This window comes from Neoarius graeffei, chromosome 8 (assembly GCF_027579695.1).
Source record: "Neoarius graeffei isolate fNeoGra1 chromosome 8, fNeoGra1.pri, whole genome shotgun sequence".
Classification (NCBI taxonomy): Eukaryota; Metazoa; Chordata; class Actinopteri; order Siluriformes; family Ariidae; genus Neoarius; species Neoarius graeffei.
Window position 1 is genome coordinate 88,259,237 of NC_083576.1, and position 69,127 is coordinate 88,328,363.

At 41.5% G+C, this 69,127-nt stretch overlaps 2 protein-coding genes across 3 annotated transcripts in view; both read left to right on the plus strand.

The window, feature by feature from the left end:
* LOC132891015 (cytochrome P450 2D9-like) overlaps positions 1-760 on the plus strand; it is a 39,478-nt gene extending 38,718 nt beyond the window's left edge. The window contains exon 6 of one of the 2 annotated variants that reach the window (XM_060928450.1): positions 1-760. This exon is cut by the window's left edge and continues 5 nt beyond it. In XM_060928450.1, coding sequence (XP_060784433.1) covers positions 1-192 — 192 coding nt within the window. In that variant the 3' untranslated portion in view covers positions 193-760. The other variant, XM_060928451.1, reaches the window with a different exon arrangement.
* A 14,550-nt stretch (positions 761-15,310) lies between these two features.
* On the plus strand, positions 15,311-59,221 carry LOC132891017 (cytochrome P450 2D9-like). The gene is made up of 6 exons (XM_060928456.1): positions 15,311-15,364; positions 57,402-57,575; positions 57,664-57,799; positions 57,935-58,122; positions 58,200-58,341; positions 58,461-59,221. The coding sequence occupies exons 1-6, from the start codon at positions 15,335-15,337 to the stop codon at positions 58,655-58,657; spliced, it is 867 nt and encodes a 288-aa protein (XP_060784439.1). The 5' UTR covers positions 15,311-15,334; the 3' UTR covers positions 58,658-59,221.
* Positions 59,222-69,127: the final 9,906 nt, after the last annotated feature.

Genomic DNA, 69,127 nt, shown 5'->3' on the forward strand with positions numbered 1-69,127 from the left:
CGTGTATGTCTCGGTGAAAGTCTGGCTCGCATGGAGCTCTTCCTCTTCTTGGTTACTCTGCTGCGCCGCTTTCAGTTCATTTGGCCTGAAGATGCAAGAGAACCAGATTTCACTCCTGTGTTTGGGCTAACAATAACACCCAAACCGTACAGGATGGAATTTAGGCTGAGAGAACCAGCAAGAGAAATGTAGACCCAGTATACAGTATATCTGCATACAGAAAATATCTTTATGGCTATTGAAGAAATGAGCCTGTCCTCATGGGCATGTGATAGTTGTTCTAGTGTTAATGTTACGTTATAATTAACATGGTGATTGGCTGTTTCACATTTAATTACTTCCTTCCTCGTGGCCTTGTATCTAAAATTGTGCCTTATTTTTTCTGTGATTCTGTGAAAAAAAAGGATGTAAAAAAGGGATGTAAGAGGTTTAATCAAGTCAAATTCCAGCTATTTAGCCCATGTTAAATTAAACTGCCAGTAGTAAATCTGGATCTTGTTTTCAGTGTTTGACAATGATTAAAAAGTTGCATTCATCACAAAATGTTTGTTTGGCATATAAATGCCAAATGCCCTGATTGTAAATATATAAAAACAAATATATGCATTACATTTTATTTCCTAGTGCCAGTGTTATGCATGTAAACATCATGAAATACTCATAAAAGGAAAAGTGAAAGAAATAATATTTTTGGGGTGCAGAAATAATAATGACTAGAACCCCAATTCCCAAAAAGTTGGGACACTGTGAAAAACATGAATAAAAACAATGTGAATATTTGCAAATCATGGAAACCCCATATTTCATTGAAAATAGTATAAAGAAACATCAAATGTTGAAACTGAGAAGTTTTATTGTTTTTTGAAAAAAAAGAGTGGAAAGCTGGAAGCCATGGAGCAGAAACTCAAGGAGAACATCAAACATCAGCTAGGCGACAGTAAGAGGAACGTCCCACTTGGCCCGCCAGGGTACGTGCCCGATCCTGCTGAACCAAGTTCCCACTTCAATACAACAACACCCAAATGGACGAAGATTCAGCAGGTGGTATGCAGGGCAAGATCTGCCTCATCACCAGGACCAAATGGTGTTCCATACAGGGTATACAAGAACTGCCCCATGTTGCTGAAATTATTGTGGAAGCTGCTGATTGTTGCCTGGAAGACTCATCTCTTCAGAGTGGAGCAGAGTAATAACCACATTTATCCTGAAAGAACAAGATTCCCATAACAATCAGTTTTTTTCTGTATTATCTCTAGCCGCTTTATCCTGTTCTACAGGGTCGCAGGCAAGCTGGAGCCTATCCCAGCTGACGATGGTCGAAAGGCGGGTTACACCCTGGACAAGTCGCCAGTCATCACAGGGCTGACACATAGACACAGACAACCATTCACACTCACATTCACACCTATGGTCAATTTAGAGTCACCAGTTAACCTAACCTGCATGTCTTTGGACTGTGGGGGAAACCGGAGCACCCGGAGGAAACCCACGCGGACACGGGGAGAACATGCAAACTCCACACAGAAAGGCCCTCGTCGGCCACAGGGCTCGAACCCGGACCTTTTTGCTGTGAGGCGACAGTGCTAACCACTACACCACCGTGCCGCCCCGAAAGCGAATATTATTATTATTATACATACACATTCCCTTCAGGTGTTCAACCATGTCTTTGTCTTTCAAAATTCTCTCAAAATCTTCCATATATAATGATGCAAACCTGGCAGCCATGTTTGTTTACAAATTGTTTCTGTCACTTGCTAGCGCGGAAATTTTACGTCTCCAACTTTTGACGTCATGTTGTCTTGACAACCATGCAATATTGTAAACCATATTCAACACCAGGGGCGTAGCTAGGATTTTTCAAAGGGGGGGGGGTCACACACTGACTGGCAGCCTGAGTACATTATGTAACAAAAAAATAGTTAACATTGCTTTTTTTAGGTAGCTTAGAAACCAGCTCTTTCATTATTGCTGTTTCTTCCACGTTTTCTTGATGTTGTGTTGTAGAAACAGCACACTAAAACTTCGCTTCAAAGCCACAAAATGCAACTTTGATAGAAAAAAAATATAATAAATTGCTTACCTCTCTAAATGTCGAAAGAAGGAGGAAAGTTTCGCTTGTTTTGACATGGCAAATTATTAATACAAGAGGTAATACTCGTAGTTCACAACTAAAGAGACTGCAGCTACACTGGCAGCTTGACTATGCCTTCTAGTGCGATCGTGTTGCGCTTGCGCAGAACTGTCAGTCCTGCACGCCTTGGCTCGTGCACCTGAAGGCACGCATGCAATTAACAAAGGCTCCGGCACGGGTGCCATTAACAAAGAACACCTGTCTTTAATCAGTGAACTATGTTTGGACTATTTAAGGACTGCGCCCATGCAAGGACAATGCAAAGTATTACGCCGCGTCTAGTGTACTTTACTGAACCTTGTTCCCTGTCCTCGCTGACCTCATGGTTTTTCAACTCCTGTTTCTTGTCCCTTGATCTTGTATAGTTTTGCCTCTGTTATTCTGTCCGTGCCTCAATTGACCTCCTGCCTGTTTCCTCGATTATGACTTTCCCTGATGTTTCGGACTGTTTGCCTGTTGTGTGTGTTTCATGCACTTTATGCTCATATCGCACTGTGTATTATTTAACATATCTGCACTTACATCTGCCTCTCCCGCACACACGCTGACAAACTGGGTTTTCATGCCCAAACCACAGGAAGTCCAAACAAGGTTATAGAAACCCTAATGAGGCTGAGGTGACAATCTCGTTTTAAAAAAGAAAATGTTAGAAAAATTGCAGTGGGCGCTTTTCTAATATTCTTATGTGGCTATTGAAAAAATGTATGGTCCGACAAAGGGGGGGTCACGGGCACCCCAGGACACCCCCCCCCCCCCCCAGCTATGCCCCTGAACACTCATTCTCCATTGGGTAGAGTGACGTAATACACATAGGATAAGTGATATGCTAACAATATTGCATGCTATCAAACCAAATGAATGAAACCCACTAGAAGGAAACAGAAAACATATTTTTATTCCATCAAAAAAGTGTCCTGCATGTATAATAATATATTTTATTCTATTCACAGTCACTAAATATTAGCAATCACGCGCTCTGATTGGCTACTCTATGACTAGGATATTATCTCATATACCATGAGTAGAGAAAAACAAAATGGCAGAGCATGTTGCTGAACCAACCGAGGACGAAATAAAAACTCTACTCGAAAACAACCTTCCCCCCCAAAAAAAACCCAAAGCAACAAAATATGGAATAAAAGTATTTGGTGGTAAGAGCGTATCTTTTTAAAAATTTTTCAAGGATTATTATTATCACATTTTTCACAAATTGCTACTGGCATTTTACCAGTTTGTTTGGGTTCGAAGTGGAAATGATTTTGTCAGACATTTTGTATAAAGTTTTATTTATCAAATTTGCTAAAAATAAAAATGATCTGTTTCTCAAAATCCAGTGAATGTGGACAGAATAAAAGAGTTATTCCACTTAATCTCATCGTACATGGCTACGCACCTCATCGGCTATCAGCTCACGTACGACTCAATTTTGTGGAATAACTGTTAAATAGAAGATAACAAAAGATATTCATATATTTAATATTACTTCAGCAAAGTCATTGTGGAAAATTTATGCGAAGATCACACATAGCCGGCTGATCAATGAGAACCGTGGCTGGGGCGACCGTGGCCATTCCGGCAGATTTTGGAGGTGATCCATCGCAGGAATTTGAACAGAGTAAATATGCAAATGAAGCCACAGTCGCCACAATGGTAGTGACAGAAGATGCCGGTAAAACCAATGGCTGCAGTGACGTAAGGCCTTATGGCAATGATAACAGTGTGTACAGTTTTCATGGCTGCATTACAGCATAGCTATGGCAAAGCAAAATAAGCCAAGCCTACTCGGCAAACTTTTCACTTTCTGCAGAATGTTGTTCCATGAACATTTTGAGCTCGATGGTTGTGACAGAATACTATCGTAACCCCCAATAGCCCATGTAAGCCTCATGTATGCCTCAAGGATGCTTCACCCACAGCAATTTTCAAGATGACAAAACTTTCTGGGGATGGAATCCATGCCCTCCTGGTTGTTAAGGTAGCTCTCCGGCTCTCACGTATTCTGAATGTGTGCAGGTTGTCCCTTGGAAGGCTCAAAATCGTCTACCGTGAAGCGATTCTGAGCGTCTATGTGAGACCTTAGCTTTACTCACAAAGTACTTACACTATATGATCAAAAGTATCTGGATGCCTGACCATCACACTCATATGTAGGCCTTGTCCACAGTTGCCACAACCTTGGAAGCACATAATTGCACAGGGTGTAAAGGCAGTAACGAAACCTGAACACAAGGGGGCAGCTGGACACCTTGGAGATCCATGATAGACAGAGGTGTCAACGGAGATGTGTCTCGGCAGTCCACTTCTGATCTAATCATTCAAGATGCATTTTAAAACCAAGGGTAAACAGGGTCTAAGAGGCCCAAACCTTGTTCCAGCATGACAAAAGCAAGCTGACATGGTTTTCAGAAACCAGAGGCCTGACCTCATCCCCACTGAACACCTTTGGGATAAACAGGAACCCCGACTGCACCCTCACCTGACATCAGTACCTGGCCTTACTAATGCTCTTGTGGCTGAATGAACACAAATCCCCACAGCCAAAATTGAATGGAAAGCCTTCCCAGAAGAGTGGAGGTCATTATAACAGCAAAGGGGGAATAAATCTGGAACAAGATGTTCAACAAGCGCATATATGTGTGTGTGTGTGTGTGACGGTCAGTTGGCTGTAGTCTATAGTATCTTCCATGATAATTTTATAAAGATAGGTACATTTGATAGAGACAGTTAAAATTTGTTGTACGGTGAATAATTCAATTCCATGAGCTTTGCAGGCATGACTGTTACAGCGTTTAATGCTGTGTTGAAAATGATTGAAATAACAAATAAATTTTATTCATGTTATTTAAAAAAAAGAGTAAAATAGAGCACATCAAATACTCAGTAAACAAAACTATGGTATAGTGTCCTCATTTACTACAAAATGACAAAGATGGCAATGAAATGGGACTCTGTCCTGATTACTGATTTAACCCAAGGCTTGTTATGTAACCAATGCAAATATACAGTGCCCTCTATAATAATTGGCACCCTTCCTAAAAATTTGTTTAAAAAAGTAAAAGGTTACAAAAAATCCACCTTTTGGTGAAGTTGCTTCATCTCAGTGAAATAATGAGAAAAACAAATTCCTCATCAAGAAATACTTATTTTCAACAAAAACACATGTGCCACCATTATTGGTACCTCTGGAACTTATAGTGAAAACAATGTAACTGAAGCATGTTTCCCATTTAAGTTGAACGTCTTTGAGTTGTTTGGAGAGTACAGGAACTTTTAAGCTGTAATCTATGACATCCTCAGGGTTTAAATTGGGCCGGGGCTGTCCGGGGCTGAGCCCCGGCACATAAGCTCGGAGCGGATGGCATATGATCACGCACACATCAAAAGCAACAAACCCTTTTCACGATTTTCAGTTCTGAATAATTAAATATCGTTTTATTAATCAATCAACCCATGACTTTTATGAGATAGATCATAGTTTTCCTGATAACAAGACGACCTGTCAAAGCTATTTAGAACAGAACTTGCGATCAGAGATTCTGGTTTCTGGAACACTGCGTGGGTTGCCAATTCCGCTTTTTATAAGCGACTTTGGGGTTTCTTTTTTTGTGAGCTTGCTTTAAAAAAAAAATCAGAAGTCATGGTTTGCGGGTTTTTGGGCTTGTGTTTCAGCGTTGTGACTTGTTTATAATTTTCTCCGTACACCGTCTCCCCTTTTACCTGCATACGATCCTAATCCATCGGGATTTAATGAAGTAGCTAGCCTATCTTGTTTACTATGCATAAATTCTGCTTTCATTGCTTATCAGAATTTTTTCTGGAAGTGATAGTGCGCTACAAAATAGTCACGTACTTCTACTGCTGTTACAACTACTACTAATAATATTAACAATACAGTGAACATAATCATTATCATATTTTTTATTATTAAAAACAAAATATCAAATAATTCTGAAGAGGGGAAAAAATAATACTGATCTAAAAATGTTGTTTTTATTTTTAGACAGTATGTGTTTAGCAAAACACATACTGTCTAAAAATAAAAACACAACATATTTAGATCAGTATTATTTTTCCCCTCTTCAGTATTATTTGATATTTTGTTTTTAATAATAAAAAATATGATAATGATTATGTTCACTGTATTGTTAATATTATTAGTGTTTTATTATTTATTGTTAATATTTAATTTAATGTTAATTTATTATTATTTATTGTTAGTATTATTAGTGTATTATTAGTGTAATTATTATTGTTATTATTATGTATTCAGTTATTTATTTGGCATGTGGTGCTTTTTGTATTGTCTAGAACATACATAAGATGAGCATATTATAGCAGCAAAATAGAAGCACAATCATTTGAATGCAGCAAAAGTTTTGCTGCATTCAAATGATTGTGCTTCTATTTTGCTGCTATAATATGCTCATCTTATGTATGTTCTAGACAATACAAAAAGCACCACATGCCAAATAAATAATTTAATACATAATAATAACAATAATAATAAATGCTTCCAATGTTATAGTGTTGTTTGTATTTGGTTGCATTCACTGCATGAATATATTTGATTGACAATTTGACTGACAGTGTTTTGGCATATTTAACATTTATCCTCCAAAATAAATCAACTGTTTTGGTTTAAGATTGTGCAAGCCTTCAAATTTTCTCACTGAACATTTCTCCTTCACATTTTTCACCTGTAGGCATGTGACAAGATTTAACATGATATTGCTCAACCTACCTCTGTAAAGTCAGCTAACAACTTATTAAAATGCACCAGAATTCAGCAAATAACATGTATGATAATAAAAAACTTCTGGGGGAGGACCCCCAGACCCCCCACTAATCATTTCCTTCAAACTAATGTACAACAACCTGTACAATCTGTTACATTGGCCAACCAATCTACATTCAAACTGCCATAATGTGTAGGGGGGCACTACAAGACACACATAGGCCTACAACACACAGATAAGGTGTATATCTCTGTGCAATATGATATGGTTATCAAATTAAAGGGTTATTTTCCAAAAAGTATATTGGGGCAGGGCGGCGGGGGCAGGGGTGGGTACGAGGCAGAGCCCCCCCACATAACCAATCCCAATTTAACCCCTGGACATCCTGGTTTATTGGCTGTACATATGAGGTGACAGAGGCCAAATTCCATTTGTCATTCATCAACAAGGGAACGATAAGTGAACACACAAACCAAATGAGGGAGAAGTTTGTTGACTTTCATAAGCTACTCGCTTGAAAATGTCCATTTCTACTGTTAGAGAAATAATAATAATAATAATAATAATAATAATAATAATAATAATAATAATGCCCTGTGATGACCTGGCGACTTGTCCAGGGTGTACCCTGCCTTTCACCCGTAGTCAGCTGGGATAGGCTCCAGCTTGCCTGCGACCCTGTAGAACAGGATAAAGCGGCTAGAGATAATGAGATGAGATGAAATAATAATAATAATAATAATAATAATCTCATCTCATTATCTCTAGCTGCTTTATCCTGTTCTACAGGGTTGCAGGCAAGCTGGAGCTTATCCCAGCTGACTACGGGCGAAAGGCGGGGTACACCCTGGACAAGTCTCCAGGTCATCACAAGGCTGACACATAGACACAGACAACCATTCACACTCACATTCACACCTACGCTCAATTTAGAGTCACCAGTTAACCTAACCTGCATGTCTTTGGACTGTGGGGGAAACCGGAGCACCCGGAGGAAACCCACATGGACTCTGCAACATGCAAACTCCGCACAGAAAGGCCTTCGGCGGCCATGGGGCTCGAACCCGGACCTTCTTGCTGTGAGGCGACAGCGCTAACCAACTACACCATGCCGCCCCAATAATAATAATAATAATAATAAGTGCCCTGCGATGACCTGGCGACTTGTCCAGGGTGTACCCCGCCTCTTGCCCATAGTCAGCTGGGATAGGCTCCAGCTTGCCTGCGACCCTGTAGGACAGGATAAGCGGCTACAGATGATGGATAGAATAATAAAAAGTAGACACCAACTGGAACTGTTACAAATTCGCCTGGAAGAGGACCTGAGTTTATTTTGCCCCCACGTACAGTGAGGAGGAGGGTAAGAGAGCCAAAAAGAAATCCTCAAGGATCACTGTTAGTGAAGTTGAATCTTGGGGTTTCCAAGTCTCCAAAACCACCATCAGACTCCAGAAAAAAGCCTTTTCTGTCATTTAACCACAAACATAAGCACCTGAAGTTTGTGAAACACCACTACAACTTTCAATTGAATCATGTTCTATGGTAAGAGAAATGGAGCTTTTTGGCGATAAACACTCGTGGTGGGTTTGGTGTAAAAAAAGAAGAATGGCTATAATGAAAAGAACCCAATACCACCTGTAAAATATGGTGGTTCCAGGCCTCCAAGGATTCCAGGGCCTTCAGAAGGGCTGTTTTTCCTCCAAAGACCCTGGAAACCTTGTTAGGGCATGGCATCATGAACTCCATGAAATACTAAGACATTTTAAATCAGAATCTGGGTGAAACTAAAACTGAGTTGTAATTGGATCTTCTAGCAGGATAATGATCTGATGTCCAAATCAACACAAAAATGGTTCACTGAGCACAGAATGAAGCTTCTGCCATGGCCATCTCAGTCCCCTGAGCTGAACCCTATATAGTGAAAACCTGTGGGCTAAGCTGAAGAGGAGAGAGCACAAGATAGGGCCGAGGACCCTGGATGATCTGGAGAGATTGTGTAAAGAGGAATTCTCTGAGATGCCCTGCTCTGTATCTCCAACCTTATAAAATGTTGTAGGTGAAACTCTGTGCTGTTTTACTGCCAAAGGAGGTTGTACAAAGTATTAAAAGCAGGGGTGCCAATAATAGTGGCACATGTTTTTGTTGAAAATACTTATTTCTGGGTGGCACTGTGGTGTAGTGGTTAGCGCTGTCGCCTCACAGCAAGAAGGTCCGAGTTCGAGCCCTGGGGCCGGTGAGGGCCTGTGCGGGGTTTGCATGTTCGCGTGTCCGCATGGGTGTCCGCATGGGTTTCCTCCAGGTGCTCCGGTTTCCCCCACAGTCCAAAGACATGCAGGTTAGGTTAACTGGTGACTCTAAATTGACTGTAGGTGTGAATGTGAGTGTGAATGGTTGTCTGTGTCTATGTGTCAGCCCTGTGATGACCTGGCGACTTGCCCAGGGTGTACCCCGCCTTTCGCCCGTAGTCAGCTGGGATAGGCTCCAGCTTGCCTGCGACCCTGTAGAACAGGATAAAGCGGCTAGAGATAATGAGATGAGATGAGAGCTTGGTGTACAAACTCTGTTATTGCCAAGAGACACTGCTCACCTAATGTGGAGTTTCTCATGGTTAAATGTAGACCTTTTTATCTCCCAAGAGAACTCATCTCATCTTATCTCATTATCTCTAGCCGCTTTATCCTGTTCTACAGGGTCACAGGCAAGCTGGAGCCTATCCCAGCTGACTACCGGCGAAAGGCGGGGTACACGCTGGACAAGTCGCCAGGTCATCACAGGGCTGACACATAGACACAGACAACCATTCACACTCACATTCACACCTACGGTCAATTTAGAGTCACCAGTTAACCTAACCTGCATGTCTTTGGACTGTGGGGGAAACCGGAGCACCTGGAGGAAACCCATGCGGACACGGGGAGAACATGCAAACTCTGCACAGAAAGGCCCTCGCGGGCCCCAGGGCTCGAACCCAGGACCTTCTTGCTGTGAGGCGACAGCGCTAACCACTACACCACCGTGCTGCCCCCCAAGAGAACTCACATCAGTTATAGTTACTGCTGTATATACACCACCAGATGTTAATGATAAGCTTGCAATGGGAGAATTGCATGCAGCCATTAGCAAACAGTAGGAAATGCACCCAGAGGCTGCCTTTATTTTTGCGGGTGACTTTAATCACTCCAACTTGAAGACAGTACTTCCCAGACTGCATCAACATATTACCTGCCACATAAGAGGAAATAAGACACTGGACCATGTTTACTCCAACATAAGTTACACCCCTCCCCCATATAGGACAATCAGATCACCTTTCTCTGTTTCTCACCCCTAAGTACTCACCACTCATCCAACATTTGAAACCCATCATGAAGACAATAAAAGTGTGGCCAGAAGGGACAGACTCTGTGCTGCAGGACCAATTCAAACACACAGACTGGAATATGTTTGCCATTCAAGCAACCTGTCACTCCCACACAGACATTTGGCCCTTTTCCACTACCCTTTTTCAGCTCACTTCAGCTCGCTTCAGCTCACTTCAGCCCGACACGGCTCGCGTTTCGACTATCCAAAAACAGCACGACTCAGCTCGCTTCAGCCCTGCTTAGCCCCCAAATCTCGCACGGTTTTGGAGTGGGGCTGAAGCGAGCCAAACCGAGCCGAGTGGGGCTAGGGGCGTGAGGAGACACTCCCCTGTGCGCTGATTGGTGAGGAGGAGTGTCCTCACATGCCCACACATGCCCCGCGAGCACGCTGAGATCTGTAAACACCGTAAACCCGGAAGAAGAATTACGAATTACGAGAATTATGAAGCCTTATGCGCCTCGCCTCATCTATACGCTCTTGCCAGTATCTGTTGGCGTTGTCGGTGACAACAAGCCACAGCACCAAGACCAGCAACACTAACGACTCCATGTCCTCCATGTTTATTGTTTACTATCCGGGTTGTGAGACTACCGCTTAAAAGGTCACTGATGTCACTGTTTGCGCCGCATAACGACATCACCTGACGTCCACCCACTTTCGCTAACTCCACCCAATGTGTCCACCCACTTCCAGCCAACACGGTTCAGCGCGGTTGTAGTCGAAATGCAACTCCAACAGCCCCACTCGGCTCGACTCGGCTCGACTCAGCCCGACTCAGCACGGCACGGCTCAGCCGCGTTGGTAGTGGAAAAGCGGCAATTGAGAGCTACGCTTCCTCTGTACTGGACTACATCACCACCACCAGAGACAGCGTCACCACCCAGAAATTGATCACCTTGTACCCAAATCAGAAACCCTGGATGAACAGAGATGTCCGTCTACTGCTGAAAGCCTGCAACACTGCCTTCAGATCAGGAGATGTACAAGCCTACAGTACAGCCAGAGCTGACCTGAAGTGTGGCATCAGGAAGGCCAAGCACTGCTAGAAACAGAAAGTTGAGGACCATTTCTCCAACTCCAACCCCCGACGTATGTGGCAAGGCATTCAGGTCATCAGCGACTACAAGTCCAACAACCCTTCCCTCCCATCCTCTGATATCTCCTTTCTCAACGAGCTCAACAATTTCTATGCTCGCTCTGAGAAGGACAACCAGGAGTCTGCATCCAGGGCAAGGCTGACTACAGACCACCAACCCCTAACACTCTCCCCCACTGATGTCAAAGCAGTGCTGAGCAGGATCAGTCCACATAAAGCTGCAGGCCCTGATGGCATCCCTGGATGTGTGCTCAGAGCATGTGCTGAGGAGCTGGCGGGGGTCCTGACAAACTTATTCAACATGTCTTTGGCCCATGCTGTTGTTCCAACCTGCTTCAAGACTACCTCCATCATGCCACTACCAAAACACTACACTCCAGCATGTTTCAATGACTACCGTCCAGTAGCACTCACCCCCATCATTACAAAGTGTTTAGAGCAGCTGGTCCTAGCACATCTCAAATCCTGTCTTCCCCCCACCCTGGACCCCCACCAATTTGCCTACTGCAAGAACAGGAGCACAGAAGATGCAGTCTCCATAGCCCTACACTCTGTCCTCTCACACCTGGATAATGGCAAACACATTTGCCAGAATGCTGTTCATAGACTTCAGTTCAGCATTTAACACTGTCATCCCCTCTAAGCTCATCACCAAACTCACAGATCTGGGCATCAGTGCTCCCATCTGCAATTGATTGTTGGATTTTCTAACCAACAGGCCCCAACATGTTCGTTTAGACCACTGGTGCCATGGTGGCGGCCCGCGGGCCGGATCCGGCCCGAATGAACATCTAATCCGGCCCCCTTGCTGATGGCCCTCTTATCGTTCGGCCGGCAGAGAGCCATCAATGTCTGCCGCACCCCATCGAACAATTATTACAGAACAATTACCTGTCTTTCACTGCCGATCGCATTGACGTCAGAGGCGGAGATTTGCCTGATGGCCCTGCCATTTGCATCGGTCCAATTCGCGCCACAGACTGTTTAAATTTTAAATTATATTGCCACTGTCAATTTTATCAGAGCGAGAGGGCTCAACCACTGGCAATTCGATGCATTTTTATCTGAAAATGACATCCACCAGGGCCTTCCCTATCACACCGATGTGCGTTGGTTGAGCCGAGGCGCAGTGCTCAAACGGTTCTACAAATTGCGCAAAGAGATAGCCGAGTTCATGCAGGCTAAAGGGAAGCCTGTGGAGGAATTGGACGACACCGAATGGACCAGGGACCTTGCCTTTTTAGTGGACATTACCGAACACCTGAACTTATTGAATGTTAATATGCAAGGTCGCAACAAACTCGTTACCGAGTATTACGACGGTGTCCGTGCGTTTCAACGTAAACTTGCATTATGGAAGGCACAGCTCTGTCAGCGCAATGCAGCCCACTTCCCCTGTTTGAAATCTCTGTCTGTCAGTCATCAGAGCATGGACAAGTATGCAAACTTGCTTTCCGGTCTCATGCATGAGTTTGCCAATCGATTCATGGTTTTCACTGAAATGGAAAAGGACTTTGCGTTTTTTGGCTCTCCATTCACCACGGATGCTTCCGAGGTCCCCGAGGCAATGCAAATGGAACTGATAGACTTGCAATGCTGCACGCGGTTGAAGGACATGTACAAATCTGTTGGTATTGAATCATTCTACCAATCGTTGCCACCTGAGTACCCGACTATCACTGCATTTGCAGGTAAAATACTCTGTATGTTTGGGACAACATATTTATGTGAGCAGGCATTTTCAGTTATGAATATTAATAAATCGAAAATGCGCAATCGTATGACACATGGACATCTCAATGATGTCATGAAAATAGCCACGGCCCAGAGCCTGTCCCCCAATGTGGACAAGCTGGTGAAAAATAAAAGGCTTCTGGCTTCGACATGTAAAATGTAGCTGGCTTGTCTGCCCATGTAACATAGTGCTGTGAAGTAATGATTGAGAGGGTATGTTTGTGGGAGTGGGAGTTTGCGGGAGTTGTTTAAGTTAATGTACCATCTTATTTATGTCTTTTTATTATTAAGTTCTAGTGAATATTTAGTCACTTGGCCTGTTGGTGGAGTACTTAACCTTGGCACATCTTTTGACTTCTTTAGGGCTACTTAGGGCCATCTTTTTTAATTGGCCTAATTAGGCCTGTGTATTGACATGGTTTTATGTGCAAGTTGTCAATAAATCTGATCAAAGTAATTTACAGTTTAGTTGTGTTTTTATGTGTCCTTGTCCATTTTGTTGTTTTTTTATTATTTAAAAAAACAAACATTTATAAATAATATTTATATTCATAAATGATATCAAATAGTATGTCTATTTGTTTAGTGTTTGGTCTTGTCACGCCGGTAATGCGGCCCCCTGAGGTCCCACTTGAAAACAATCTGGCCCCCTGACCAATTTCACCCTGGCACCCCGGTTTAGACCATCACTGCTCCTCCATCCTCATCCTAAACACCGGCATACCACAAGACTGTGTGATGAGCCCGTTCCTCTACTCCCTTTTTACTCATGACTGCAGACCTGTACATTACACTAACACCATCATCAAGTTTGCTGATGACACCACAGTGATAAGCCTCATCAGTGACAATGATGAGTCAGCCTACAGGGAGGAGGTGGACCACCTGGCTGTGTGGTGCAGCGAGAACAACCTGCTGCTCAACACCAATAAGACCAAGGAGCTCATCGTGGACTTCAGGAGGAATGCTGACACACACACCCATCCACATCAATGGTGCAGCAGTGGAGCATGTGACCAGCTTCAAATTCCTGGGGATCCACATCTCGCAGGACCTCACCTGGACAACCAACTGCTCCAACTTGGTCAAGAAGGCTCACCAGCATCTCTTTTTCTTGAGGACTCTGAAGAAAAACCACCTCTCTTCAGACATCCTGGTGAACTTCTACTGCTGTACCATCGAGAGCATCCTAATCAACTGTATTACAGTCTGGTATGGGAACTGCTCTGTCTCGGACCAGAAAGCACTGCAGAGGGTGGTGAAAATCGCCCAGCGTGTCGTGGGAGCCTCACTTCCTGCTATTGAGGATGTCTACAGGAAGCGATGTCTCAGGGGAGCCATAAACATCAATAAAGACTCCTGCCATCCAGCACACAAACTGTTCACTCTCCTGCCCTCTGGAAGGTGCTACAGGAGTCTTCGGACCAAAACCACCAGGTTCAGGAACAGTTTTTTTCCTTCAGCTGTCTCACTGCTGAACTCCACCCCACCACGGTCCCCCCTCCACACACACATGCTCAACCCCCCCGAGCAAACTGAATTTACTTGAACTGATTTCACTGTACTATCACTATTTGCACTACTGTTTATTCATACCCTGTTTTGTATACTGCAAATATCGATATATCATACTATTGCACTATAATTCATTCATATTGCACATTTTGAACATACTGTAAATATCTCATCTCATTCTCATTATCTCTAGCCGCTTTCATTATACCATTCCATACCTTGTAATTCCTGTATATTTATATTTATGTATATTACACTTGTTATTTACTGCTATGCACTTCTGGTTAGATGCAATCTACATTTCGTTGCTTTGTGCCTGTCACATGTGCAATGAGAAAGTTGAATCGAATCGAATCGAATCGAATCGAATCGAATCGAATCTAATCTAATCTAATCTAATCTAATCTAATCTAATCTAATCTAATCTAATCTGCAAACTCCACACAGAAAGGCCCCCATTGGCCACTGGGGTCAAACCCAGAACCTTCTTGCTGTGAGGCAACAGTGCCAACCACTACACCACCGTGCTGCCTTGTTCTGTAAATGATTAACAAACTCTCTTTGCTATAAGGACCTGTCATTCCAGAGGTTTGAAGAGTATAGAGCAGCAGTACAGCAGTCATCATGCTGGGTTCCTGGATTCTGGCTGTTGTTTGTGTCTGCCTCCTCTTCCTCTTCATCAGGATCCAGAGACCCAAGAACTTCCCTCCTGGACCACGACCTATTCCTATATTCGGGAACTTGTTTCATTTTAACATGAAAAATCCTCTGAAAGACTTTGAGAAGGTACAATTTCATATTATCTGTTAAAAATGTGATCATTTGTGTAAGCAGTTAATGAATGGTTTGCAGGGGCGGAGCTAAGGGGTGGCCGGGGGGGCCGTGACCACCCCAGGGCACGCCTTTGCCCTGCCCTGGCCACCCCAGGGCCGGACAATAAAATTTATAAAACCAATATGTCCCACGAAATGTTAGTTCCGCCCTCTGGATTTTTGTTCTGCCTATTTGGTTTCTGCGGGGATGCATATTACCGTAGCACACAAACATTTGCCGCGTTCAAGCAGCAGGTGGATGAGCAGGTTGTCGTGACGGTGGTGGTATCAGATAGTCATGCTCTTGTCCGACAACAGAACAACCTACGAACTACGTGAACGTGCGATTAATTTGGGATGTAAGTTATTCATCTCTTATACTCTCTTCAAGTTTTCTCACTTTGTAGACATACAGTTACAATTCTGTCCTCAGACAATTCAGAGTTTCCAGAAATCTCCCGAGTTTCCAGAAATCTCCACTCTGCCCAGGGTTTTCAAAAGTATCCATTTTCAGTGACTGAAACCTTCGTTTACATGTAAATGCAACCATATAGATAAATATGCGTCTTTATAGATATCCGGCTACAGTGGGATTTGTGCTGTGTGCACACATAGACAGATACTAGATAGACAGAGAGAAAATATAGAGATGTTGTGTGATGTTTATATTAATGTGTGTGAGATGTTGTGTGTTACTGGTGGGAGTACACATTGATTAATAATTGTCACACTCATACATACACAACACTCATGCATTCTCTCAACACACACACTCTCCCCCTACCCCTCTCTCTCAACACACACTCTCCCCCACCCCTCTCCCTCAACACACACTCTCCCCCTACCCCTCTCTCTCAACACACACACTCGATCTCCCCCTACCCCTCTCTCTCTCACACCACTCATACACAACACTTATGTACTCTCTTAACACACTGTCTGTCTCACTCTCACACACACACACACACACACACACACACACACACCACTCATGCACCACATTTCTATATTTACGGTACATGTAACACACTCACTCATACACAACACTTATGCACTCTCTTAACACACTATCTCACTCTCACGCAATTTGTGCACTACATTTCTATATTTACATGTAACATTCATACACTCTCAACACACACACACAACTCATGCACTAAATTTTTATATTTAAATGTAACACTCATGCACTGTCTTAACTCTCTCTCTCTCACTCATATATGAACACGTACTTCACTCTCTTAACACACTGTCTTTCTCTCACTCACTATAAGATACAACTCATGCACTCTCAACACACATCCTCTCTTACACACACACACGCACACACATCACTCATGCACTACATTTCTATATTCACATATAACACACACAACACTCATGCACTCTGAACATACACTCTCTCTCTCTCTCTCTCACACACACACACACACACACACACACACACAATTTGTCTACTACAGCCAATGCCGGGGTGGCCCTATATTTAGTCGGGACCATCCCCGGCCCAAACCATCAATGGTGGCCTGCTTGGAGCATGGGGAAAATAATTTTCACTAATTTTGGTCACTGATCTTATTCTTGCATTAATCATCAATTCAACTGCACTCTGCATTTTCACATGGCAGGCCAGACGCCGACAGCATCGCAGCAGATTAAATAGGCGCTACCAAATAAGGAAATTCTCCCCTCCCCTCTATTGCAGTTGGTTTGGTCCAAGACTCCTCCTCTGTATTGCAGGGAACTTAAACAACATTGGCGCGAAACAGCGCGCGTCAGTGATGGAGGGCAGAAAGAGGTCAGGTGGAACCGAAAGGGCGAAGCTTAAAAAAAGGACGGAGGTGGGGTGGCAGCAAAATGTGCCAAATTGACAGATATGTTCTCAAGACCAGCTGGTAGGTTACAAAAGATATGGAGTATGATAACCCTGTTTGTCGATTTTATCAGTCTATGCTAGGCCTATAATGTGTCGATAGTTTGCGATGTCAATTCAGCTTTTTGATGTCATGTGAAATCTCGCAATTTACACGGTATAGATGTGGTGTATGTCTTAATTCTAAGAAGAACTGGACATTGCTTTACATCCCAGTTATTAACAATTTTAGATGAACAGGTCCCAAATGTGCTGTTGCGCGTTATTTCCTCATCCAGCCTATTTCATCTCGCTGTCACACCGTGCATTTCCACAGGCGTGCGCACATTGTGGTTATGAACACATAGGCCTAGAAGTCATATTTGATGTTAAATAATTGCTGTTAAATATATAACTTAGAAGAGGTGTATGCGTATGCCAATATTCTAAGCAGAATCGAACACTTGCTTTAGCCTACATTTCATTTAACCATTTTTGAGTTGCCTAATGCGCCCTCACGCTTTATCTGCCGGTTGCTGAGTACCCAGCATTGTTGATTTGCCATTATTTTCAAGGCGTATGCGGCATGTAATGCACAAGCATTGGTTCAAATGCACGCGAGATGGGTGCTTTCGTTATTTTAAGACTATGTGACTAAAAATGTGTTGTGTAATTCGTCTTAAATAACGCGAAACAATCAGCCATACTCGCTGCTTTGCTATTTGGAGTGGCAGTCAGCTGGATTTCGCCCCCGACGTAAAAGTTCATTCCCACACCCGGGCCGAAGATGCCGATTTCTGAAGATGCATGTCCTTTGGATGTGTTTTCAAATATTTTCACTAAGGAACTTTGGGACATGTTGGTGACACAGATAAATGTATATGCGGATTAGACACGCGGCCACACACCATCCAATTTTAAGTGGAGCCCCGTCTCATACTAGATGAAATCGTTCGTCGGTCTCTGCATTACGTTTGTGGTCATTAAACTACTGCGTAATGGAAGTTTTATTAACCCTAAAGTAATGCAGAGAACGACGAACAACATACTGTCACTACCTGAATTTAAACCAAATAAAAGCATTGTGAAAGAACAGTTCATCTCATCTCATTATCTCTAGCCGCTTTATCCTTCTACAGGGTCGCAGGCAAGCTGGAGCCTATCCCAGCTGACTACGGGCGAAAGGCGGGGTTCACCCTGGACAAGTCGCCAGGTCATCACAGGGCTGACACATAGACACAGACAACCATTCACACTCACATTCACACCTACGCTCAATTTAGAGTCACCAGTTAACCTAACCTGCATGTCTTTGGACTGTGGGGGAAACCGGAGCACCCGGAGGAAACCCACGCGGACACGGGGAGAACATGCAAACTCCACACAGAAAGGCCCTCGTCGGCCACAGGGCTCGAACCCGGACCTTTTTGCTGTGAGGCGACAGCGCTAACCACTACACCACCGTGCTGCCTGAAAGAACAGTTATTTGTTTTATCTTTTTTAATGCACTCAAATTCCTCCTCCATTTCAAAGTGGCCTGAATGTGAATTAAACTCCCGGACTGAAAACAGGGCCCACTCCGGCCCTGACGACAGCTCATCTATATCTATATGCAGTGCACATACTTTCCCCCTCTCTCTCTCTCTCTCTCTCTCTCACACACCACTCATGCACTACACCTCATCTATGTCATGTGTTACATCAGTGTAACACTTTCTCTCACTCACACACATTTTGTAACTCAACACATTTAGTTTGTACAGCACTTACAATGGACAATATCACAACATGTTGTAAGTGTTTACGTATGTTTTATGTACGAGTTAAGTATACAAGTATTTTCCTTTTCCTGCACAGTAAAAATCATAGTGTCAATTTTACTCTTTAAGAGTTGAATTTAACTCTGTCAGATAACATTTGGTCCCACTCAAAATCAGTGTAAAATTTATTCTATAGCCAGTGTAAGATTTTTAGAGTTAATTTTACTCTATTTTGTAACAAAATTAACAATGAGGTGTGTAAAAATATTTAACACTATAGATAGTGTAAGATTTTCAGAGTTAATCTGACTCTATATTGTCAAAATTAACAATGAAATGTGTAAAAACACTTCTCTTTACACTGCCAGAGTAAATTTATTTCACTACATAGAGTAGTTTCCATTCTTAAATTACACTATATAGTGTATATTTATTTCATTTTATATTATTGAAATAGTAATGTTTTTAACTGCTATAATAAAAGACAATACAGACAATCAAAGTACTGTAGCACCATTTATTTCCTAATAACTCCTCAGAGATAACAATATGGGACAATGTACATAGTGGTGTCATTCTCTCCACATGACATTTGTATATCAAAAGGTCTTGGATAAGGAAGATCATCAACATGAAAAGCAACAAAATCTTGCTTTGTCCGAGTCACTTCATAAGCAAAGAAATGTTCTTGAAAAGCTACTGTAAATAAAGGTATGGTGAGCAGCACCGGTTTGTCCTGTATGATCACAACTGATTCAATCTGATAAAACAGAGGCATTTCATTAAGAACTTCACCACAAATGACTAGGTGTCGGCGGTATACATACCCATTGTGCTTAGCCCACGTTACTTTAATTACCTTATCACAATTGGACATTTTCATCTGCATAGCAATCACTGAACCACCACTGATCATATTTAAAGGCACACTTTTTCCTGGACCAATGTCCAAGCGAATAAAGGTTGTTGAGGATCGCCACTTGTGTGCCATATGATTTTGGTGCTTTTTGGCCAACGTTTTTGTGACATTTTTAAAGGACTTCAGCTGTTTCTTGAAAAAATTGTGTTTACCTTCATAACGCATGCACCAGCTATGGAGTACAGGTCCTATTTTCTGAATGCAACAAGGATAATGTATCAGGAAATGGTGCTTTGATAAAAGTTTTTTCTGAGGATATACCTCCTTAAACAGTTTGTGATGTTCAATGATCAAATGTTTCAAAAACACACACAGGCCTTGAGATAACATCGGAGAGAATACAATGTTTACTATCTGTAATAACAAAATAAGCAGGGTCCAGTTTTGGTTTGTAGAGGCTACCAAATCTCCAAATAAAAGGGGAACATTCCTCAGCAAGCACCATGACTGAATTGCGTTTAGTCCCAAATCATTAGACTCTGCACTTAAATTCACAGCCACTGGCCTATTACATCTCTCGGTGAAACCATAATCAAAACTTAATATTCTTAAATTCAGTTCTGCCGGTGTAATATGTTCTTCCAAATACAAAAACAGCTGCTTTAATTCAAACTGTACGACACCTTCTAACAGATCATGCATAACATCAACTGAGTAGTTCTCAGTTGTGTGAAAATATGTAAGTGAATTCAGTAAGCATGATCTCTTGACACCAAATACATAAGGAAGAGAGGGCTTATTTGCCATTTCTTGGCAGTGAGCACTGTGGTCCTCTTTGGTGCGCAACACAATTTTTGGAGCCTCTTCAGAGAATTCAGTTTGGAAGTCCTCTTTTTCAGCTAAACAAAATCTACAGCAATACCTTGCACTGAAACTCTCAACCAGACCAAACAAACTATCTAGGCCTAAATTATCTCCAGTGACCTGTATAACACTGCCACAAACACAACCACCATACAATGGAATATCAATGTCATCACTCTCTAACTGTTTGAGATCACGAACAATAGGATCTAAAACTGCACTAAAACTGTAACGCTTTACATCCGCCGCATGAAACAAGGCACAAAGATGTACATTGGCCAAAATGGAATTCCACTTTGGTGAGAAATTCCTCAAAGTAAAATAGATTCCACCCATTTTATGAACTCCCCTCTTGGAACCCAAGGGGTTGGCAATCTCAAAGTCGTCATAAAACATTTGTATCTGTATAGTGTGTCTCTCTGATGAAAATAGAGGATGAGTGTTGAAGAAAGATCTGTCACAAATATCTGAGTTTTGAATCACTAATATGTGGACTTCTGAGCATTTCTCTGGCGTGTTCACTTTTGAATATGGATTTTAATGTCAATAAAATTGGAATATACATAACTGTGTCTTTAACTACTACTTGGTCATATGTTCCTGTCTTTTTGTTCAGCCTCAAGTCAAATCTTGAGCCAATTACAAGCTCTACTGGTTCCACAGTTTCCCACTTGCTGGTCATCAATTTTGACTGTTTGTATTCTGAATTAAGAGCTGTAAACGGATTCTCTAATTGGTTAAGACATTCCTCAACATTTTTGCATGTTTCAGTTTCTCTTTGATCGCGAAATACACACTGGATGACTGACTCTTTTGCCTGCTCATGAATGTCCTGCACAATATCCTCCAAAGAAGTCACAACAGAATTAACAACAGACTGGGCAACACCTGCTGCCTTTAGATCTGAAATGACAGAGGCACAACTATTTACAAGGTGCTGTGAGGATAATGCTGGCTCTGACTCAACCTCTGCCTCATATGGCTCTTCTGCTGGATTTGCATTAACACTATCCCAAACACTTTGACAGTGTGGTGGTTCAGCATCAGCAATAACATCACACGCACTATTCACATGGCACTTGTTCAGATGCTTCCTAAAACCAGAAAAACTATTGAAAAAACATGAGCATCCCACTTGGCCACATTGAAGATAAAGAGTCCTTCCCGTACAGAGTCCATGTATTACTTTGAGATGCTTTACAAGATTGTTTGCTTCACCAAGATCATTACTGCAAAGAAAGCACCTCATTGTTTAATTGAATCTAACGCATCATTCGAGCTCGCAACTCTGCAATTCTTGGCGTTTCCTTAGTTTTCCCTACGTCAATGTTGTAAATGGAAGTTTGGAGAAAAGTGAAAAAGTTGTTCAAGACAGGACTGTAAGATGTGCCAAAGACAAAGTGGGCCCTGAAGAGTTCATCCAGGGCTCCGACTGAGGTGGTGGCTTGGCATGGAAGTGCGTGCTTATCGATGGCAATGAAGAAGGAGTGAATGCTGCTTTTTGTGGGTCCCTGTGCAAGGAGGTAGGGCTGACGGCTTTGAGTGATGTTGTCTAGATGCTGCTGCAGGCTTGTTCCCGTCTATGACAAAACACATTCAACAACACTATTTATTAGAACAATAACATCCCTCTCAACAATTGACATCACTCTCAACTCTAAACAATTTAAGGATTTAAGTATGTTATGTCACATGCATAGAATTACTAGCGGTGGACTCAGGTTTGAGGGTGTGATGTGGAGTGGTGTTGGCCTGAGGTAGTACAGTGAGGGTGACCGGGTGTAAAATGATGTTAGAAAGTGTAAGGGTAGAGGAGTAATGTTTGAAGATGTGGGCTCGATAGTGGACTAATGTTTGAGGCTGTGCGTGTGGGGGTTGGGGGGGGAGTGATAAATGTGAGGTGAGGTGGTGTTTGAGGTGTGTCTGTGGGCTGTACAGTGGTGTGATGTTTGAGAGGGTGTGGTGTTAAATGGTGGGGTGGGGGATAGTGGGGTGATGTTTGAGGGTATGTGGTGTTGTTGGCAAGGGTGGGGTGAGGGGTGGTGTGATGTATGGGGTATGAAGTGTTGTTGATAGGGTGGAGGGGTGGTGGGATGGATGATGGGTTGATTAATTATGAAATATTAGTCTAGTGTACCTTTTGGAATTTGATGAGGTGATCTACTGCATTAGATGCTGATATCTTCCCTGGCCTCTTTCGTCCCTGTGCGGATGGCGGTAGCAGATGTAGCAGCAGTATGATGGCAGACATGTCACTGTCCCAGCCTAAAGGCCAACAAGTATCATGTTAACATTGAGCCATAATTTTCCACCGTCCTCAATATATTTAGCAACACACTTCTCCACATTCAAAGACTTACCATTTTCAACTTCAGTGGATGTCTCAGCATTGTGCATCAAATCAAGAAGGTCTGTGGAGGGGACCAGTCCATGGCTTTCCTTAATGACTCTTGCTTTGAAAGTGGTAGGCCATCTCTCCAGGAACTTATTGGCAGTCTGCTCGCCAAACATCAGTCTGAAGTCCTGCTCTACCTGTAATTTGAAAAAGAAAAAAAGAAAAAGGAGGACAACTGGAGTTGGTACCTTGTGCTACATTTTACAATATGTCTCACTCTTCAATGAATGTAGATGTCTTACCAGTCCTGGTGTGTCCAGGAACCGTGGAAAAGCTGAGAAGACCTCTGCTGATTTGTCAGGATCATTGACTATCGCGTGGCGATAACTGAAGGTGATTTTCATCTTTTGATGGATGGTTTCCTCATCAGCAGAATGTCTCAACACAGCGATAGCGGATTCCACTTCCTCATCAGTCAGGACTTCGGCAGTAAAGGGTCTAGTACGTCCATGGCCTGGCCCGCCAACTTTAGAACAAAACAATTTTGTTGTTGCTGTTTAGAACTACACAGTTTTATATCCTCCTTTAAACACATTTCACAGGTTGATAATTCACCATCATGATAAATATTACCTTAAGGAGATCTACCTGCTGGACCTCTTTCCTCTGAAGCTTTTCGTTGAATGGTCTTCAACTGCCATGCCATGTATCCTGAACCACTTTCCGGATCGTAGTAGTGTTCCTATGTATAATGTATGCACAGTATGATGTATACATACATTCATACGAGCAACAGTTTGAAGGGCAAATATATTGTAAAACCTTTACTTACATAGCCATTCTGTGAATATGGGTCTTCAAGATATGGAAACAGAGCGATAATCCCCTGTGCATACATCACTTTCACACTCCGGGGCGGCGAGGTCCTGGTGTATTCAATAATCAACATTATTAGATAACATTGAACAACATAACCGAAACAATAATTGCAATAATGTTTAAATGTCTCATGATAACACATTTGACCCATACTTACCCATGTGTTTCCGTCATTTCTGCGGTAAGTATGTTGATGAGCCGTCTTCTGGTTGAATCTGTGATTGATTTTGTTTTTGCATACTCCTCCATGATACGGTCACCTCCAGGCTTTGCAGTCAGGATTTTTTCAATCAGCTAAAAGATAACATGTGCAGTAATGTATTTTGAAAAACACTTGGTAATTCTGAAACAAACATGATGCACCGTATGCAAATTAAACCCCCTATCCACCCACACACTCACAGCTTTTGCTTCATAGTTGATGTGGCAAGGCCTTTTAGGTTGACTGCCTTGGGCTGCAATGGGTTCCTCAGCTGGGTCAAGCTGGGAGGAGTTGAGGATCACTGTGTCATCAGATGCAGTAGACCGTGGAGATGATGTGAACTGAGGGTTACCTGAGCATTGGAAAATATTAACACAATTATTACATAGTTCAACACTTCCACCTAAATGATGTGTGTGTAAATCATATGCAAGTAGGCAACAATTACCAGGTGCTTCATTGGCCAATGAAACTAGGAAAGGTCCATGGAACTCTTTTATGAGCTCCTCAAAAACCTCACAGTCTACCTCTGTGTTAGACTGGTCATAAACTTTGAGGTCCAACCGTCTGTCTTCAGGGATGTTAAATTTCAGACTCACTAGAGTAAAAAAATAAACAGTGCACAAAATGTTCTGATGAGAAATAATTGCAGTATGCCACCACTTGAACACATTAAGCTACTTTCAATCCAAATTATGTGACTAAGGCTGCTGGGCCATAGAAGGTTCACGTTGCACGCTGCATGCTGCACGCTACACGCTACACGTTCACGTGAAGAACCGGACCCTGGGCCATTAAACTTCATGCTTGGATGTTCACGTGTTGCGTCTGTTCTACTTTGACCGAGTAACCAACAATATGGACTCTTCGGATGACGACGATTGCCTCATTCTGCTTTTACTGAGACAGAGGAAGAGAAAAAGGAACAGAATTTGGAGCCGAGAACACTTCCTTCTGAGAGAAACCCGTGGTGAATTTCACCGAACATTCTATAATCTGCTTGACAATCCCGATGAAGAACTATTTTTCAATTATACCATTCAATTATATTTTTTCTGAAGTTTTCCCCTGAAAGCATAGAGTTATCTCCCTAGACCCGTTCTGATTGGCTGGCGCGGCGGTGACCGCATGCATTGACTGGAATTTCCATCTTCACGCCTAGAAAAAAGTGTGCATGTTCATTTCACGCTTCACGCGTGAAGTGTGCAGCATGCAGCGTGCAACGTGAACGCCGTTCTATGGCCCAGAGCAAGTCATGCTACGTTTGTCCACTTTTCTTTACACGCGTGTAGCGTGTAGTGTGCAGCATGCAGCGTGCAGCGTGAACCTTCTATGGCCCAGCTGCCTAACCTTCTCTCAAGAAATCACCAAACGTCAGTTCAGGCATCTTGATGTACTTCTGCACTCCACCAAATGAGACACGCAGCAGCATTTTCTGTTAAATTTGAGAAAGGTCGAATAACTGTTAATACCCATCAACGTATTCACACACACACACTCTCACACAGTTGGAGGGCCTTGTCAAAAGATATTTAAACTCAGACACAACCAACAACAGAGATAATGAATGTTTTATGTTATTAAACAGAACTGTGCAAAGTCCCCCATAAGATTTTGTATTTCTGCATTCTAAGCAATTTTAGGGTGAATAATGGCAAATCCCATCTGATTCACAGCCCTCTGATTTTTTTTATGTAAACCTTAAAATAATTGATACATGGCTGGGTTAAGCTCCATATTATTGTAATAAGTGATTGCATTTATAACATTATTCAGCAAAACATGGGGAGACAGACAGATTGCTCCTAATTGCAGCATGCAATCACAGGCTCTCTCTCTCTCACACACACACACACACACACACACACACACACACACACACACACACACACAGCTGCACCGGCTAAACAAAACTCTCATCAAGTCCAACTACATTCAAACAGCCTCACAGGCAAGCAGTCACACACAAACACAACAGCGCGAGCCGACACCCTTTCCTCTCATACTGTCCCTCCCCTCCTCAACTGATTGGATTGCACTGACCAAACTTGCACCAGAAAAACTACGCTAATCAGCAGATGGCTCTCAACTTCTACAACTTTTCAAACCAACTGTAAAGCATTGACAACAAAGCACCTCTTCGGCTCCCACTCACATTTTCTCCTCTGTTGATTCGATAGCACTGATGAAAGTTGCACCGGCTAAGCGAAGCGCTAGTCAGCACCTGAAGGTTCTCAACTACTGAACGATTCAAAAACAACAGTTAACTTGACAGTAAACCCTAGTTTACAACGCATGTGTACTGACAACATCGAAGACTTGGGCACGCTTTAACTCGGCAGTGTTTAGCAAGTTTCTCACTCTTGTTCGAAATGAATCAGGTCAGTGAGAGCAGTTAAGGTGCCTTGCCTACCTGACTGCTGCTCGCGTTGTTCATTATCATGCATTCGCTTCTTTCTTTTATCATGCCCTAAGTGCACATCGTTCTCATACAGATTAGCATGCTAATTCTCCGCTTAGCATGCTAATCTGTATGAGAACGATGTGCACTTAGATGAAACTCTCAAATCTACAAATTACCATTAAACTCAGCAACACTTCACTGTAACCGATTCCCAAAACTAGCATCGTCTTAATGACTTTCTTCGTCATTATGTTGACATCACTCGACTATTTCTGGTTTCAGAGGCACAAATTAAGCATGAGAACATAACACCTTGCAAATCATTGGGCACGTTGTCAAGTGAACTTGTGAACCGTTGCAATGCTATTTTAATATGGCATTGGGCAGAAACCACGTTGTCAAGCTAGCTAGCTTACATTTTGGTATGTTAACCCAACGTCACCAACACGACTGAACAACTTAAATTCTCACCATATCGCACGGCGTCAACAAACAAATGCAGTTGGATTTTGTTTTCATTTAAATCAACTATTCATTACTTCCAAAACCTTGACGTAGTATTGCAGTCGAATGCATCTGGATTTTAAGTCTGTGAGAAATATTGATTAGCTAACTAGCCTACACCTATGCATGCCTAATTTAACTTAATACACCTACAATTGTCTATCATCAGCATTAGGGTTGCCACCTGTGTCTGACAAAAATCCTGGACATTTCGACCATCCAATCGACCTTTTTGCTTGTAAGCAACGGCGCCCTTCACACATCTAACCCAAGACAAAAATCGCCCTTCTACGCTGAAACTGTATTGCTCTAATTAGTAAAAATGACGCTTTTGCTAGTTATTTGTTTAGTTAATTGCTTTACATAATATAGCAGGTCTTCATTATTTTGGTTTATTTCCAACAGTTTTTGGTTGTGGACACCTGGGGGCAGTAGTGGGCACAGGTAAAAGGGGAATACATAATTAAGTTGTTTGTTTGCTTATGTGGAATAAAAATAAATCTAATTTTTCATTGTATCTAAGAATACCTGAATGTAACAATGTAAGGTGTAGTGTCAAACAGTTTACCTGATTGCTTAGAGTGTGGTGTGTGCTTTGCTTGTGCTTGCCTGTGCCTCTGCTGCTCTTGGCTAAACAAATACATAGGAGGACATATAACTGGGCACATACAGTACATACAGGAGTAGGCAGATAAGACTATTTGGATTTCATTTAATTCACCAAAACCTTACCTAATCTTCCATTTATATTTGGTGTTTTTCTTTGCTGCTGCTATGAGTCCTGGCTGATTTTCAATGAATGTCTTGAACTCAGTACAGGACAACTGAAAGTTTAGCCTGACTTGAAGCTCAGCCTTCACCATTGCAACAGAGAGTCTGTTTCTTTTATCAGTCCAAGCATCCTCCATTGCCCCATTTCCACCAAAGCAGTTCCAGGGCTGGTTCGGGGCCAGTGTTTAGTTTGGAACTGGGTTTTCTGTTTCCACTGACAAAGATCTGGCTCTGGGGCCAGAAAAACCGGTTCCAGGCTAGCACCAACTCTCTGCTGGGCCAGAGGAAAGAACCGCTTACGTCAGCGGGGGGGCGGAGTTGTTAAGACCAACAACAATAACAAGACCGCGAAAGATCGCCATTTTTAAGCGACGAGAAGCCGCAGCTGTACAAATGCGAAGTCAGCCATCATCATTATTATTGTTGTTGCTGCTGCTGCTGCTTCTTCCGTGTTTTTGCTTTGATATTCGCGCCAAGGTTTATGCAAACACAGCGTAGTAAGTGACATATACAGCGACGTAATGACGTATTCAGCAACGTAATGACGTGGCTCCGCTTAGCACGGCGAGCTCGGAAAAGCAAACTGGTTCTCAGCTGGCTCGCAAGTTGAAATACACATTTTGCCCATTATGTACAAAAAACCGGGACATTCAGTGTCCCGGATTTTTTTTTTTCCGGGACAGACCATGAAAATCCGGGACAATCAGGAAAAACCGGGACAGGTGGCAACACTAATCAGCATCAGCATCAGCATCAATATATTGCAAAATGTTGGTCGTAAATGGTAAAATACCTATATAGACGGCAAAAACTTAAAAATATTCAAACAAACTTACCACACAGGGAGAGAGACGACTTCCAACATGCGATGCCAGCTCGAGCTCCGGTTCTAGAATTTTCGCGGGGAATCATCACCCTGCAAAGTAGATTTTGTCGTTGTGTGCAAGTGGGAATTAACTCTCACTTTTGACACTACCATTTAGATGATTTTACTCTGCATAGTGTTATAACTACTCTATCCAGAGGAAAATAGGTTTACACTGCAATATTGACACTCCATTTTTTACTGTGTACCAGAGTACTGAAATATTAACAGTCAAGTCTTGGTAAAGTCTGGCAATGACACAGAGTGTTTACTTCAGAATTGTGTGTGTAGCGAGAGTCCTACATATTGTGAGCTGTGATTATGTGAAGTAATGGACAGGTGTGCATGGTTAAAAATGTGGTGACTGTGAACGTGAAGGTGTGTAGGTGTTGTAATCTGTGGCGGCCATGTTTGTAGGCTGCAGTGTGTTCTGTTAAGTGGAGTTTGGTGTGGTTTCTGGCATAGATGTGACACCCTTAACATTAATAATCTCTGTAAAGATCTGAGTTAAAAACATGTTTGGGTCTTTTGTACAGAGATGATAGATGATACATCTATGATTAAAGAAAATTATGATGTTCAGTTTGATCCAGACTTGTGCAGAAAACAGGTGTTATCTACCATAGGGGCACCCTAGAATAGACCCCGAAGCCATTTGTTTTCAGGATAATGGCTGGCTGATGAAATTATTGGCTGGCTAGCTGACTCAGCCAAAACCTTAATGGCTGCTGCAGCCACCAAAATGTTTATGGCTACAAATGGCTGATACTGGATGTCACTGTGTGGCATATATCCGGGCGAACGGATCAAACAAATGGGGGGAATAAATAGCAAATTACCACAGGTCCCCTGGTCTCTTACTTCATTGTAAATATAAATCTAGCAAGATTGTAGTTCAATGCTAATAATAAGCTAATCTGGATTGTTCGAGGAAGGCATCTAGCTATCTACTCTCACTAGCAATGACCAGTGAAGGACTGGCAGCTATCTTACTATGATGAAAGTAGAGTGGTGGAGTACTTTTTTTTATCAATCTCGAAGTATGTGAAACAAACAAACAAACAAACAAACAAACAAACAAACAAAAATACCTTTACACTTTCCCTCAGCAGCGGCAAAGAATGCAGCCATCTCGTCGATATCGGAGTCGATTGATGCTCTGGGTGGGTTCCCGGGTTCCCCAGTGTATCGTGGTAACAGTGTGAGGGGCGGGAAGCCAGACAGGTAGTCACAACGGCAAGCTTGTGGTGGCTCTCTGTGCTGTGATATCAGTTCTAAATCTCTACAGTGTATGCCTATACGTCTCTATTGTGTTACTACTAGTGTGTACAGTTGATCATGTTTGTGTCACTTTTCTTGTAGCTCATGATGTGGATAAACCCATTATTTGATGTACACAATTTTTAGTGGCTCAGCCAAATTTTATTAGATAGCGGCTCAAATTGGCTTACAAAATTATTGGCTGGCAGCGGCTCAAATTCTAAATGGCGGTTTAAGCGGCGCCTGGCGGCGGCTTCGGGGTCTACCCTAGAAGGTGTGTTTGCTTTTTTTTTTTTAAATAACCATGTGGGCACCTAAGGGTGCAGTCACCCAACAGTGTCTGCTAGCGGGGTCCCCCTACTGGTGGTTGTCAGATGAGTTTTGTAGCAGCAATCTCACTCTGAGGTTGGAATTTATAACACTGCCAGAACTTTGTCGTTAGCCATCTTTTGTCACAATCAAATTGGTTTACGAAGATTTGTCTATGACAACAAAATTGTGTTGAAAATCTCACAATGTAAACCAGCTTATGACAGAACAGCAGGCATGTTACCTCATGACACATTTGCAATGTGTGTATGTTTTGCTGAAATAATATTTGTTGATTATTGTATGTTTAGTTGGCTGAGCAATATGGAAACATTTACAGTCTGTATATTGGGACAAAACCAGCTGTTGTTCTTCATGGTTTAAAAGCCATAAAAGAAGCTCTGGTGACCAAATCTGCAGACTTTTCAGGACGCCCAGACTCCATGATGAAGGATCTACCTAAAGGAAAAGGTGAGCTCTGTGACAAACAATCACTCGTCCCTCATCACCAGACTGTATTAAATTTATTTTACAAATGTATTGTTAGTGCAGTGTGTTACTAATATGAGTAAAATGAAACAGGAGTCATAATGGCTGATTATGGTCTTCAATGGAAGGAGCATCGGCGCTTTGCTCTCATGACCTTAAGGAACTTTGGCTTGGGGAAACAGTCTATGGAGAAGAGGATTCTTGGAGAAATTGAACACGTTGTTGCAAAATTGGACAAGCATGCTGGTATCAACATGTTACTTTATTAATCATGTTTCTGTTGATTATAGCTGCCCAATAAAAAATCTTTTACAAAGCAAGTAAAAACACATCAACAAAGCTTGTCTATTTGTAGGAAGCTCCATGTATCCTCAGACTCTGTTCCATGATGCAGCATCAAATATCATCTACCTGGTTTTGTTTGGTACTCGCTATAACTATGGCAATGAAACCCTTAAAGTCTACGTTCGGCTATTTACTGAAAACGTAAAGCTGGCTAATGGACCTTGGGCAATGGTAAGCTCAAATCAACTCTATTTTAATTGTGTAACACTGTTAATAATAGACATTGTCACAAAACAAGTTAAAAGAAATTTGGTAGATTTGTAGATTTAGATCCATAGTGGGCAAGTGGCATAAGTGACAAGAAAAAGAAACAAACAAAAAAACCCTGAGACAATGTGAGGAAAAGACCTTGAGAAAACTAGTCTCAAAACGGAACCCATCCTCATCTGGGCGACACCAGATTATAAACACTGCGATTATAAATAGTTACAAATAACCAATTGTCACTTCAACATTGCCTGACCACTGTTATTTGGACTAAGATTAATGCTAATGGCTTTTAATTCCATGTTAGTGTTGGGGAAATCACAACTCAACATTAGAAAAGTTATTATATTTATTATTGAGTTATTACAGTCAGTGCAAATGAGAGCAATAAGCAATGTCTTACAAATAATATCATTTTGGACCTGATATATTCCTTTCGTGTTTTTTTTTTTTTAAATGCATTTAAACAATGGGTCAAATATTTGTATAGTTGGGTTATTTTCAAAAATCAGTTAGCCAGTAGAGTGAATTTTCAGTTACGGGGTCCCTGGCTGTAAAAAATGTGAACCTTTGAAGAAAGTTTATGCTTAAAAGAATCCATTTTTTTTTTGTTTGCTTTAGTTGCTGTAGATATTCTTCAGTTTGATTTGAAATTTGTATGAAGTGTCAAGGTGTATGCTGCTCTTTAAAGATACAGTGGTGCTTGAAAGTTTGTGAACCCTTTAGAATTTTCTATATTTCTGCATAAATATAATCTAAAACATCATCAGTTTTTCACACAAGTCCCAAAAGTAGATAAAGATAACCCAGTTAAACAAATGAGACAAAAATATTATACTTGGTTATTTATTTATTGAGGAAAATGATCCAATATTACATATCTGTGAGTGGCAAAAGTATGTGAACCTCTAGGATTAGCAGTTAATTTGAAGGTGAAATTAGAGTCAGGTGTTTTCAATCAGTGGGATGACAATCAGGTGTGAGTGGGCACCCTGTTTTATTTAAAGAACAGGGATCTATCAAAGTCTGATCTTCACATCACATGTTTGTGGAAGTGTATCATGGCACGAACAAAGGAGATTTCTGAGGACCTCAGAAAAAGCGTTGTTGATGCTCATCAGGCTGGAAAAGGTTACAAAACCATCTCTAAAGAGTTTGGACTCCACCAATCCACAGTCAGACAGACTGGGTACAAATGGAGGACATTCAAGACCATTGTTACCCTCCTCAGGAGTGGTCGACCAACAAAGATCACTCCAAGATGGAGGCATGTAATAGTCGGTGAGGTCACAAAGGACCCTAGGGTAACTTCTAAGCAACTGAAGGCCTCTCTCACATTGGCTAATGTTAATGTTCATGAGTCCACCATCAGGAGAACACTGAACAACAATGGTATGCATGGCAGGGTTGCAAGGAGAAAGCCACTGCTCTCCAAAAGAACATTGCTGCTTGTCTGCAGTTTGCTAAAGATCACATGGACAAGCCAGAAGGCTATTGGAAAAATGTTTTGTGGATGGATGAGACCAAAATAGAACTTTTTGGTTTAAATGAGAAGCGTTATGTTTGGAGAAAGGAAAATACTGCGTTCCAGCATAAGAACCTTATCCCATCTGTGAAACATGGTGGTGGTAGTATCATGGTTTGGGCCTGTTTTGCTGCATCTGGGCCAGGACGGCTTGCCATCATTGATGGAACAATGAATTCTGAATTATAGCAGCGAATTCTGAAGGAAAATGTCAGGACATCTGTCCATGAACTGAATCTCAAGAGAAGGTGGGTCATGCAGCAAGACAACGACCCTAAGCACACAAGTTGTTCTACCAAAGAATGGTTAAAGAAGAATAAAGTTCATGTTTTGGAATGGCCAAGTCAAAGTCCTGACCTTAATCCAATCGAAATGTTGTGGAAGGACCTGAAGCGAGCAGTTCATGTGAGGAAACCCACCAACATCCCAGAGTTGAAGCTGTTCTGTATGGAGGAATGGGCTAAAATTCCTCCAAGCCGGTGTGCAGGACTGATCAACAGTTACCGCAAACGTTTAGTTGCAGTTATTGCTGCACAAGGTGGTCACACCAGATACTGAAAGCAAAGGTTCACATACTTTTGCCACTCACAGATGTGTAATATTGGATCATTTTCCTCAATAAATAAATGACCAAGTGTAATAGTTTTTGTCTCATTTGTTTAACTGGGTTCTCGTTATCTACTTTTAGGACTTGTGTGAAAATCTGATGATGTTTTAGGTCATATTTATGCAGAAATATAGAAAATTCTAAAGGGTTCACAAACTTTCAAGCACCACTGTAAATAACTAAAATTAAATTAAATTCAAATTTGAGCACATTCAGAGGATTACTTGTTATCTGCTTTCCAGTCCCCTTGGGCCACTTTTGAGGAAAGCTGTCAGGTTTCGCATCAGCTGTTTCAGCATTTCAGAACAGTCACTGAGTTATAAGGGGGTTTGTGTTGAGGGACATGAGCTTCAGTGCTGCACACTCACAGTTCCAGAATCAAGTATTTCAACTGAGACACCGTGTCATCAACACAAATCCACACATTTTACTAAATTGTATGTGCTTAAATAGTGTAATATAATACACTGATTTATTTATTTCCATCATTAACAGTGTAGCCATAAAACAGTGAAACTGGAAATGTAATTTGTAGCCTGTATATATTTGTAATAATAATAATAATAATAATAATAATAATAATAATAATAATAATAATCTTTATGAGACACAGGGTTTCAAACCTGACACTTATTTACATGAAAGCTGTGCATGGCAAACAAACTGGGTGAGGTTTGTTTTGCCAGGCAAAACAAATGTCACCCGGTAGCAAAGGACTGGAGACCAGAGGTTTATGCTGAGATGCATGAAAGATAGGGTGAACACGTCGCATGGTGAGTGGTAATGCGAGTCTAACAGAACATTGGTTGATTACCTTCTTGAAGAGGAAGGGTCCAAGGAACCTGGGTGCTAGCTTGCGAGAGACTAAGTGGCAGGTGGTGCATGGAGAGCATTACTCATTGATCTACTCGGTAAGTGGGTGCCTTGGAGTGACGTTTGTCGGCCTGCCTCTTGGATGCAAGTGTGGAGCTGACATAAGCTGACACTTATTTACATCAAAGCTGTGCATGGCAAACAAACCGGGCAAGGTAGCACTTATGATGAATATGAAGGAAGATATTGCGAAAAAAAATAGGTACCCTATGGGTACATGTGGCTCCGGCTTATAAGTAAAAATTTTTCTAATACCATGTCCATACAGTAAATATAGCATAATTTCCTCTATGAGGCAGTAGCCACAAAAATGAAGCATAATCCAAAAATGAACAATTTTAAAAATCACAGAAGTAAAATATACCAAGTGTCTGTACTTTATATTATTTTACTCTTACCTCTTACAGTTTTCGAAACCGAAACCTCCGAACCGAAAGCTGTCACCATGACCTTATTTCCAGGAAACTCTTATTTCCTGGAAATGGCCTGGCGCTAGAGCTCAGTGGAACACACTTTCCCTCTGGAATAAGCATAAACCTGTCTGAAAGCAATTTCTTTAGTCTAGTCCATTTATTTCGAATGGTGACCCAAATTGTATATGCTCACCGACAGAGGTGGAAAAACCCGGGTGCAGAAAGTAAAAACCCTGCCACATTTTTGCTCCAGCCAATTCAATGAACCAGCTGATCCTAATTACCACATCCCCTAAGCCAGGTTGATGAGCTAATTGGTGAAATCACCTGTGTTGAGAGCACAGGCAGAAGGAAAACCTAAGCAGGACTTTTACTTTGTCAATCCAGTTTTTCCACCTCTGCTCACGACCATTTTAATCGGAACACATGTATGCGCAGTGCGCAGTTGTTACACTCTTACATTCTTACAGCATGATGACATAGTGGCTAGCACCTCTATATAAGGCAGTAGACACAACAAAAATGATTTTGACCTTTTTGGTTACCTTGACCGGATGACCCTCAACATGTTGGAGGTTCTATTTGAGACCAATGGCCATCTATCCTGAAAGTTTCATGAAGATTGGTCTAGCCGTTTTCCTGTAATATCCTTAACAAAAAAACAAAGAAACCCGACCAAAAACAATACCTCACCCCCTGGTGGACTCTGTCCCGAGTGAGGTAATTAATGGCAAATATAGAATAACAAATAGAATAAATAAAAATATAATAATGTGGATAAAAATATTAAAAGTTATGGCGATTTATATTGACAATGGAACCTTTATGAAATAGTGTGAAAATTATAATAACTTAGAGGCTTGAGTACACTGGACAATTTAGAGTTAATCTCAAATATTTTTTGTTATCTACATAATAGTTTGAGCAAAATGATTTCTAACTATAGAATCCAGACTGTTGAATAATTTAGCAGCAGAATATTTGAAGGAGCTATAACCAGACTTGGATGATATTTTGTTTCTTGTGTTGTTGTTACAGTGCCTTGCAAAAGTATTCATACCCCTTGAACTTTTTCACATTTTTCCACCTTACAATCACGAACTTAAAAGTTTTTTATTGCGATTTTATGTGATAGACCAACACAGAGTAGCACATAATTGTGAAGTGAAACGAAAATGATAAATGGTCTTCAAAATTTTAAACAAAAAAAAATCTGCTTCCATGGAAGGTGGACGCATTCCCTCCTTTTTTTCCCTGCTTGTGCTTCTGTGTCTTGTCTCGTCTGCTGTACTTTTTGAAGAGACTCTTCCTGCATTACTTTCTAAACTAAAAAGCATGGAATTGATAAACTGGTCTCCTAACGAAATTGACACAGTTTTGGGTTTGGGGGAACCCGTTTGTCCTGCCGGAACGTTTGCGGCTGGTTACACGATGGACGCGTGGGAGCAGTGGTGGGCCGTGTGCCTGGCGATTCTTTCTGTGGAGGACATTGAAGATATCTACCTATACGCAACCATGATTACAGGACTTTTGCTTGTGATTGCTTGCTTTTGATTGGAATAGGCATTGCCCTGGTATATTGAGGAAATCAGACAACGGTGACAGCTGTTCAAAGCCCCACAAAGCTGCCCGATATGATTGGAGTGGTGGGCAAAGCTGTTGGCACTTGGACTGTGGACATTCAGAACTTTAACCACAAAACGGTTATCTCAGAGCAGCTTTCAGCTTTGCAAGGAATACGTTTTTCGGAGATCAATTTGAATAGAATGGACAGATATGGACAAGCGGTGAGGACGTGCAAAGACTGCGTCTGGATAGACCAAACAATTCATATCTTATCGACATTCGGCACCCTGAGACAGAACCGGCCTTGTTTCAGGCCGTTGCTGAGAAAACATTTCCCCCTGAAGGTCAATGCCGGGAGACACTCGCATTCCTCACATTCCTCTCTAACTCTCCGCGGTCACCATTTTTACCCCCAGTGTGACAAGCGGGTGCGTGACCAGCGCCTTCATGGCTGCAGGAGCGGATGGCTGGTTGCTTGCGCTGGATTACCTCCTCCCCCCCCCCTTACCCCTGATTCCCCCCCTCAAGTCCCGTGTTTAAAGTGTACCTGTGTTGTAGTTGTGCTTATGCAAAGGTTTTTTTAAATGTTCCCACACTGTACTCCTGACAGGAGCATAGTGGGGGGGGCGTTCTTTTTTTTTTCCTTATCTCTCCTCATGTTGTGTTTCCTTTTTATCTTTATCCCTGTCTTCCTGTCCTGTCTACCCTATGTCAATTGTATGTTGTATATGTATGGACAGGTTGATGGCTAATTTCGCTGGTACATGTGACTAGTGACAATAAAGGGCATCATCATCATCTGAAAAATGTGGTGTGCATTAGTATTCAGCCCCCCTGTGTTAATACTTTGTAGAGCCACCTTTTGCTGAAATTACAGCTGCAAGTCTCTTGTGGTATCTCTCTACCAGCTTTGCACATCTAGACAGTGACATTTTTGCCCATTCTTCTTTGCAAAATAGCTCAAGCTCAGCCGGATTGGATGGAGAGCGTCTGTGAACAGCAATTTTCAAGTCTTGCCACAGATGCTCAATGGAATTTAGGTCTGGACTTTGATTGGGCCATTCTAACACATGAATATTCTTTGATCTAAACCATTCCATTGTAGCTCTGGCTGTATGTTTAGGGTCATTGTCTTGCTGGAAGGTGAATCTCCTTCCCAGTCTCAAGTCTTTTGCAGCCTCCAATAGGTTTTCTTCCAGGATTGCCCTGTATTTAGCTCCATCCATCTTCCCATCAACTCTGACCAGCTTCCCTGTCTCTGCTGAAGAAAAGCATTCCCATAGCATGATGCTGGCACCACCATGTTTCACAGTGGGGATGGTGTGTGCAGGGTGATGAGCAGTGTTAGTTTTCCGCCACACATAGCGCTTTGCATTTAGGCCAAAAAGTTCAATTTTGGTCTCATCTGACCAAAGCACCTTCTTCCACATGTTTGCTGTGTCCCCTACATGGCTTCTTATGCCTGTCTTTCAACAATGGCTTTCTTCTTGCCACTCTTCCAAAAAGGCCAGATTTGTGGAGTGTACGACTTATAGTTGTCCTGTGCACAGATTCTCCCACCTGAGCTGTGGATTTCTGCAGCTCCTCCAGAGTGATCATGGGCTTCTTGACTGCTTCTCTGACCAGTGCTCTCCTTGCTCGCTCTGTCAGTTTAGGTGGACGGCCATGTCTTGGTAGGTTTGCAGTTGTGCCATACTTTTTCCATTTTTGAATGATGGATTGAACAGTGCTTCTTGAGATGTTCAGAGCTTGGGATATTTTTTTATAACCTAACCCTCCTTTAAACTTCTCCAGAACTTTATCCCTGACCTGTCTGGTGAGTTCTTTGGTCTTCATGATGCAGGTAAATTACACACAGTAGGACTCTGTTAACTAATTAGATGACTTCTGAAGGCAATTGAATGCACTGGATTGTATTTAGAGGTATCAGAGGACAGGGGGCTGAATACTAATGCACACCACATTTTTCAGATTTTTACTTGTTTAAAATTTTGAAGACCATTTATCATTTTCGTTTCACTTCACAATCATGTGCTACTCTGTGTTGGTCTATCACATAAAATCTCAATTAAAAACTTTTAGGTTTGTGGTTGTAAGGTGGAAAAATGTGAAAAAGTTCAGAGGGTATGAATACTTTTGCAAGGCACTGTATGTACTTCAGAATTGCAGGTAAATATGTTCCTGAGGTATGAGGGGCAAAGTCCTTTCAAGCATTTGAATACAAATAGGCATTTATGGAAAGTCCAACAATCAGTCAAACGGATTCAACTCAACTCTCTAAACAAGTTTTCAGATCGTTCTTCTCTGGTCTTCTTTTGTCGAATAATGCAGGCACCTCTCTTCTGCAACCTTAGTAATCTGTCAAGGCTTGTCTTGTCAGCATTAGACCAGACCACATCACAGTATTCATAAAGAGCCTGGACCAAAGAGCCGTGAAGATATTTGCACGTGTCCGCAGTGAGATACTTTCTACTCCTCAAAAGATTTAACCTTTTAGCTACTTTTCCAGACAGATCATCAAGATGATTACAACAGGTCATAATAGGATCAAAGGTCAGACCTAGGTACTTGAAAGAATCTGTAACTTCTAGGTCAGTTCCTGTGAATGACAATACTGACTTTGGACATCTTTTAAGTCATTGGTTAGAACCAAAAAACATGACTTTTGTTTTGGTAAAATTTATGATTAGCTTGTTAAGAGAAAACCAGTTATTGAAGGCATGAAGATTTTCCTCAAGAAATACAGTTGTGATCAGAAGTTTACATACAGTGACATGAATGTCATCTTGGATATAAATGTCATGGCAGTATTTGGGCTTTCAGTCATTTTTTTGAACTGTTCTTTTTCTGTGGCAGAACGTACAGCATACATCTTTAATTTAAAAAAACACTAGAATTTGATGCACAAGTTTTAATTTTCTTTGGGTTTTCTGAAATCAACACAGGGTCAAAATTATACATACAGGGTCAAAAAAAAAAAAAAAAAATATATATATATATATATATATATATATATACAGCACACCTAATATTTGGGTAAAATGCCTCTTCACAAGATTGACCTTGACCAAACATTTTTGTTTACCATGAAGAAGCTTGTGGCAGAATTCTGGTTGGATATTTCATGACTCTTCATGGTCTTAGTCCATGGTGATCTGAACTGTAGACAGTGATCAGCTTCCAGTTCATGGCAGGGTTGTGCCATGGTGGTTCCCAGGTTGTTCCTGACCATCCAAACCAACTTCCTTTCAGCTGAGGGTGACAGTTTGGGTTTTCCTGAAGCAAAATGGCTTGGCAAAGTGACTACACCCCATGATAACTTGGATACAATTGTTTGAACTAATCTTGGAATTTGCAGTTGTTTAGAAATGGCTCCAAGTGACATTCCGGAGTTGTGTATATCTGCGATCCTCTTTCTCAGATCTGCACTGAGCTCCTTGGACTTTCCCATTTTACTGTATGTTGGTCAATCCAATGAGTTCTTTAAACAAACCCTTTTTATGAAGGCACAGAGAAGCTACCAGCTATTGTCAATCATAATCACTAACAGGAAGTTAAGAGATCTCAGCCTTGGCAAGATAAGAGACATTTTGGAAGTTTCAGCACTTCTGAGTTAATAATGTACAGTGCTCAGCATAAATTAGTCCACCCCCTTTGAAAAGTAACATTTTAAACAATATCTCAATGAACACAATTTCCAAAATGTTGACAAGTTTAATATAACATCTGTTTAACTTATAACATGAAAGTAAGGTTAATAATATAAACTTAGATTACACATTTTTCAGTTTTACTCAAATTAAGGTGGTGCAAAAATGAGTACACCCCACAACAAAAACTACTACCATACGTCTAGTACTTTGTATGGCCTCTATGATTTTTAATGACAGCACCAAGTCTTCTAGGCATGGAATGAACAAGTTGACGACATTTGGCAACATCAATCTTTTTTCCATTCTTCAACAATGACCTCTTTTAGTGACTGGATGCTGGATGGAGACTGATGCTCAACTTGTCTCTTCAGAATTCCCCAAGGAAAATAATTTCTTTCCACCACAAAGGTGAAGGCTGCAAGAAGATCAGCAAAGCTTTACTTATCAGTCAGAATACTGTAGCAAAAGTGGTACAAAAATTTAAGAAAGATGGAACTGCAACCATCTCACAGAGACATCCAGGTTGTCCATGGAAGTTAACACCTCGACAGGAGCGTCTTCTGATGAGAAGGGTTGAAGAAAATTGGCATGCAAATTCACTGCAGTTATCTAAAGAAGTAGAAAGCCAAACTGGGGTGACTATTTCCCGTGACACAATATGGTGGACACTGCAGAGGAATGACATGCATGGATGCCGTCCACGAAAGAAGCCTCTCTTAAAGCCCAGACACAAAAAAGCCCGCCTAGAGTTTGCCAGGGCCCATGCTGACAAAGATGTAGACTACTGGGACTCTATACTCTGGAATGATGAGACCAAGATAAATGTTTTTGGAACTGATGGCTTCAAAACTGCATGGCGTCACAAAGGTGAGGAATACAAAGAAAAATGCATGGTGCCTACAGTGAAACATGGTGGTGGCAGTGTCCTTATGTGGGGCTGCATGAGTGCTGCTGGTGTCGGGGAGCTGCATTTTATTGATGGCATCATGAGTTCACAGATGTATTGCTCTATACTGAAAGAGAAGATGCTACCATCACTCCGTGCCCTTGGTCGTCGTGCACTTTTCCAACATGACTAAACGCACATCTAAGGCCACTGTTGGATTTCTGAAGAAGAACAGGATGAAAGTGATTCAGTGGCCAAGTATATCTCCTGATCTGAACCCAATCAAACACCTATGGGGAATTCTGAAGAGACAAGTTGAGCATCAGTCTCCATCCAGCATCCAGTCACTAAAAGAGGTCATTGTTGAAGAATGGAAAAAAGATTGATGTTGCAAAATGTCGCCAACTTGTTCATTCCATGCCTAGAAGACTTGGTGCTGTCATTAAAAATCATGGAGGCCATACAAAGTACTAGACGTATGGTAGTCGTTTTTGTTGTGGGGTGTACTCATTTTTGCACCACCCTAATTTGAGTAAAACTGAAAAAATGTGTAATCTAAGTTCTATTATTAACCTTACTTTCATGTTATAAGTTAAACAGATGTTATATTAAACTTCGTCTTGTCAACATTTTGGAAATTGTTTGTGTTCATTGAGATATTGTTTAAAATGTTACTTTTTAAAGGGGTTGTATTCATTTATGCTGAGCACTGTAAGTGAGCGTATGTAAATTTTTGACCCTGTATGTACAATTTTGACCCTGTGTTGATTTCAGAAAACCCAAAGAAAATTAAAACTTGTGCACCAAAGTCGAGTGGGTTTTTTTTTTAATTAAAGATGTATGCTGTACAATCAGTCTGCCACAAAAAAAAAGAACAGTTCAAAGAAATTACTGAAAGCCCAAATACTGCCATGACATTCATATCCAAAATGGCATTCATGTCACTGTATGTAAACTTCTGACCACAACTGTAACTCCATAGAATGGACGTCCTTACCAGCAAAGAACAGGTCTGTATTGTCTGCATACAGAACAACCTTGCAATGATGAATTGACTTTGGGAGATCATTGATAAGCACGATAAAAAGAAGAGTTCCTAGGACCGAACCTTGATGTGCTTCAAGGAATAGTTAATTGAAGTGCAGTTTGCTGTGTTGTATGATGTTGTTTATATGCCTTTAACTGCACTCATAAAATAGTCTAACAACAGCAATATCATAAAACACTTTTTGAATTCCTGGTTGACTGTACAGTGAAAAAAATCTCATTAATTTGAATGAATGAATGAATGAATGAATGAATTTATTTATTTCGAACATGTATAAAAATGTATGTAACTATTTGTACATACAAAAGAAAGAAAATGAAAAAAGTGACAAAAAAAGAATAAATAAAATAACATAAAGAGCTAATACATTACAATACACCGCACATTGCTCGAAAAAGGAGTGGGAAGAAGTACAATACTTTTTTTTAATTTCCCACCCCTTTTTAACTACCCCGAAATCCAAACTACATTAATACACCTATAAAAATATATACCATATATACACTTCATGATTATCCATATAAATTTATAATTACAAAAATAAATATATACTACATACCATATCCATATCCATATATACACATATACATACACACACATATATATATATATATATATATATATATATATATATATATATATATATATATATATATATATATATATAAATCTCCTTCTCACCCCCGGCGGGGGGGTGGTATCCATGTCATCCTCAAGCTCGGGTCCTCTACCAGAGGCCTGGGAGTTTGAGGGTTCTGCGCAGTATCTTCGATGTTCCTAGGACTGCGCTCTTCTGGACTGAGGCTTCAGATGTTGTTCCTGGGATTTGCTGGAGCCACTCTCCCAGTTTGGGGGTTACTGCCCCAAGTGCCCCCACTACCACGGGGACCACGCAACCCTTGACCTTCCACATCCGTTCCAGCTGCTCTTTCAACCCTTGATACTTCTCAAGTTTCTCATGTTCCTTCTTCCTGATGTTGGCGTCAGCTGGGATCGCCACATCTATCACCACCACCCTCTTCTGCTCTTTGTCCACCACCACTATGTCCGGTTGGTTAGCCAGGATCTGTTTGTCAGTCTGGAAGCTGAAGTCCCACAGAATCTTGGCCCTGTTGTTCTCAGCCACCTTCTGTGGTATGGCCCATTGGGACTTGGGTACTTCTATTCCATACTGGTTGCAGATGTTCCTGTATACTATCCCAGCCACTTGGTTGTGCCTCTCCATGTACGCTGATCCAGCTAGCATCTTACATCCTGCTACTATGTGCTGGACTGTTTCAGGGGCTTCTTTGCACAGTCTGCATCTTGGGTCTGATCTACTCTGGTAGATCCTGGCCTCTATGGCTCTTGTGCTTATGGCCTGTTCTTGCGCTGCCATGATTAGTGCCTCTGTGCTGTCTGTCAGTCCTGCATTATCCAGCCACTGGTAGGATTTCTTGATATCAGCCACTTCCTCTATCTGACGGTGGTACATGCCATGTAGGGGTTTGTCTCTCCAGGTTGTCTGTTCCTCCTCCTCCTCTGCACTCTCATCAGGGTTCTGCTGCCTGAGACATTCACTTAGCAGTTCATCCTTTGGGGCCATCTTTCTGATGTATTCTCGGATTTTCGATGTTTCATCCTGGACCGTGGTCTTGACGCTCACTAGCCCTCGGCCTCCCTCTTTCCGCTTAGTGTATAGTCTCAGGGTGCTGGACTTGGGGTGGAACCCTCCATGCATGGTGAGGAGCTTTCTAGTCTTGATATCTGTGGCTTCTATCTCCTCCTTTGGCCAGTTTATGATACCAGCAGGGTATCTGATGACTGGTAGTGCGTACATGTTGATGGCTCGGACCTTGTTTTTACCATTCAGCTGACTTTTCAGGACCTGCCTTACTCTCTGGAGGTATTTGGCTGTGGTTGACTTCCTTGTGGCCTCTTCATGGTTTCCATTAGCCTGTGGGATGCCAAGGTACTTGTAGCTGTCTTGGATATCACCTATGTTGCCCTCTGGTAGGTCAATCCCTTCAGTCTGGATCATCTTGCCTCTCTTTGAGACCATCCGGCCACACTTGTCCAATCCGAATGACATCCCTATGTCATCGCTGTAGATCCGGGTGGTGTGGATCAGCGAGTCTATTTCTCGCTCGTTCCTGGCATACAGCTTGATGTCATCCATGTAGAGCAGGTGGCTGATTGTTGCCCCACTACGGAATCGGTACCCGTAGCCGCTCTTCGTGATGATCTGACTGAGGGGGTTCAGGCCTATGCAGAACAGCAGTGGTGATAGCGCATCTCCTTGGTATATGCCGCACTTGATGTTGACTTGGGCAATGGGTTTTGAGTTGGCCTCTAGAGTTGTCTTCCACATTTCCATTGAGTTCTGTATGAAGGTCCTTAGGTTCCTGTTGATCTTATACAGTTCCAGACATTCCAGTATCCATGTGTGTGGCATTGAGTCGTAGGCTTTCTTGTAGTCAATCCAGGCAGTGCACAGGTTGGTCTGTCTCTTCTTACAGTCTCGGGCGACTGTTCTATCGGCCAGTAGCTGGTGCTTGGCTCCTCTGGTGTTACTGCCAATTCCTTTCTGTGCCTCGCTCATGTATTGAGCCACATGCTTACTCATTTTTGCCACAATGATGCCTGACAGGGCCTTCCATGTTGTGCAGAGACAGGTAATTGGCCGGTAGTTGGATGGGATGGGTCCCTTCTGGGGGTCCTTCATGATTAGGACTGTCCTGCCTTGGGTTAGCCATTCTGGGTGGGTTCCATCCCTCAGCAGCTGGTTCATCTGTGCTGCTAGGCGTTCATGGAGTGCAGTTAGCTTCTTCAGCCAGTACGTATGGATCATATCGGGGCCTGGTGCTGTCCAGCTCTTCATCTTTGACACTCTTTCTTGGACGTCTGCCATTGAGATGGTTACTGGTTCTTGTTCTGGGAGGTTGCTGTGGTCAGCTCTTAGGTCCACTAACCATTGGGCATCAGTGTTGTGTGATGCCTTTCTTTCCCATATGTCTTTCCAGTATTTTTCCACCTCAGCTCTTGGTGGGTCTGACCGGTTGTTGTTCCCCTGCCATTGAGAGTACACCTTGGCTGGTTCAGTGGAGAACAGCTTGTTTATTCTCCTGGCCTCTCCTTCCTTGGTGTATCTCCTCAACCGGGTGGCCAGAGCTGTTAGTCGCTGTTTGGCAGTTTCGAGTGCCTCTGGTATGGAGAGTGAGTTGTACTTCCTGGGCGCCCCTTTATTCACCATGTTCCCTTTCTGTAGTTCAGCTAGCTGGCTAACTTCTCTCCTTGCTGCCTTTATCTTGGCCTCTAATCGTCTCTTCCATGGTGGATACTGTTTGTTATGTCCTGAGCTCACCTTGTGTCCAAGCATCTCCATGATTACTGTTGCTGTACTGTGTATCAGCTTGTTGGTCTCAGTGATGGTTCTTGTGGAGATTGTCTTCAGAGCAGCATTCACATCTACTAGTAGATCTTCTGAAGGTACTTGGCAACTCAGCTTCGGTATTCGTCGGGGGCTCCAGGTTTCCAGTTGGGTCACGATCTTCCTTCTCAGGTCAGCAGCTCTTGTGTTGAGGCTGTTAGCTGTTGGGGCTTGGTACCCAATCTCTGGTTGTGGGGATGATGACATCTCCCCGCTGACCTGTCTTCCTGGCTCCCCCTTGCCATAGCATCGTTGTTGTATTTCATTAATCTCTAGTTGTGATAGCAGATTTCGATTATGGATGTTGGAACACTGGGCTAATAGCTGTTTCTTTGTTAGCCTTGATTGTGGGTTTCGAAGTATTCAATGGTCCCACATTCTCTGTATGTATCCCCTCTCTCTGGGATTGCTTGTATTGTAGCATTCCAGCAAAGCCGTATTTTCTGTCCTCGTCCATTGATGTCTTGTTCCAGTAGCCCATTTCTCATCAGTTTGCCCTGGTTCCCTAGCAACTGACGCAGACCTTGTTGACCCGGGCGACGTCTGAGCCGGTATGACTCTTTCAGTTATGTTTTCACTCATTCCTGAGGTAGGCTGATACAGTGGTGCTTGAAAGTTTGTGAACCCTTTAGAATTTTCTATATTTCTGCATAAATATGACCTAAAACATCATCAGATTTTCACACAAGTCCTAAAAGTAGATAAAGAGAACCAAGTTAAACAAATGAGACAAAAATATTATACTTGGTCATTTATTTATTGAGGAAAATGATCCAATATTACATATCTGTGAGTGGCAAAAGTATGTGAACCTCTTGGATTAGCAGTTAATTTGAAGGTGAAATTAGAGTCAGGTGTTTTCAGTCAATGGGATGACATTCAGGTGTGAGTGGGCACCCTGTTTTATTTAAAGAACAGGGATCTATCAAATTCTGATCTTCACAACACATGTTTGTGGAAGTATATCATGGCATGAACAAAGGAGATTTCTGAGGACCTCAGAAAAAGCGTTGTTGATGCTCATCAGGTTGGAAAAGGCTACAAAACCATCTCTAAAGAGTTTGGACTTCACCAATCCACAGTCAGACAGATTGTGTATAAATGGAGGAGATTCAAGACCATTGTTACCCTCCCCAGGAGTGGCCGACCAACAAAGATCACTCCAAGAGCGAGGCGTGTAATAGTCGGCGAGGTCACAAAGGACCCCAGGGTAACTTCTAAGCAACTGAAGGCCTCTCTCACATTGGCTAATGTTAATATTCGTGAGTCCACCATCAGGAGAACACTGAACAACAATGGTGTGCATGGCAGGGTTGCAAGGAGAAAGCCACTGCTCTCCAAAAAGAATATTGCTGCTCATCTGCAGTTTGCTAAAGATCACGTGGACAAGCCAGAAGGCTATTGGAAAAATTTTGTGGACGGATGAGAACAAAATAGAACTTTTTGGTTTAAATGAGAAGTGTTATGTTTGGAGAAAGGAAAACACTGCATTCCAGCATAAGAACCTTATCCCATCTGTGAAACATGGTGGTGGTAGTATCATAGTTTGGACCTGTTTTGCTGCATCTGGGCCAGGACAGCTTGCCATAATTGATGGAACAATGAATTCTGAATTATACCAGCAAATTCTAAAGGAAAATGTCAGGACATCTGTCCATGAACTGAATCTCAAGAGAAGGTGGGTCATGCAGCAAGACAACGACCCTAAGCACACAAGTCGTTCTACCAAAGAATGGTTAAAGAAGAATAAAGTTAATGTTTTGGAATGGCCAAGTCAAAGTCCTGACCTTAATCCAATGGAAATGTTGTGGAAGGACCTGAAGCGAGCAGTTCATGTGAGGAAACCCACCGACATCCCAGAACTGAAGCTGTTCTGTACGGAGGAACGGGCTAAAATTCCTCCAAGCCGGTGTGCAGGACTGATCAACAGTTACTGCAAACGTTTAGTTGCAGTTATTGCTGCACAAGGGGGTCACACCAGATACTGAAAGCAAAGGTTCACATACTTTTGCCACTCACAGATATGTAATATTGGATCATTTTCCTCAATAAATAAATGACCAAGTATAATATTTTTGTCTCATTTGTTTAACTGGGTTCTCTTTATCTACTTTTAGGACTTGTGTGAAAATCTGATGATGTTTTAGGTCATATTTATGCAGAAATATAGAAAATTCTAAAGGGTTCACAAACTTTCAAGCACCACTGTATATCATGTGGGGTTTTTGCCTAAAGACCCTTACTGGATGATGTTTTGCCCCGACCGGGATTCAAACCCCGATCTCCTGCGTCGTAGTCAGTGAGCATTACCACTGTACTATCTAGCTGATATATATACATACATACACACATACATATACATACATATTATATACACATATACATACACACACACACATATATATATATATATACACACATATACATACATACACATACATACATAAACACACATATATATATATATATATATATATATATATATATATATATATATATACACACATATACATACAAACACATACACTTCATAAATATCTATATAAATATATAATTACAAAAAAAATATCTACTACATACTTATCCCAGTAAATATGAAGATATCTATCCCCATAAATAATTATATACCATATACTAAGCTAGTTCTAATATAACAATCAACCCTATTCTATTTATCCCTCATCATCCTCCATTAACATACTTCCTCTGTAATATACTTGTTTAAAAATATTTTTTTGTACCTTTTTTTAAACAGATTTATATTTGCACTTTGTTTTGTTTCTGTCTCCAGTCTGTTCCATAAAGTCACCCCACAGCTCGATACGCACATGCTTTTCATATTTGTTCGAACCTTTGGTTTTTTAAAATTTAGGTCTCCCCTTAGATTATATCCCCCCTCTCTCTCACTAAACATTCCTTGTATATTTTTCGGCAATAGATTATTTCTTGCTTTGTACATTATTTGTGCTGTTCTGAATTTGACCAGGGCGGCACGGTGGTGTAGTGGTTAGCGCTGTCGCCTCACAGCAAGAAGGTCCTGGGTTCGAGCCCCGGGGCCGGCGAGGGCCTTTCTGTGTGGAGACATTTGATCATTGAACATCACAAACTGTTTAAGGAGGTATATCCTCAGAAAAAACTTTTATCAAAGCACCATTTCCTGATACATTATCCTTGTTGCATTCAGAAAATAGGACCTGTACTCCATAGCTGGTGCATGCGTTATGAAGGTAAACACAATTTTTTCAAGAAACAGCTGAAGTCCTTTAAAAATGTCACAAAAACGTTGGCCAAAAAGCACCAAAATCATATGGCACACAAGTGGCGATCCTCAACAACCTTTATTCGCTTGGACATTGGTCCAGGAAAAAGTGTGCCTTTAAATATGATCAGTGGTGGTTCAGTGATTGCTATGCAGATGAAAATGTCCAATTGTGATAAGGTAATTAAAGTAACGTGGGCTAAGCACAATGGGTATGTATACCGCCGACACCTAGTCATTTGTGGTGAAGTTCTTAATGAAATGCCTCTGTTTTATCAGATTGAATCAGTTGTGATCATACAGGACAAACCGGTGCTGCTCACCATACCTTTATTTACAGTAGCTTTTCAAGAACATTTCTTTGCTTATGAAGTGACTCGGACAAAGCAAGATTTTGTTGCTTTTCATGTTGATGATCTTCCTTATCCAAGACCTTTTGATATACAAATGTCATGTGGAGAGAATGACACCACTATGTACATTGTCCCATATTGTTATCTCTGAGGAGTTATTAGGAAATAAATGGTGCTACAGTACTTTGATTGTCTGTATTGTCTTTTATTATAGCAGTTAAAAACATTACTATTTCAATAATATAAAATGAAATAAATATACACTATATAGTGTAATTTAAGAATGGAAACTACTCTATGTAGTGAAATAAATTTACTCTGGCAGTGTAAAGAGAAGTGTTTTTACACATTTCATTGTTAATTTTGACAATATAGAGTCAGATTAACTCTGAAAATCTTACACTATCTATAGTGTTAAATATTTTTACACACCTCATTGTTAATTTTGTTACAAAATAGAGTAAAATTAACTCTAAAAATCTTACACTGGCTATAGAATAAATTTTACACTGATTTTGAGTGGGACCAAATGTTATCTGACAGAGTTAAATTCAACTCTTAAAGAGTAAAATTGACACTATGATTTTTACTGTGCAGGAAAAGGAAAATACTTGTATACTTAACTCGTACATAAAACATACGTAAACACTTACAACATGTTGTGATATTGTCCATTGTAAGTGCTGTACAAACTAAATGTGTTGAGTTACAAAATGTGTGTGAGTGAGAGAAAGTGTTACACTGATGTAACACATGACATAGATGAGGTGTAGTGCATGAGTGGTGTGTGAGAGAGAGAGAGAGAGAGAGAGAGGGGGAAAGTATGTGCACTGCATATAGATATAGATGAGCTGTCGTCAGGGCCGGAGTGGGCCCTGTTTTCAGTCCGGGAGTTTAATTCACATTCAGGCCACTTTGAAATGGAGGAGGAATTTGAGTGCATTAAAAAAGATAAAACAAATAACTGTTCTTTCAGGCAGCACGGTGGTGTAGTGGTTAGCGCTGTCGCCTCACAGCAAAAAGGTCCGGGTTCGAGCCCTGTGGCCGACGAGGGCCTTTCTGTGTGGAGTTTGCATGTTCTCCCCGTGTCCGCGTGGGTTTCCTCCGGGTGCTCCGGTTTCCCCCACAGTCCAAAGACATGCAGGTTAGGTTAACTGGTGACTCTAAATTGACCATAGGTGTGAATGGTTGTCTGTGTCTATGTGTCAGCCCTGTGATGACCTGGCGACTTGTCCAGGGTGTACCCCGCCTTTCGCCCGTAGTCAGCTGGGATAGGCTCCAGCTTGCCTGTGACCCTGTAGAAGGATAAAGCGGCTACAGATAATGAGATGAGATGAGATGAATTTGACCAGATCCATAAATTTCAACATGTGTGATTTTATGAATAGTGGGTTTGTGTGATCTCTGTATCCTGTTTTGTTTATTAGGGCCCGAGCCCGAATGGGCGAAGGCCCTATTGATCTTGTAAGAGATCTATTCTTCTACTTCTTCTTCTTCTTTATTTTTCTCCGCTGTTGGGCCATTTTCGGGGCGCTTGCCATGGGCGAAAACGCACGAAATTTGGCACCAGTTCCGAGAATTGCCACCGCTACTCAGAACCAAAAGCCCAAACTTGGCCGGGGCTCAGGGCCTCTATAGCGCCCCCTAAGTCGTTGTGATTTTGGCCTCCCGCATTAAGGTGCCTGGTTGCCATGTAGTTTGTAGTAGTGGCATGCCATTTGGTAGGCATATGTATCTCACTAAGCCGGACAAAAATGTAATGCCAATGCATTAGCCACGACCAACAGGAAGTGAGGTAATTTCACTTTTGTGCGAAATGCATGGCCACGAAGAGGGCGCAACTCCTCCTAGACCGTTCATAGGAATGTCACCAAAATTGATACACATCATCTACAGACATGGCTGACAAAAGTTACTAAATACGTTTCACGTAGGATAAACCGTTCAGAAGTTCTACGTCAATCAATTTTCAATGCACAATTTTACATGCTTAAAAATTCATAACAAATCTTCTAATTGCTCAAAACTGCTCATACTTCACACGCAAATCACTCATTGGGCTTCTGACATGTTACCCAATTTCTGTGATATTTCGCCACTGGGGGCGCTTTTTTTGGGCAAAAAATCCAATCTTTCCTCAAATGTGGTCAAACTTCACGGCCACCCTCTTACTGCCTCCCATGTCATGTATACCACATTTTGGGAATTTTTGTCCATGGGGGGCGCTGTTTTTGGCTGATGCAATTGCTCCAAAACGGGTTTTTGGTAAATAATTCCATAATGCTTTTCCTTCACACCACTACCTTGTGATAGTTCGTTGCTGTTGTAGACACTTATTTTTCCAACTCATAATCGCTCATGTACAGCATAGCGCCACCTACTGACATGGGAAAAACCAAAAAATGTATTCTTCAAAAATCTATATCTCATCTTCTATTTACTCAATTGTCATCAAACTTCATACGCAAACTCTTCATAGCTCACCTGACATATACGCCAAATTTTGTGCACTTTCGCCCCTGGGGATGCTGGTTATGGCAAAAATGATATTGCAGCTTCTGATTTGTCAAACTTGGCAAGCAAACTCTTTACAAGACCCTTATTGGGGCGCTTGCCATGGTCGACAACGCACGAAATTTGGCTCCTTTTTCTTAGACTGCCACCGCTTCTGAGAACCAGAAGCCCAGATCCAGGCGGGCCTCAGGGCCTCTATAGCGCCCCCTCACGTGTTGTGATTTTTGCCTCTCGCATTAAGGTGCCTGCTTGGCATATAGTTTCTAGTTATTATTATTATTATTAGGGCCCGAGCACCGTACAGTGCGAGACCCTATTGTTTTTGAAGGATTATTATTATTATTATTATTATTAGGCCCCGAGCACCGTACAGTGCGAGACCCTATTGTTGCCATGTGTCCAATTCTGTGCTTTGTCGCCATTGTGGGAGTAATGTCTCTTGCCAAAGAAGCTGTGGAAGGTATTTCGCGGGGACGCATGCCCCCGCCCCCCTTGGCCGCTGGTGCGAGGGCCCGTCAAGGCCGCTTGCGGCTTTAATTGTCCTTATTACTCTTTTCTGTATTGTACATATCGGCTGCAGAGTGGTTTTGTAGGTGTTTCCCCAGACTTCGACACAATAAGTCAGATATGGCAAAAATAATGAGTAATATAGAGTATGCAAAGATTTACAATCAAGAATATATTTTGTTTTCCACAGAATTGCCAAGCACTTTGCCAGTTTTGCTCGTACGTATCCTACATGAGGTTTCCAGCAGACTTTAGGATCCAAAATCACACCAAGAAATTTAATTTCCTGTACCATTTCTATCTTAATATTGTCTATTATCAATTCTACATTACAACCTATTTTATGTCTCCCAAACAACATAATCTTTGTTTTGCTTAGATTTAATGATAATTTATTTTTGTCAAACCATAGTTTTAGTTTATTTATTTCAGTTGTGATTATCTCTAAAGTCTGCTGCAAATTCTCACCGGAACAAAAAATATTGGTGTCATCTGCAAACAAAACAAATTTCAGTTCTTGCGAAATTGTACATATGTCATTGATGTATATTATGAATAATTTCGGACCTAATATTGACCCCTGTGGTACCCCGCATTTAATATTCATGAAATCAGATTTATGGTCACCTATCTGCACAAACTGTTGCCTGTTTCTTAGATAGCTCGACAGCCAACTCCACCCAACTCCCCTAACACCACACTTTTCTAGTTTACTTAATAATATACTATGATCAATAGTATCGAATGCTTTTTTTAGGTCCACAAATACTCCAATTGCTATTTTTTTTATTGTCTATACATTTTGTGATTTCCTCTATTAGTTCCATTAGTGCCATCGATGTTGATCTGTCCGTTCTGAATCCATATTGACTGTCTGTAAGGAGGTTGTGTTTTTCAATGAATTTGTCCAATCTATCTGAAAAAAGTTTTTCGAGTATTTTGGAAAATTGGGGGAGTAAAGAAACAGGCCTGTAGTTTGTGAAATGGTGTCTATCTCCATTTTTAAACAATGGTATCACTTTTGCAATTTTCATTTTGTCTGGAAATGTACCTGATTGAAAAGATAAATTGCAGATGTGGGTGAGTGGTTTCACAATTCCCTCAATAACTGTCTTTACTGTTAACATGTCTATATCATTCCAGTCTGCAGAAGTTTTGTTTTTACATTTTCTTACAATTTGGATAATTTCTTCCTCATCAGTTGCAGTTAGAAAAATTGTACTTGGATTTCTGTCCCCCATATCTTCTATGTTCCCACATTGTGTTGTCTCAGGTTCCTTTATTTTTGCCGCTAAATCTGGTCCCACATTTACAAAGAATTGATTAAAACCATTCACCACATCCTCCATATTATTTATGGTCTTGTCATTTTCAGTGTAGTACTCCGGGTAATTTGTAGTTTTGGATCCATTTCTCACAATACCATTTAATACAGTCCATATACCTTTAATATTGTTTTTTATTTTTCTCCACTAATTTATTATAATAGTCTTTCTTACATATCCTCATAATATTAGTTAATTTATTTTTATATTTTTTATGTTTTTCCTCTGCCTCTATAGTTCGATGCTTTAAGAATTGTCTGTATAATATATTTTTCTTTTTGCAGGCATTTTGTAGCCCCTTGGTGACCCACGGACTATTTGTATATTTATGTATATTACTGTATTTCTTTATAGGACAATTTTTATTATATAGTTCATTGAATATTATTAAAAATTCCTCATATGCTTTATCAACATCTTTTTCTTTATAAACTACATTCCAGTCCTGTACTATTAAGTCATTTTTTAGTGCAATCATGGTTTCTTCAGTTTTCACTCTTATATATTTATAATTTTTAGTATCCTTTTTCTTGCTATAATTACAGTAATATACATTAAAAATAGGTAGGTGGTCACTGATGTCTGTTAATAGTAGACCGCTCTCTATATTATTTTCCAGGATATTAGTAAATATATGATCTATTAAAGTGGTGCTGTGAGAAGTGATCCTGCTTGGTCTGGTAATAGTTGGGTACAGTCCCATACTGAACATTGAGTTAATGAACTCTTCTGTCATTTTGTGTTTCTTATGATTTAAGAGGTCGATGTTAAAATCACCACAGATGTACATGACCTTCTGAGTTGATTTTATAAACATACTTTCCATCCAATCTATAAAAACTTCTATGCTTGATCCAGGACATCTGTATATACAGCTCACCATTATATTTTTCATTTTTTCACAGCATATTTCTATTGTAATACACTCCATCCAATCATCAACAGCTACCGTCATTTTATTATTAATTTTATATTCCAAACTATTATGAACATATATTGCCACTCCCCCTCCTCTTTTGTTCTTTCTATTGATATAATTTAATTCATTCCCGTTCAGCTCAAAATCTACTCCCATCTCATCGTTGATCCAAGTTTCTGATATGGCTATTATATTGAATGGAGTATTGAACTGACTGAGATATTCCTTCATTTTATGGAAATTGGCATACATACTTCTGATATTGAAATGAATAATTGATATCTTATTTCCGTCTCTGATCTTTGCATTGTATTGATATTCAGTGTAATACCGGCAGCTGATATTGATGTTGCTGAAAAGATTATTTTCCGGATCAATATTATTTTCCAAATCTTGTATTTTGCGCTCAGTATAATGGAAAGTGTCCAGTTCTTGTGTCCAGTGTCCAGTCCTTGTGTCATGATTGTAAATTGCTTCATTTGGCTCCCTCAGAATTTGTCCAGTTCCCCAATATCTCGGATGACCAAGATCTTGGCCTCTTCTGGAGATCCCTTCAGCTTGATGAAAATCTTGCAGTTTTGTGTCCAAGTGTTTTGGATTTTCCCGTTTCCTTAGTAGTCTCGCCTAGACCCCGAAGCCGTTTGTTTTCAGGATAATGGCTGGCTGATGAAATTATTGGCTGGCTAGCTGACTCAGCCAAAACCTTAATGGCTGCTCCAGCCACCAAAATGTTTATGGCTACAAATGGCTGATACTGGACGTCACTGTGTGGCATATATCCGGGCGAACGGATCAAACAAATGGGGGGAATAAATAGCAAATTACCACAGGTCCCCTGGTCTCTTACTTCATTGTAAATATAAATCTAGCAAGATTGTAGTTCAATGCTAATAATAAGCTAATCTGGATTGTTCGAGGAAGGCATCTAGCTATCTACTCTCACTAGCAATGACCAGTGAAGGACTGGCAGCTATCTTACTATGATGAAAGTAGAGTGGTGGAGTACTTTTTTTTTATCAATCTCGAAGTATGTGAAACAAACAAACAAACAAACAAACAAACAAACAAAAAATACCTTTACACTTTCCCTCAGCAGCGGCAAAGAATGCAGCCATCTCGTCGATATCGGAGTCGATTGATGCTCTGGGTGGGTTCCCGGGTTCCCCAGTGTATCGTGGTAATGGTGTGAGGGGCGGGAAGCCAGACAGGTAGTCACAACGGCAAGCTTGTGGTGGCTCTCTGTGCTGTGATATCAGTTCTAAATCTCTACAGTGTATGCCTATACGTCTCTATTGTGTTACTACTAGTGTGTACAGTTGATCATGTTTGTGTCACTTTTCTTGTAGCTCATGATGAGGATAAACCCATTATTTGATGTACACAATTCTTAGTGGCTCAGCCAAATTTTATTAGATAGCGGCTCAAATTGGCTTACAAAATTATTGGCTGGCGGTGGCTCAAATTCTAAATGGCGGTTTTAGCGGCACCTGGCGGCGACTTCGGGGTCTAGTCTCGCCTTTTTTGCAATGTCTGCATTTTTTTTTGTTAAGTGCTCATTTAAAAAAACATCTGAGCCTTTCAGTTTCTTCCCTTGTTTTAACAATTGCATCTTATGCTTTCTGTTGGCAAATCTCATTATTACAGCTGGTTTGCCTGTGTTGCTTCTCCGTGGGAGAGGGTGACATGCTTCAATGTTATTGCTTTTTACCTCAATCCCCTTGGAGTGCAGGAATGCTAACACCTGTTTCTCCACAGAGTTAGCATCCTCCTCGTTCAGTTCCTCTCCATCTCTTCTCGCCACTGCTCCAGCATATGAGCGGGGCTGAATCTGCAGTCCGGTCACAATGATGTCATTCATCCAGGTGTACTGCTCCAGCTCCTCCACTCGGTTCTCGAGAATGGCGATCATCTTTGCCTTCTCCGTGTTCTGCAGCCTCAGAGCTTTGACCTCTTCTACCAGGTCCAGGATGGTCTTCTGCTGCATCCTGACAGCAGAGATTTCTTCCCCCAGAAAGTCGAGGGATTTTTTAATCTCATCTATCTCCTCGACCGTAGGAGCTTTCTTCGGGGGCATTACGTTTGTTGTTATTACGCGGCCCGTTCCCGCGCTATCTCTCGGCCTGCTCCCGCGCAACCTCTCGGTCCGCTCTCGCGCAGCTTCGCTCCCGCGCAACCTCTCGGTCCGCTCTCGAATTTAAATTAATTCAAGTGCATACATCAGTTCCATGTGAATGAATTGAGGTACATTATAACAATTAGTCTTTGTATCTCCAACATGTTTTGATCATACATTTTCAAAGTCCTGAAAAAAGTCAAACCCTGTATTCTCACCCGAGCTCAAAATCGAACTGGGCCATAATTGGATCGTGTTAATACTATGTCACTTGATCATACTCTACATAATTCAAACTAGTAATTAGGAACTTGATTTAATTATATAGAATTCATGAAATCACATTTTGATGAGAAACTAAGTCTTTTTACCTAAACTACACATAATCTGCTCTCTTAAATATTCCATTTTAAGTGTAAAGGTTAACAGTTGTGTAACATCTAAGAGGAAAGTAAAATTATTTCGAAAACATAATGCAACAATGCGAAAGAGGAACAAGAGAACAAAGCTGGCTATGCTATTGAAGAGTTACATGAACCAATCATGGGTATCTGTGAGCTAATGTACGTGGAAGAGGGAAGATATCAATGTCCTCCAAGTTTGTCACACTACCCTATAACCAAGCATGAGTAGCGGTTCAAAAAATATGCAGTTGAACGGCTTCACATGTCTCTGAGGAAGCATGTGTTTGCACCACTTTCCCCAGTGAGTAGCTGCTATAATAAAATCATGGGAAGAACTGGCTGGTGGGTGGGAATTGGCATCAACTGTAGAAAACATGGACGGCTTGATTCCATTGCCTCCCACTCTACAGAAATGAAGCCAATGAACCATGTTGTCAAAATTTGGAGCCAGAGTCTGTGCAGTAGAGATGAAGTCAGGTACATCTACTCCTTTGCTATGCTCCATGTACAGTGGACAGTCCTAATGCTCAGTGGTAGAAACAATCTGATGAATATGGGGACATTGTTAAATAATGTTTATTACACCTATCCAGAGAATGTAATAGTTTCAGCTGGAGATATTTCATTAATACAGATGCATCTATGAAGGACATGTATCACATGAATTGAAAATGTGATTGGGGGGGTTTGAATGCATGTACTACAAGAGCCAAATCTCCCATTTTCTTATAGCTCTATGATGCACTTCCTGTGGTGAGGTCCTTGCCCCTTCCCTTTAAAAAAGCCTTTGATAACCACAGCAGACTTAAAAGCTTGACAGCAAACATGATCAACAAGCACAAGACAACAAGAGTCCCAGGAAAACCAAGAGACTTTGTCGACTGCTATTTGGATGAGCTTGATAAGGTTTGTATTTGTGTGATTTAAGTCAATTCAGTTTTGCCTGATGACAAATCATGCTAATGTGTGTTATTTTATGTCTTGTTTGTAACAGAGAGACAGCGAATCCACTTTCAGTGAAGAACAACTTGTGGCGTATGTTATGAATCTGCATGGGGCTGGAACTGATACCACATCCAACACACTACTTACAGCAATTCTCTACCTCATGGTTCATCCGGACATCCAGAGTGTGAACTTTAAAATTGTCCATTGCATTATCTTCTAAACCTGTTTATTAAATCAATGTTGAACTTTTGATATTTTTGCCCAAATTGGCAGGTTGAATGAATCTCATAATAGTGCCATACATGCTTTGTTTCTAGAGAGATGCCAGCAGGAGATTGATGAGGTTCTGGAGGGAAAATCTGAGGTATCATTCGAGGACAGACACAACATGCCATACATACAAGCTGTGATTCATGAGTGTCAACGTGTTGCCAACACTGTGCCTCTGAGTGTGTTCCACTGTACCACAAGAGATACTGAACTGATGAACTATACCATCCCAAAGGTGACGATTTTAATTGCTTTGACTTCACCATTCCGCTACACATGTTAATCTCTGTTTTTTATTTCCCTGTGTTCCAGAGAACTCTGATCATTCCCAACCTGTCCTCAGTGTTGAGTGAAGAAGGCCAGTGGAAGTTTCCTCATGATTTTAATCCATCAAACTTCCTAAATGAACAGGGACAGTTTGAGAAGCCTGAGGCCTTCTTACCTTTTTCGTCTGGTGAGAACTCAGGAGTGAAAAGACACTGCAAACTTAATTTAACCCTTATTTAACCAAACCAGAGATTAATTCATTTGACAAAAAGCAAATCTACATTTATGTATTCTGTCTATGTGTAGGGCCTCGTGTATGTCTCGGTGAAAGTCTGGCTCGCATGGAGCTCTTCCTCTTCTTGGTTACTCTGCTGCGCCGCTTTCAGTTCATTTGGCCTGAAGATGCAAGAGAACCAGATTTCACTCCTGTGTTTGGGCTAACAATAACACCCAAACCGTACAGGATGGAATTTAGGCTGAGAGAACCAGCAAGAGAAATGTAGACCCAGTATACAGTATATCTGCATACAGAAAATATCTTTATGGCTATTGAAGAAATGAGCCTGTCCTCATGGGCATGTGATAGTTGTTCTAGTGTTAATGTTACGTTATAATTAACATGGTGATTGGCTGTTTCACATTTAATTACTTCCTTCCTCGTGGCCTTGTATCTAAAATTGTGCCTTATTTTTTCTGTGATTCTGTGAAAAAAAAGGATGTAAAAAAGGGATGTAAGAGGTTTAATCAAGTCAAATTCCAGCTATTTAGCCCATGTTAAATTAAACTGCCAGTAGTAAATCTGGATCTTGTTTTCAGTGTTTGACAATGATTAAAAAGTTGCATTCATCACAAAATGTTTGTTTGGCATATAAATGCCAAATGCCCTGATTGTAAATATATAAAAACAAATATATGCATTACATTTTATTTCCTAGTGCCAGTGTTATGCATGTAAACATCATGAAATACTCATAAAAGGAAAAGTGAAAGAAATAATATTTTTGGGGTGCAGAAATAATAATGACTAGAACCCCAATTCCCAAAAAGTTGGGACACTGTGAAAAACATGAATAAAAACAATGTGAATATTTGCAAATCATGGAAACCCCATATTTCATTGAAAATAGTATAAAGAAACATCAAATGTTGAAACTGAGAAGTTTTATTGTTTTTTGAAAAAAAAGAGTGGAAAGCTGGAAGCCATGGAGCAGAAACTCAAGGAGAACATCAAACATCAGCTAGGCGACAGTAAGAGGAACGTCCCACTTGGCCCGCCAGGGTACGTGCCCGATCCTGCTGAACCAAGTTCCCACTTCAATACAACAACACCCAAATGGACGAAGATTCAGCAGGTGGTATGCAGGGCAAGATCTGCCTCATCACCAGGACCAAATGGTGTTCCATACAGGGTATACAAGAACTGCCCCATGTTGCTGAAATTATTGTGGAAGCTGCTGATTGTTGCCTGGAAGACTCATCTCTTCAGAGTGGAGCAGAGTAATAACCACATTTATCCTGAAAGAACAAGATTCCCATAACAATCAGTTTTTTTCTGTATTATCTCTAGCCGCTTTATCCTGTTCTACAGGGTCGCAGGCAAGCTGGAGCCTATCCCAGCTGACGATGGTCGAAAGGCGGGTTACACCCTGGACAAGTCGCCAGTCATCACAGGGCTGACACATAGACACAGACAACCATTCACACTCACATTCACACCTACGGTCAATTTAGAGTCACCAGTTAACCTAACCTGCATGTCTTTGGACTGTGGGGGAAACCGGAGCACCCGGAGGAAACCCACGCGGACACGGGGAGAACATGCAAACTCCACACAGAAAGGCCCTCGTCGGCCACAGGGCTCGAACCCGGACCTTTTTGCTGTGAGGCGACAGTGCTAACCACTACACCACCGTGCCGCCCCGAAAGCGAATATTATTATTATTATACATACACATTCCCTTCAGGTGTTCAACCATGTCTTTGTCTTTCAAAATTCTCTCAAAATCTTCCATATATAATGATGCAAACCTGGCAGCCATGTTTGTTTACAAATTGTTTCTGTCACTTGCTAGCGCGGAAATTTTACGTCTCCAACTTTTGACGTCATGTTGTCTTGACAACCATGCAATATTGTAAACCATATTCAACACCAGGGGCGTAGCTAGGATTTTTCAAAGGGGGGGGGGTCACACACTGACTGGCAGCCTGAGTACATTATGTAACAAAAAAATAGTTAACATTGCTTTTTTTAGGTAGCTTAGAAACCAGCTCTTTCATTATTGCTGTTTCTTCCACGTTTTCTTGATGTTGTGTTGTAGAAACAGCACACTAAAACTTCGCTTCAAAGCCACAAAATGCAACTTTGATAGAAAAAAAATATAATAAATTGCTTACCTCTCTAAATGTCGAAAGAAGGAGGAAAGTTTCGCTTGTTTTGACATGGCAAATTATTAATACAAGAGGTAATACTCGTAGTTCGCAACTAAAGAGACTGCAGCTACACTGGCAGCTTGACTATGCCTTCTAGTGCGATCGTGTTGCGCTTGTGCAGAACTGTCAGTCCTGCACGCCTTGGCTCGTGCACCTGAAGGCACGCATGCAATTAACAAAGGCTCCGGCACGGGTGCCATTAACAAAGAACACCTGTCTTTAATCAGTGAACTATGTTTGGACTATTTAAGGACTGCGCCCATGCAAGGACAATGCAAAGTATTACGCCGCGTCTAGTGTACTTTACTGAACCTTGTTCCCTGTCCTCGCTGACCTCATGGTTTTTCAACTCCTGTTTCTTGTCCCTTGATCTTGTATAGTTTTGCCTCTGTTATTCTGTCCGTGCCTCAATTGACCTCCTGCCTGTTTCCTCGATTATGACTTTCCCTGATGTTTCGGACTGTTTGCCTGTTGTGTGTGTTTCATGCACTTTATGCTCATATCGCACTGTGTATTATTTAACATATCTGCACTTACATCTGCCTCTCCCGCACACACACTCTGACAAACTGGGTTTTCACGCCCAAACCACAGGAAGTCCAAACAAGGTTATAGAAACCCTAATGAGGCTGAGGTGACAATCTCGTTTTAAAAAAGAAAATGTTAGAAAAATTGCAGTGGGCGCTTTTCTAATATTCTTATGTGGCTATTGAAAAAATGTATGGTCCGACAAAGGGGGGGTCACGGGCACCCCAGGACACCCCCCCCCCCCAGCTATGCCCCTGAACACTCATTCTCCATTGGGTAGAGTGACGTAATACACATAGGATAAGTGATATGCTAACAATATTGCATGCTATCAAACCAAATGAATGAAACCCACTAGAAGGAAACAGAAAACATATTTTTATTCCATCAAAAAAGTGTCCTGCATGTATAATAATATATTTTATTCTATTCACAGTCACTAAATATTAGCAATCACGCGCTCTGATTGGCTACTCTATGACTAGGATATTATCTCATATACCATGAGTAGAGAAAAACAAAATGGCAGAGCATGTTGCTGAACCAACCGAGGACGAAATAAAAACTCTACTCGAAAACAACCCCCCCCCCAAAAAAAAACCCAAAGCAACAAAATATGGAATAAAAGTATTTGGTGGTAAGAGCGTATCTTTTTAAAAAATTTTCAAGGATTATTATTATCACATTTTTCACAAATTGCTACTGGCATTTTACCAGTTTGTTTGGGTTCGAAGTGGAAATGATTTTGTCAGACATTTTGTATAAAGTTTTATTTATCAAATTTGCTAAAAATAAAAATGATCTGTTTCTCAAAATCCAGTGAATGTGGACAGAATAAAACAGTTATTCCACTTAATCTCATCGTACATGGCTACGCACCTCATCGGCTATCAGCTCACGTACGACTCAATTTTGTGGAATAACTGTTAAATAGAAGATAACAAAAGATATTCATATATTTAATATTACTTCAGCAAAGTCATTGTGGAAAATTTATGCGAAGATCACACATAGCCGGCTGATCAATGAGAACCGTGGCTGGGGCGACCGTGGCCATTCCGGCAGATTTTGGAGGTGATCCATCGCAGGAATTTGAACAGAGTAAATATGCAAATGAAGCCACAGTCGCCACAATGGTAGTGACAGAAGATGCCCGTAAAACCAATGGCTGCAGTGACGTAAGGCCTTATGGCAATGATAACAGTGTGTACAGTTTTCATGGCTGCATTACAGCATAGCTATGGCAAAGCAAAATAAGCCAAGCCTACTCGGCAAACTTTTCACTTTCTGCAGAATGTTGTTCCATGAACATTTTGAGCTCGATGGTTGTGACAGAATACTATCGTAACCCCCAATAGCCCATGTAAGCCTCATGTATGCCTCAAGGATGCTTCACCCACAGCAATTTTCAAGATGACAAAACTTTCTGGGGATGGAATCCATGCCCTCCTGGTTGTTAAGGTAGCTCTCCGGCTCTCACGTATTCTGAATGTGTGCAGGTTGTCCCTTGGAAGGCTCAAAATCGTCTACCGTGAAGCGATTCTGAGCGTCTATGTGAGACCTTAGCTTTACTCACAAAGTACTTACACTATATGATCAAAAGTATCTGGATGCCTGACCATCACACTCATATGTAGGCCTTGTCCACAGTTGCCACAACCTTGGAAGCACATAATTGCACAGGGTGTAAAGGCAGTAACGAAACCTGAACACAAGGGGGCAGCTGGACACCTTGGAGATCCATGATAGACAGAGGTGTCAACGGAGATGTGTCTCGGCAGTCCACTTCTGATCTAATCATTCAAGATGCATTTTAAAACCAAGGGTAAACAGGGTCTAAGAGGCCCAAACCTTGTTCCAGCATGACAAAAGCAAGCTGACATGGTTTTCAGAAACCAGAGGCCTGACCTCATCCCCACTGAACACCTTTGGGATAAACAGGAACCCCGACTGCACCCTCACCTGACATCAGTACCTGGCCTTACTAATGCTCTTGTGGCTGAATGAACACAAATCCCCACAGCCAAAATTGAATGGAAAGCCTTCCCAGAAGAGTGGAGGTCATTATAACAGCAAAGGGGGAATAAATCTGGAACAAGATGTTCAACAAGCGCATATATGTGTGTGTGTGTGTGACGGTCAGTTGGCTGTAGTCTATAGTATCTTCCATGATAATTTTATAAAGATAGGTACATTTGATAGAGACAGTTAAAATTTGTTGTACGGTGAATAATTCAATTCCATGAGCTTTGCAGGCATGACTGTTACAGCGTTTAATGCTGTGTTGAAAATGATTGAAATAACAAATAAATTTTATTCATGTTATTTAAAAAAAAGAGTAAAATAGAGCACATCAAATACTCAGTAAACAAAACTATGGTATAGTGTCCTCATTTACTACAAAATGACAAAGATGGCAATGAAATGGGACTCTGTCCTGATTACTGATTTAACCCAAGGCTTGTTATGTAACCAATGCAAATATACAGTGCCCTCTATAATAATTGGCACCCTTCCTAAAAATTTGTTTAAAAAAGTAAAAGGTTACAAAAAATCCACCTTTTGGTGAAGTTGCTTCATCTCAGTGAAATAATGAGAAAAACAAATTCCTCATCAAGAAATACTTATTTTCAACAAAAACACATGTGCCACCATTATTGGTACCTCTGGAACTTATAGTGAAAACAATGTAACTGAAGCATGTTTCCCATTTAAGTTGAACGTCTTTGAGTTGTTTGGAGAGTACAGGAACTTTTAAGCTGTAATCTATGACATCCTCAGGGTTTAAATTGGGCCGGGGCTGTCCGGGGCTGAGCCCCGGCACATAAGCTCGGAGCGGATGGCATATGATCACGCACACATCAAAAGCAACAAACCCTTTTCACGATTTTCAGTTCTGAATAATTAAATATCGTTTTATTAATCAATCAACCCATGACTTTTATGAGATAGATCATAGTTTTCCTGATAACAAGACGACCTGTCAAAGCTATTTAGAACAGAACTTGCGATCAGAGATTCTGGTTTCTGGAACACTGCGTGGGTTGCCAATTCCGCTTTTTATAAGCGACTTTGGGGTTTCTTTTTTTGTGAGCTCGCTTTAAAAAAAAAATCAGAAGTCATGGTTTGCGGGTTTTTGGGCTTGTGTTTCAGCGTTGTGACTTGTTTATAATTTTCTCCGTACACCGTCTCCCCTTTTACCTGCATACGATCCTAATCCATCGGGATTTAATGAAGTAGCTAGCCTATCTTGTTTACTATGCATAAATTCTGCTTTCATTGCTTATCAGAATTTTTTCTGGAAGTGATAGTGCGCTACAAAATAGTCACGTACTTCTACTGCTGTTACAACTACTACTAATAATATTAACAATACAGTGAACATAATCATTATCATATTTTTTATTATTAAAAACAAAATATCAAATAATTCTGAAGAGGGGAAAAAATAATACTGATCTAAAAATGTTTTTATTTTTAGACAGTATGTGTTTAGCAAAACACATACTGTCTAAAAATAAAAACACAACATATTTAGATCAGTATTATTTTTCCCCTCTTCAGTATTATTTGATATTTTGTTTTTAATAATAAAAAATATGATAATGATTATGTTCACTGTATTGTTAATATTATTAGTGTTTTATTATTTATTGTTAATATTTAATTTAATGTTAATTTATTATTATTTATTGTTAGTATTATTAGTGTATTATTAGTGTAATTATTATTGTTATTATTATGTATTCAGTTATTTATTTGGCATGTGGTGCTTTTTGTATTGTCTAGAACATACATAAGATGAGCATATTATAGCAGCAAAATAGAAGCACAATCATTTGAATGCAGCAAAAGTTTTGCTGCATTCAAATGATTGTGCTTCTATTTTGCTGCTATAATATGCTCATCTTATGTATGTTCTAGACAATACAAAAAGCACCACATGCCAAATAAATAATTTAATACATAATAATAACAATAATAATAAATGCTTCCAATGTTATAGTGTTGTTTGTATTTGGTTGCATTCACTGCATGAATATATTTGATTGACAATTTGACTGACAGTGTTTTGGCATATTTAACATTTATCCTCCAAAATAAATCAACTGTTTTGGTTTAAGATTGTGCAAGCCTTCAAATTTTCTCACTGAACATTTCTCCTTCACATTTTTCACCTGTAGGCATGTGACAAGATTTAACATGATATTGCTCAACCTACCTCTGTAAAGTCAGCTAACAACTTATTAAAATGCACCAGAATTCAGCAAATAACATGTATGATAATAAAAAACTTCTGGGGGAGGACCCCCAGACCCCCCACTAATCATTTCCTTCAAACTAATGTACAACAACCTGTACAATCTGTTACATTGGCCAACCAATCTACATTCAAACTGCCATAATGTGTAGGGGGGCACTACAAGACACACATAGGCCTACAACACACAGATAAGGTGTATATCTCTGTGCAATATGATATGGTTATCAAATTAAAGGGTTATTTTCCAAAAAGTATATTGGGGCAGGGCGGCGGGGGCAGGGGTGGGTACGAGGCAGAGCCCCCCCACATAACCAATCCCAATTTAACCCCTGGACATCCTGGTTTATTGGCTGTACATATGAGGTGACAGAGGCCAAATTCCATTTGTCATTCATCAACAAGGGAACGATAAGTGAACACACAAACCAAATGAGGGAGAAGTTTGTTGACTTTCATAAGCTATTCGCTTGAAAATGTCCATTTCTACTGTTAGAGAAATAATAATAATAATAATAATAATAATAATAATAATAATAATAATAATGCCCTGTGATGACCTGGCGACTTGTCCAGGGTGTACCCTGCCTTTCACCCGTAGTCAGCTGGGATAGGCTCCAGCTTGCCTGCGACCCTGTAGAACAGGATAAAGCGGCTAGAGATAATGAGATGAGATGAAATAATAATAATAATAATAATAATCTCATCTCATTATCTCTAGCTGCTTTATCCTGTTCTACAGGGTTGCAGGCAAGCTGGAGCTTATCCCAGCTGACTACGGGCGAAAGGCGGGGTACACCCTGGACAAGTCTCCAGGTCATCACAAGGCTGACACATAGACACAGACAACCATTCACACTCACATTCACACCTACGGTCAATTTAGAGTCACCAGTTAACCTAACCTGCATGTCTTTGGACTGTGGGGGAAACCGGAGCACCCGGAGGAAACCCACATGGACTCTGCAACATGCAAACTCCGCACAGAAAGGCCTTCGGCGGCCATGGGGCTCGAACCCGGACCTTCTTGCTGTGAGGCGACAGCGCTAACCAACTACACCATGCCGCCCCAATAATAATAATAATAATAATAAGTGCCCTGCGATGACCTGGCGACTTGTCCAGGGTGTACCCCGCCTCTTGCCCATAGTCAGCTGGGATAGGCTCCAGCTTGCCTGCGACCCTGTAGGACAGGATAAGCGGCTACAGATGATGGATAGAATAATAAAAAGTAGACACCAACTGGAACTGTTACAAATTCGCCTGGAAGAGGACCTGAGTTTATTTTGCCCCCACGTACAGTGAGGAGGAGGGTAAGAGAGCCAAAAAGAAATCCTCAAGGATCACTGTTAGTGAAGTTAAATCTTGGGGTTTCCAAGTCTCCAAAACCACCATCAGACTCCAGAAAAAAGCCTTTTCTGTCATTTAACCACAAACATAAGCACCTGAAGTTTGTGAAACACCACTACAACTTTCAATTGAATCATGTTCTATGGTAAGAGAAATGGAGCTTTTTGGCGATAAACACTCGTGGTGGGTTTGGTGTAAAAAAAGAAGAATGGCTATAATGAAAAGAACCCAATACCACCTGTAAAATATGGTGGTTCCAGGCCTCCAAGGATTCCAGGGCCTTCAGAAGGGCTGTTTTTCCTCCAAAGACCCTGGAAACCTTGTTAGGGCATGGCATCATGAACTCCATGAAATACTAAGACATTTTAAATCAGAATCTGGGTGAAACTAAAACTGAGTTGTAATTGGATCTTCTAGCAGGATAATGATCTGATGTCCAAATCAACACAAAAATGGTTCACTGAGCACAGAATGAAGCTTCTGCCATGGCCATCTCAGTCCCCTGAGCTGAACCCTATATAGTGAAAACCTGTGGGCTAAGCTGAAGAGGAGAGAGCACAAGATAGGGCCGAGGACCCTGGATGATCTGGAGAGATTGTGTAAAGAGGAATTCTCTGAGATGCCCTGCTCTGTATCTCCAACCTTATAAAATGTTGTAGGTGAAACTCTGTGCTGTTTTACTGCCAAAGGAGGTTGTACAAAGTATTAAAAGCAGGGGTGCCAATAATAGTGGCACATGTTTTTGTTGAAAATACTTATTTCTGGGCGGCACTGTGGTGTAGTGGTTAGCGCTGTCGCCTCACAGCAAGAAGGTCCGAGTTCGAGCCCTGGGGCCGGTGAGGGCCTGTGCGGGGTTTGCATGTTCGCGTGTCCGCATGGGTGTCCGCATGGGTTTCCTCCAGGTGCTCCGGTTTCCCCCACAGTCCAAAGACATGCAGGTTAGGTTAACTGGTGACTCTAAATTGACTGTAGGTGTGAATGTGAGTGTGAATGGTTGTCTGTGTCTATGTGTCAGCCCTGTGATGACCTGGCGACTTGCCCAGGGTGTACCCCGCCTTTCGCCCGTAGTCAGCTGGGATAGGCTCCAGCTTGCCTGCGACCCTGTAGAACAGGATAAAGCGGCTAGAGATAATGAGATGAGATGAGAGCTTGGTGTACAAACTCTGTTATTGCCAAGAGACACTGCTCACCTAATGTGGAGTTTCTCATGGTTAAATGTAGACCTTTTTATCTCCCAAGAGAACTCATCTCATCTTATCTCATTATCTCTAGCCGCTTTATCCTGTTCTACAGGGTCACAGGCAAGCTGGAGCCTATCCCAGCTGACTACCGGCGAAAGGCGGGGTACACGCTGGACAAGTCGCCAGGTCATCACAGGGCTGACACATAGACACAGACAACCATTCACACTCACATTCACACCTACGGTCAATTTAGAGTCACCAGTTAACCTAACCTGCATGTCTTTGGACTGTGGGGGAAACCGGAGCACCTGGAGGAAACCCATGCGGACACGGGGAGAACATGCAAACTCTGCACAGAAAGGCCCTCGCGGGCCCCAGGGCTCGAACCCAGGACCTTCTTGCTGTGAGGCGACAGCGCTAACCACTACACCACCGTGCTGCCCCCCAAGAGAACTCACATCAGTTATAGTTACTGCTGTATATACACCACCAGATGTTAATGATAAGCTTGCAATGGGAGAATTGCATGCAGCCATTAGCAAACAGTAGGAAATGCACCCAGAGGCTGCCTTTATTTTTGCGGGTGACTTTAATCACTCCAACTTGAAGACAGTACTTCCCAGACTGCATCAACATATTACCTGCCACATAAGAGGAAATAAGACACTGGACCATGTTTACTCCAACATAAGTTACACCCCTCCCCCATATAGGACAATCAGATCACCTTTCTCTGTTTCTCACCCCTACGTACTCACCACTCATCCAACATTTGAAACCCATCATGAAGACAATAAAAGTGTGGCCAGAAGGGACAGACTCTGTGCTGCAGGACCAATTCAAACACACAGACTGGAATATGTTTGCCATTCAAGCAACCTGTCACTCCCACACAGACATTTGGCCCTTTTCCACTACCCTTTTTCAGCTCACTTCAGCTCGCTTCAGCTCACTTCAGCCCGACACGGCTCGCGTTTCGACTATCCAAAAACAGCACGACTCAGCTCGCTTCAGCCCTGCTTAGCCCCCAAATCTCGCACGGTTTTGGAGTGGGGCTGAAGCGAGCCAAACCGAGCCGAGTGGGGCTAGGGGCGTGAGGAGACACTCCCCTGCGCGCTGATTGGTGAGGAGGAGTGTCCTCACATGCCCACACACGCCCCGCGAGCACGCTGAGATCTGTAAACACCGTAAACCCGGAAGAAGAATTACGAATTACGAGA

Excerpts from the sequence above, each read along its gene's own strand:
- LOC132891017 (XM_060928456.1), top strand. The coding sequence starts at position 15,335 with ATGAAAAATCCTCTGAAAGACTTTGAGAAG. Across the intron at positions 57,800-57,934 it reads GGTTCATCCGGACATCCAGA|AGAGATGCCAGCAGGAGATT; the intron begins GTGTGAACTTTA and ends CTTTGTTTCTAG. Across the intron at positions 58,342-58,460 it reads CTTCTTACCTTTTTCGTCTG|GGCCTCGTGTATGTCTCGGT; the intron begins GTGAGAACTCAG and ends GTCTATGTGTAG.